The 60,948-nt window shown below is 51.2% G+C and overlaps 4 protein-coding genes across 7 annotated transcripts; all 4 read right to left on the reverse strand.

Annotated features, from left to right (window-relative positions):
* Window positions 1–339: 339 nt before the first annotated feature.
* On the reverse strand, window positions 340–1,122 carry LOC119101739 (uncharacterized). The gene has a single exon (XM_037225155.1). It carries the CDS (start codon window positions 1,120–1,122, stop codon window positions 340–342), a length of 783 nt encoding a protein of 260 aa, XP_037081050.1.
* An 11,879-nt stretch (window positions 1,123–13,001) lies between these two features.
* Window positions 13,002–13,959, reverse strand: LOC119101117 (protein lethal(2)essential for life). Its single transcript, XM_037224389.1, has one exon. The coding sequence runs from the start codon at window positions 13,889–13,891 to the stop codon at window positions 13,433–13,435; it is 459 nt and encodes a 152-aa protein (XP_037080284.1). The 5' UTR covers window positions 13,892–13,959; the 3' UTR covers window positions 13,002–13,432.
* A 5,186-nt stretch (window positions 13,960–19,145) lies between these two features.
* LOC119101740 (uncharacterized) lies at window positions 19,146–21,828 on the reverse strand. The gene is made up of 2 exons (XM_037225156.1): window positions 21,814–21,828; window positions 19,146–20,015 (listed from the first exon to the last, which is right to left on the reverse strand). Exons 1-2 carry the CDS (start codon window positions 21,826–21,828, stop codon window positions 19,146–19,148), a joined length of 885 nt encoding a protein of 294 aa, XP_037081051.1.
* A 5,961-nt stretch (window positions 21,829–27,789) lies between these two features.
* Window positions 27,790–60,747, reverse strand: LOC119100753 (DNA topoisomerase 1). Of its 4 annotated transcripts, none has more exons than XM_037223870.1 (12): window positions 60,692–60,747; window positions 49,394–49,481; window positions 39,718–39,862; window positions 38,666–38,847; window positions 34,921–35,061; window positions 33,694–33,792; window positions 33,220–33,334; window positions 31,482–31,629; window positions 30,969–31,167; window positions 30,314–30,527; window positions 29,248–29,343; window positions 27,790–28,576 (listed from the first exon to the last, which is right to left on the reverse strand). In XM_037223870.1, exons 2-12 carry the CDS (start codon window positions 49,448–49,450, stop codon window positions 28,524–28,526), a joined length of 1,449 nt encoding a protein of 482 aa, XP_037079765.1. In that variant the 5' UTR covers window positions 49,451–49,481; window positions 60,692–60,747; the 3' UTR covers window positions 27,790–28,523. The 4 variants fall into 4 exon arrangements, with proteins under 4 accessions (XP_037079765.1, XP_037079766.1, XP_037079767.1 ...); XM_037223871.1 differs by lacking the exon at window positions 60,692–60,747 and adding an exon at window positions 54,254–54,311; XM_037223872.1 differs by lacking the exon at window positions 60,692–60,747 and adding an exon at window positions 52,851–52,952.
* Window positions 60,748–60,948: the final 201 nt, after the last annotated feature.

The following is a 60,948-nucleotide window of genomic DNA, read 5'->3' on the forward strand; positions in this document are numbered from 1 at the left end:
CAAGCCCTTCTGGAAAAGCACGGGCGCGCATTATGTCGCGCGCCAGCTCGTGGTAGCCGCGTCTCACGTCGTACGAGAACACAAAGTTCAGCACGGGGTTGGCCGCGAACACGAACAGCTCAAGGTTGTTGCTGAGTGCGCGCCACACCTGGTAGCAGTTGTAGCCCTCCTTGTAGAGATGCGACGCCTGGCCCCAGACGAACACCACCGACGAGAGCACGCTGGTCAGGATACTCAGCGCCGAGATCGCCGGCAGCATCAGCGTCGTGCGCCGCCGCTGGACGCTGGCGCGCCGGCGCGCCGCCGGCGACGAGCCAGCCGACTCCGGCGCCGCCGAGATCACCGCCAGGGGCCCAGCTCCGTGCTGGCGGGGGCGCAGCAGAGGCACCACGCGCCCCGAGCCGGTGGCGTCGGGTCGGACGACAGCGGCACCAGCGAACGGCGATTACGTTGAGCCAGCAGGCCGCGCGCCACCAGCACGTTGTTGAAGACGATGATGGCGGACGGTAGCAGGCGCACGCTCGCCTGCAGCAGCCACTGGTATGCGAGCCAGCCCTTGGTGGCAGTGAACTCCTCCTCGCGCAGCACGTACGTCCCTAGCGTGCTGTCCAGCTGTACCTCGTACTGGAACACCATCGGCACGTACAGGGCCAGCGCCACCACCAGCGAGCCGGCTATGCGCACGAACGCCAGGTCTGCCGTCTCTGTGGCGTGGTAAGCCGCCGGGCGCATCATCGCCTCGCGCCGGTTGGCCGACAGCCAGAGCGTGATGAACACGCTCGCCGACACGAACATGTTCGTCAGTGGCTTGTTAAGGTGCGCTGCGTAGAAGGCGAGCGACAGCGACGCGCCACAACGGTCGAAGCGCGTCTCCTGTGTCAGCAGGTACACGAACAGCGTGGAGAAGAGGAGCCCCAGCAGGTCGGACACCGACAGCCAGTGCAGGTACGTGTAGACGGTGAGCGCGCGCAGCGGCGGCCGGCGCAGCACGGTCAGGTTGGCGATGTTCGCCGCCAGACCGAGCGCGCAGATGGCGGGCGCGCACCAGACGTACGCCGCCTGCGTCAACCGCGCCATCCGCTCGTCGGGCTCGTCACACGAGCTCGTCGGAGGCCCGGCCATCGCACGGTGCGGGTTCGGGATCAGGAGGTCCCCCTGAGTCGGTTCGGCTCGGGCCCAGGAGGCCCGACTGTGGTAGGCGGTTCGGCGGATTGCGCTCCGTTTGCGTCTTGTACGGGTCTCCACTGCACCTTGTGCCGCTGCTCTCGGTCGCGCTCCTTTCACGCAACGCTCACACGGACCACGCCCTGTCAGTACCTGCTGCTGTTCACGCTTCTCTCCTGCTCAGGCACCCTGTCTCCTCCCAGCGCGCCTCTGTCTCCTCAAGGCGCGTTCCCTCCTCCGCGTGGTGAGACGCGCCCCCGGCTCCTCCGCCAACCGCGGAGAGCAAAGCCACCAGCGGCCGCGCGGCGCGGAGACCTGCCCTAACCTGCGGCCGGACCGGCCCGCTCTTGGCGACTGACACGCACAGCCAGGTGTGTCCGACGCTCGCTTATTGTGTTGGTCGGTCGGCGTGTCAACAGATCGCCGGCCTCAATTAGGCAGGTGAGCCTCGGCGCGCGCGGGGCGGCGCCGGCAGGTGGGCTGCCCCAGCCCGGCCCGGATTGGACGCCGTCACGCGGGAGGGAGTGATCACCGCCGTGGGCAGAGGATGGGCAGAGGGCAGAGGGTCCCCTATCCTGGTCCCCGTGGAGCATCAGGAAAATTGCGTCGCGTTCGAGTGGGTACTGTCACCGGATGGCCTTATTGGCGTCCCCGTGTGCTAACATCCACAGCCGGTCTGTTAATTTGCCGCTTGTCTGGTGAACACGCTGTTGACTAAAGAGCTAAAAGCTGTACATTGCATTGCTAATTAAACTGAGGGGACTCTGCAGGAAGCTTGTCATGCATTCGTGGCCAACATGTTGTAATGGGCCTAGTGGCTGAGAAGTTAGCACCTTCGGCTCTCCAGTGGGAGGCCCGAGTTTGGATCGCGGTGGAGCCATTGCCCCAAACCCCACAAAGTTAATTATCTATGCTTTCGCTGGCGCTCCATAAATGGGTATCCGATGACACGTGTCGCCTTCCTTTTTACAATAAAGTTAGCTGACCGTAAATATCCCAGTACAGTAAATGGCCAGAGATCACGACTTTGTTGTCGCTTTCGTCCGTCATTGAAGAGACACCCACCGCCTGACGCTATATGGTGTCGATTGCCTCTAGCTTTGGCAGAAAGAGCGGGCGACGCGGGGACATAGCGCCCAGGTGTTCGGGTTTTCGTGCGACTGTCTGGCGTTAGCAAATGGGAGGAAAAATTGGCTTAAACGCATATTTTGCAGAAAGCTATTTTAAACTGATCCACACCCAGTATCATAATTTCGCCAGGCGTTTAAATTCATGCGGCACCTGGAGGTAGACTGGCGTTCTGCCAGGGAGTTTTAACATGACAAGGCAGTGCAGAGGATGCTTATCGGCGTTTACTGGTTTGTGATTCAGGAATCATGAAACGGGCTTGAGAAGCTTGTGAAGTTCGGGTTTGAAGACTGGTGCCACGAGTATGAATCTCGATTTATGAAGATTCCAATATTTCTGTTTCATTTTTTCTTCCCTCAAATTTCAATTCACTTTATTATCAGTAACCATATATTCAATATTGATCATGTCTTCATCTCTTTGTTGCCATTCCGGAATTTCTGTAATACAACTTAGGCGGTATTTGGGGATCATTATCAGGCATATTAAATTCTAAATTCTTTGGGGGAGGGGGCATGCCCCACAATGTTGAGCTGGGCGCCCCTGTTGGGCTGAACTCCCCCCCCCCAATATTTGGCTGGGCCACCGCTATATTTTCTCGGCCTTCAAAATGTGCAACCTCTTTTCTGAAACCATATCACCTCTTGGAAGTAAAGATAATTTGATATTTCTTACGAATTCGCAAGTTGGCATTAAAGAAATGTACTTATATAAAACGATGCCCAATAACTCACGTAAAATGAAGCCCACAAAAAGTTGCATGTTGTAAGCCTCACCTCACAGTGAATGCTTGTACGCAATTCGGCCCTATGACGCCTACCTCACAGTGAATGTTTGTACGTCATTGGGCCTTATAACGCCTACCTCACAGTGAATGTTTGTACGCCATTTAGCCTCATGACGCTTACCTCACAGTAAATGTTTGTATGCCATTGGGCCTTATTACGCCTCTGAGATGTATCCATGGCCTCATCTCTGGACTGTATTGCAACGCCTGCCTCTTATCTCGGCAGAAACGGTGGGTATCGCGGGAGGTCAAACTGTGAATGGCTAAACGTAAAAAAATAACCTGTACACCCTGCCTTGCTCGCAATAGCACCCGACTGACACGACATGCCATCACACAAGGATTAGAATGTTGGTGGTGGTAGCAGAAAGCGGCGAAGCTATTAAAATCTGTAGACCTTTAACGCACTATTCTTTCTTGAAGTAAAACATACGGCCAGCTCCCCAGAATATGAGTAACACATTTTGAGCCGTTACCATGGAAACATTCCAAACTTGCACTGCTTGTTTTGAGTGTCTTAAAGGAGCACACAAATGTCTTATCTTCTAATTGAGGAATGTGGCAAGAACGATGCATAAATAATATTAGTTCTGGATATTCAAAGGATATCAGGTGTACTGCGCCTCCGGCACGTAAAATCGCCTTGCATTGGAACTATCACATCGTTATAGTATAAGATAGCAGAAAGTTACAACGAAATGTATCTTAAAATGCACAGTGTACACCATATGGACGTATTTCGTGCACAATTGCCGACGTATTTTCATATTGTTTTAGCATGTACCACACCACACCACAGCCTCCTGGCGCGATGGTCTAACCTCGGTTGCTCGTGATGTTGTAACTGCTAATTCCAATCTGAGATTCTACCTCGAAATGGCGTTGATGAGTTGTCTTGGTCAAGAAATGAAGAGCGCTTTCGTCCCAGCCCGGGGTACCTAGTAACTGCTATTCTGGCGTCGATATGGGGACCGGAGGGCCCTGGTCGATCCGGAGGCCTTCAGAGGGATACACCGTGCACCGGCTCCATCCCTGATGCGGCAGGCCCTCTGGTCTGGGCATCTGACACAGGATCGACGCAGGGACACGTGACTGACGCAGAAGGATCCCTTACCGGCACAGAGAGTCCCATGCATTATTCGCGCCGAGGTACCAATTTGGCTTATCGACCCCTGCCTCTGGTTGAAACGGAGCTCAGGGCCCCTCATTGGGTTCTGCAACCTCTGACTGGCACAAGCCACAGCTTCGTTGTGAGTGTAGATCATTGTATCATCATTTTTCATGTCTCCTGTCATTAGCAAAAGGGTATTGACCAACGCAAGAAGCCTTTTGACATTCTAGGTCTCGCTTCTATCCCTGTCCAGCACATGTATCCATGACCGACTTTGGGCTATTTCCGACGCGGTTCGCCTTTTTCGGCGCTGTGAGCCCCTGATCGGCACAGGGGCCGGACCATTGCACAATCTTTTGGATAAACATTTGCGTTCCCGGCCCTGCCCCGAGTTTGGAAAGAGGCCGCAGGGCCAAGACCGGCGCGAGACGGAGTATGACCCACTGGCTGAGGTCCCCACATTCCCTGGCCCGCCCTACGGATCCTTCGATTGGATCCTTGTTCGTTGTTCCCTCGGGCCCAAAGGGCTGCTCGGGGCCTCATGACTTAAAGACCTAAGGCAGGCCAAGTGTCTCTGTTCCACCGTAGTGATGCCCTTGGTTCATCGTAAAAATGAAAAGGGGTCAATATTTGTGCGCTCTAGAGTTTGCCATCACATAAAATTTTAGGGCTTGGAGGCCCTCGTCGTGCCCCCTAGAACTGAGTGCCTCTTCAAAATACATGTCGTGATGCCCGAAATGAAGGCATCAGGCATCTCTTCGACGAGAGGCTAAGGACTAAGGACGAGGACTAAGGATTTCGTCAAGGTAAAGGCACAGAAATTGTGCAGCCCCTGATTTTAATGCCCTTTCAAGATGAAGATGTCGGAGTCCTTGAAATGACCGTTTGGATTTGGTGCCTGCTAAAAATAAATGTTATGATGCCCCCAAAATAAAATTGTTGGTGCCTGGTCGCCAAATGGGCTGATCCGTAATTTCGTCAATGGAGCGCCGCAGTTACTGCAATTTTCCCCGAAATTTGTTGTCTATTACAAATAATTTTTTTGGAACAATTTGAGGTGCCCCCTGAAAATGGGTGTCTCTTGAAACTGAAGGTAATGGCTCCTCAAAATGAGAAATGTTGGTGCCACTTTGCCCAACGTCGAAGAACGGACCGATCAGGAATCTTGTCGCGGTGAAACGCACGAAGCACCCCGAAAATAGAGATCATAGTGCGTTCAAATAAATGTTTTGGTGCACCTTGCCTAGGGAACTGTTCCAGGATTTAATTTCGGATGAAAAGCACAACATTGTTGTGTCTCTTGAGAATGAATGTCTGCGGCCCTTCGCGGTACCCTCTGGAGTTGGCGCCTGTTGAAAATAAAGACTATGGTGCTGGAAAGGATGTTTTAGTGTTCCTTGCCAAAGGGCCGATCGAAGATTTTGCCAAACGAAACAAGGCACATACAAAGAAGTGCTCCTAGTGCTTGATGCCCCCAGAAAGTGAAAATTCGGGACTCTTCCGGTGTCCCTGGAATTTTGTGCCTCTTAGAAATAAGGTCTATATGGTTGAAAACCAAGGTTTGTTGTGGCCCAGGGGGGTGGCTCATGAGTGGCCCAGTGCGTGGTTGGCATCGCCCCATGTCTTCTCCATCCACCCTCAGGATACACCCCTGTCCGCATTGTTAGATTTCAAGCAGGATGAGAGTCCACGTGTGCCGCCTTGTATTCTTTTCCGAGGGCCCTGCCCCCTCCCCCCCCCCCCAAAATGTTGAGTTGGGCCTCCTCCTATTGTTGGCTTGGCCCCCCAATGTTTTTTTTTTGCTGGAGTGCCACAAGAACGCAGGCAAAAATGGCCATAGCATGATGACCTTCTTTTTGGATCTTACTGCGTAGCGGTGTCTCGTATTACTCTTGTAACAAAGAGTATGGCTGCTCTCACCACCAGTTACAAATCGTAACAGCTCAAGGGATAAGCGATGCAATAAGCTTCACATAGCTAGCGCTATAAAACACACATTGGTTTGTGAGGTTAAAGTGGAAAGCTCTGGAATATGGGGATGGCCTAAGTCCTTCATGGCTAACCCCATCCCCGTCCCCCACAACCAAAATGCGTGTCGCTTCCCACGACCGCCATAGAAGAGGCGCCATCGGCGCCCTAAGGTGGCCTCTGAAGGGGCGCATTCAAGGGGCGCAAAAATTGACACCCGTGGGTAAAACATCAAATTTGGTCAGTTCTGGAGCATTGCCATCGTCATTTAATAAAGTATGTTCTTTAGCGCCAGTGCCCGGTACTTCCGGGAGGAGCCCAACAACCATTTAAAATCGCTGCCTTCCCGCAGCTTCCTGGAACGGCCTTGAAGCAGCGCCATTTGTAGGCACGAGCATTGTCCACTATGACAGGCAGGTGCTGTCTCGACTAGTGGCTGGTTCTTCTCTAACAAATGATCTGTCTTTGAGCCCAAATCGAATTTCAAATCGTCATTTTAGATTTTCAGAAGCTATGAGACTTATATGAAGAAATATTACTAAAATACCAAAGCCCTTCTGCTGTCCCGTGCTCATCCTCAAGTGATGAGCTGTTGAGGCTGAGCGCGGCTGGTGATATTGAGTACCGTCAATATAATCGCTGTGTAGCGCCACAGCGCCGTTTAATCAGCACCTCCATGTATACTGAAAGTCGTTCACTCAAAACAATAGCTTTGAGCTCACAATACCAAAAACCAGGAGCCACAAGCATGTGTTCCTTAATCAAGTGCAAATTATGGCCGCAGAGTAAAGTGAACGAAATTCCGAAGAAATGAGTCTCGGAGAAGGATGGGCGAGATTCATGGGCTTGCCCCACCCCTTCCAATGAAAATGCGAAGTTCCACCCCCGGCCCACAGGATACTCGTGGCTCGTTGTTCTCGACGTTTATATAGCAGGGGCTGATCCAGGAATTCACAGAGACTGCAGGGGCCACGAAATGGTCAGTGATCCTAACACGATGGCGGTGTCCCGAGCATGTATGGGCTTCCAAGACCCAAATGTGGGCTCACGTGCGGTACTGGCGTGCTTTAGTATATTGGGCTGAGAGCCTCTACGCAGCATCCTGACGGCATTTGTTCATCAAAGCCCCGCTTTAATGACGCAAATATGCCCTCGCCTTCTGCGACTATTACCGCTACTGCTGTTGCGTTCATTACCACTGCTAAAAGGTCAAGGAAATCGGAAATCACAATGGGAAGTCATTTTAGCAGATTACTGTTTGGAATCCCCACATACTACTGATAATAATGGGCTAACAGCCTGATACTAAGACTAAACAAAGCCTAAGACTACTAAGACTAAAAGTAATGCCAGTATTGCCTAGTGCCTATGAGCCCCCACAGTCTTCAGGGAATATTTACATGGTGAAGGCTCCTGGACAGTGGAGGAGATGCACTTGCAAGAAGCGATCGAGAGACAAAAACATCAACGCCCACCGGACCGACTAGGGACGAAAAGAACGGTCAGTAACGAAGGTTTTCATTTAGGATTCCGTCCTTCTTTCAAAGTTTTTTTTTGTCTCGCTAAATAGTCCTGAAGTACGTAGCGTCACATTATTGTGACAGGCTGTATTTTAACACGCCAATGACTGCGTAAGTCAAAAAAGCGCGACGTCATGTAGACTACAGGCTTTCACGGATAGATTTGTTTGACCCGAACCACCTGCTATGCCCATGAACCCGTGCGTATAGCCACCTGCAGCCCACTTGTACGTTGCACCCGCCCATTATCTGTTCCCGCGCATTTTCCGGCATAAAGGAGCTTTGAAGAAGTTTACAGTCTTCCTTGGTCGTATGCGTTGATAATTACAAACGCGCCTGTGAATGGAGCGAATTATGGCTAAAATAGGCACACACAGTAGAACCGCGTAGTATCTCTTGAACCATTTACCCAGCTTTACGCAAACGAGCTACCTATATCCGTATCCCTACCCCAAAGTTTCCGAAAATCTGTACGTTACCCAACCAGGTATCCATTCCACGTGGACACCCCACAGGCGTACCCAACGCGTGAGGTCCTCTGACGTACACGGAGGACTGCGAGCCGGTGGCGCAGATAGTTACATCCTACCAATCACAAGCCGCAATAGTAACACCCTAGGGTAGGGAAATTACCCCAATACACAAAGCGTTTGTTGCGCACACGTTCATCATCTCAGCGCTTTTAAGCTCCGCGCGTAGAATAAAATAGTAAGTAAGCCAGCACAGCAAGCCAAAGCTCGCCACGCAGGTACGACGACACCAAGCGTATTCACATCCATGACAGCGCATCAAGAGCTGGGCCACGGCAAAAGCAGCAGCATCTCAGCGCCGCGCTGGAACAAATACGGAATACCTTGTCAGACCTACTTGATCGGCTCATCAGGTGCGCCCGAACCTGTTACTATTGTAGGTGCGAGTAAAGGGTCAGTGCATATTGGCATCATATGCAATTTAGGCATTTACACTGATGATGATGCATATAACAATTTTACATCGCAATTGTCCGTAGCATTTAGTTTACATAAGTTCGTCAGGATAAAGAGCATGGGATGTTAAGTCCGTGACATGGAAAGTGCGTGATGTAAAACTTTGTAATGGTGAAGGTAACTGGTCAGTGGTTTGTAAGGTAACGTGTTTGCCCGGGAAAAGAGCGGAAAAGGTATGGAAAAGCGAGAAAAGTGTGTACGTATGGAAAAGTGTCTTACGCATTTGTCTGCGCACAAATGTTCGCATTCAACTGTTCGAAGTTCGTATGCAGATGCGTGATGTGTGTTTGAATGCAGGTCCCAATCCCTGTGGTCTGGATCGGATGCATTATCACTGCGGAAGTTGAAAATTCACAAGTTACAGATATCTGACTGGCACAAATTGCAAGCTTAAGAGGCCTCAAGTCTCAGGGTGGGACGGGGGCCGAAGCCCAGCGAGATCATCACAAGGAAGTCGAAAAAGCCTGCTACGGCGCTAAAAATGCAGGCCTGGGGGGTGTAATCTAGCCCACCCCCACGGGCGCTCCCGCCTCTGGCGGCGCCCCTGGTTAACACCACAGCTTTGTACTTTTTAGGCCCTGTTTTCGCGACCTGGTTTTAGATGTTGTTTGCGAATTCAAGGAGCGTCTCAGCCTCCGTAGCGTGCTGTCATGCTGGTTGGGATCCGTTTAAGACATAACTACAAAGCTTCGTGAATGCTTATGTTCCCTACTTTGTTCTCCGTATATTGTGAAATAATAATTATTCTCCAGTAAATTCACGTGTGCATCCATAGGGGATGGTGGGGGAGGGGATCAAGGGACATGCTTGGTGACTAAGTGTTTGGCGGGGGGGGGGGGGAACTTTCACCTGAGCTGTGCATTTGAACCAGCTTATGAGAAGATCCACTGTTCAGAGTTTTCTGAGATATCACAAGTTTGATCAGCCCTTGAACGAATTCGGGTTCAAATAAATCACAAAAAATTGAACTAAAGAACTAGTTATTCCATACAGTTCAACGGAAGACCTTCCGCTATAGTAATGACCATGTTCTGCAATCATAAGGAGCAGGCCTGTCAATGTTATTGGCCTCTTCATAACCCTCGAATTTACTGGTGAGACAGAGACAACTTCCGCGGTGGCTGGAATCGAAACACCGACCTTTCAATCGCGACCTAGATAGCACGTCATGACAAGCAAGTTTCAAGTAGTGTAGCTTAACTTGCATCATTAGATGTTATCGTTTGACGTGTCTCATACCATGTATCCTGCTAGCACCATATGCTGCACGCGATTTGACCTTTACTTACCACCTCACCCCTCTCCCTGATGGGACCAAAGGATAAACAACTGCGCTCATGCCCAAAATATAAGCTGACAAGCTGATATTGATAGTGGTTGGATACCAATGTACGGACGAACACCTGCACTCGTATGTGTCTCGCCGTATAACATATGAACATATGCCATTCGTACTCGCTTGAAATATGACACTCGTATATCTGTTGCCGTATGACATTTTGCAGCACATGCACTCGTATGCCTCGTGTTTTGCAAAAACCTTTCAAAAATATTGGCAACGCGAATGCTACTCCTTGACCTTTGCAAAATGGCGAAAAAGTCACTTCTCGATTTGAAGAGTATTTGGTGACAAATTGAATGGTCGTTGGTCGTTGAATTCGTCGTTGACGGACCCAGCCATGTAACAAAATAATACTTCCAAAATTATTATGTGCTCTAAGAGGTGGTGAATTCGGAGTCCGTTTGCATCCGACCCAAACTTGCCCCCGACGTAAGCGGAATATACCTGAAAATCGCTCAGCCGAGATGTTCGCCTTAAAGTATCCCGCGTACACCAAATTTCACCGAAGTCTTGGAGCACTCCTCATAGGAGTACAGCCTATGCACACGCATTGCTATAAGGTCAGTACGTGGAAGCTTTTGGTACGTACCTTGGTCCAACAACTTTATCCGTTACAAACATTCATGCTCGTATCATTGTGAAGGGTGGTGTGCGTAAAATTGCTGCGCGAATGAAGAATGGCGCGCGTACAATTTTCACAAAGAATTGCGTACGTACAGTTGCTTACGAAGAATTGCGTACGTGCAACTGTTTACGAAGAGATGCGTACAATTGCATAGGAACAATTGTGCACGTACTTAATGCACTGGAACGTTTTCTATGCGAACTTTTGCCCTGACGAACTGTTGTCGATACGAATATTTCACATGCGTACTTATGCAAACGTACTTCCTGCACACGTATTTCTTCATACAATCTTTGTCAGTCGCTGTATGTCATGGAAGGACTTTCGTGCGCTTGTGACACATTAAAATCAAATATGAAAGAATAAAACGTTCAGCACAAGTTTGGGTCGCGCCTTCTCCCATTGCCAAATCCTGCATACACCCTGCTGTTGTAACAAGATACATAGGCGAACTTCGCCAATTCTGTATTTTTTGTTTTGGTTACGCTAAAACCTCGATAACAGAGCACCATTTAAGAGCCGAGTGTGAATGTAACTCCTGCAGGTGAAGTCAAAATATGTGAGGCAGCTAAAATCCAACGAATCTATTGTAGCCCCAGAGCCCGAACAGCGAAACCAGGATTTCCCTATCGGAGGGGTGAGCAGAAAAGTCGACTAAACACGAGCTGGCACGGATGAAAACACGTCTTAAATGTTACTGGGGTTAAAACAAAACTAATTTAATCTGCTGGAAATGTATTAGGGCCCAGACGCAGCAAACCAGTGGTGGTTACGCCAGTGTGACAAACTCTTGCTTCTTTTGCTGGAGACAACCAGGGATCCCTGGGACCCGTCTGGTCACGGTAGTGCGTTGAACCACACAATGTCTTTAGGCCTCTGTGTTTTTAATCGTTAGCCACGCCTGGGGTGTTGGACCGCCCCCCCCCCCCCCCCCCCACCTCCCCCTCCCGCTTCCTCAGCTCCATTCACAGTGCACTGATTTTGTAAAAGCATCTGTTCAATAATGATGTCGGTCATAAAATGCTGTTCATGACATACGATGCCATTTGAAGCCATCGCAAGATGTGCTTCCTTGACACGGTCACCCCATTCCAGCTTAGCAGCAAAATCCCGTGCGTGCTCGAAACCAAACTTGCAGGCGCGACTGTCAAGGTCAGCGCTTTTGTGGGCAAAGACAGCGGTAGCATCGCTGCGGATCAATAATTAACGCCACCGAGAAAGCAGTGCCTAACGTTTGGGTGATGCAATAGCGAACACTTATTGATTGCTCACTGATAATTCTGAGATGTGTGCGTATCGATTGCAACGCACTGTGCCGGCGCATTAGATGCATGTAAAAGGAAACTGCCCGTGCAAGATCAGACGGGTTACAAAACAGCGCTGGGCCCATCGATTTCCTATGTTGGCCATGGGGGTGCCTCCTCCCCCGGCGCTGAACAGCCAGCGCCGCCACGCGAAGAGTCGGATCGCCATCAGGGCCCGCGACCGAATACATTTAGCTCCCGATCACCTAGCTCAGTGCGACGACACAACTGTCTTCAGTACTTCACTGTCCCAGTCTTGACCTCGGCATTTGAATGCAACACTCCGATCAAAGTTTGCACACATTCCAGGCTACCCCCAACCGTCCTCGAATTGCGTCAAGCGTGGTCTGCAAATTACGTCATGCATTGTGAGTCGTACATCAACCACCCCCTAGTGGCGCACTAATTGGGTAGGCCGGCCGACCCCTTAAGCATAAGTGTTGAGAGTCGCGACCCATGAAGTCCCAAGAGTAGTAACGTCCACTTAGCCCCGAATTCAGCTAGTCGGTCCAAAGACAGACGTGTCACTTGCCGCGAAAGGAAGCCAACGGTGTCCAGCTTCGCAATTTTAAAAGAATTAAACATTACTTGCGACTGCATTCGAACTTAGCACTACGTTGCTCAACCGTTGCAACCCAATGTAAACCGTTGATGAGCGTAATTATAGTACCCCCATCCCATCCCCTTACAATCCCTTATTCCCGTTCGCGCGTAAAAGGCGTTCTGGTTGGCTGCTTTGTCTTCGGAGCAGCGCCCAATTAACCTAATGCGTCAGTATTGTCCCGTTCGTGCACCAAACACGACAGTCAGGGAGAGACCGCAATCATTTCATTTTGAAGGCAAGTTCACACGTTTTGATGCTATTTTGCCGTCTTCCAATTATTGTTGGTGCTATGTGTTCTGAAGTAGTCACATTATATGAGCCCTTTCATTCCGAAAGACCCGTTCATGCTCAAATTATCGTCTTCCTCGTCCAGAATCCACCGTACCCCTTGTTACAACTCCGTTGCGTCCCAGTAAAACCCCCGCCCCCTCCATGTGTATAAGGGGCCGTCCACGAATCGCGTTATGCGTTGAGTATTTATTAGATGGCTCATAACTTAGGAGTGACAGGGAAGATCTTCGGCGTGGTGGCGATCCAGTGTGGACTGCAAATGTTCATAATCTATTTACAATGCGGCCTGCGCGTCCAAGGTTCAATCACGACCCTCCGGAGCTTACCTTGGCTGAAATTCGTTTTCAACAAAGGTCACGCCGAACCATACAGCGCGCGAGGACAACTGGAGCCTCACACACACGGCAGGAGAACAGGATCCAATCACAGATACGTCCGGCGAGATCGCGGCAGAACGGCAGGCATGTTCACAGCGCTAACATTTACAGACACAGCAAAGCGTATCGCGCAATTGGCTCACTCGGTCCATACGTGCAGCAGTTTGAGCTCAGCGCCCGTGCTCACCAACGGGCCTTCTCCTCAGCATTTTCCGGGCCCGAGCTTTAATGCTTCTTGTCCCCGTCGTCCTTGTCGACATTGTAGGTGATCCGCAGCGGGACCGGGTCCTCCTCTTTCTTTTCTTCATTACGCGCTGGGCCCTCAATCGTGATGGGTATGTTCCTCACCCCGTTAGCCAACGGCTTCTGCGCGAGAGGAGCTTCCAGCTTTAGATGACCCGAGCTGGTTAGCTGCGAGGTCAGTTGATCCACCCTCGCATCCTCTGGCGCCGTGATCTGGCGCACCGTACTGCTGAACGAGTAGCTGTTCTTCGACTTCTCTTCGTGCTCAGCCCGGACAGTGATGACATTGTCACTGACCTTGACAACAACCTCGTCAGGCTCGTAGTGGCCCAGGTGCATGGACACCTGGAACTTCTCCGGCTTTTCCTGGTCTTGCACCTGCTTCTCATGCACATCAGCAAGTAGTGGAAGCCCCATCCACGGCCCAAGCCAATACGCCATGTCGCCCACAGAATGTCACTGTACAACCTTCGCTTACGCGACCAACGGCCGGAGCCGCCCACCACGGAATGGACCTTCCGACCAAACTGTCGTTTAAGTATACCTGTGCTTGGCCTGCGAGAAATTTCCCGTCGAGCCGTGAGTTGATCTATTTCTCGGTGGTACTCGGTTGTACTCGCGAACGGCGCGCCACCACAGCTGACTTACCATTGGATCCTTGTGGATGACGTCAGCAAAATCTCAGTGTTCATTGGGTAAAGTATGACGTCTCGCCTATTCAGAGCGCCCTGAGGAAACAGGAGGCTTAGTGAATCGGGAAGACTCTGGTAAGCGTCGGAGCTTTTGCGTCGGTCACATCGAAGGCACAGCCAGCGCTACGAAATGCGAGGGCTGCTTACTGCTTTTACTGCTTGGCGGCTTGCCCTGGATTAGCCGAGAAGTTTCGAAGCGATGGCGGCCTCACAAGGTGACTTCACAAGCAGAGGCGAAAATTATCGACTTCGCCTGTTATATTGAAATCGATGCTCAAGGGGTTTACAGTACCACTAAATTTCTGAACCATTGTGATGCTTAACTGCGAGATTGATGTTTGGTACAGGACGCGATTGTCAATGCAACAAATAACAAGCACAAAGGTAGCGCGCAGAAGAAAGGACGGCGATGCTGTTCAACTACAAACAGGATCTCTACTGAGATAAAAAAAACGCGTTACGGATATCATGATTGAAAAAAATTCATTGGCACGTACGTGCCACGCAAGTGCCTTGCCATCACTTTGCGGTTTGAGAGTGCATCAGTTTTTATTGTGAACCGTCGTCCTGAAATGTGCCCTGTAGGAATACAACAGGTGGTCAATGCCTGCTGTAAATTCGATCGACCTCCCCTTCGACCATTCCTGCATGTAGGTCACGTGGGTTCTGGCCTCAGGCTACACGAGCTGGTCGGTGCCGCTGTCGCCTCGTGTGGGCACAGCGCAGCCAGACAGCTTATGGCGCGCCACCGGTAAACACTGACGCTGATCGAAGGGGATGCACCCGTCTCCTCTCCCGAGACATCTGTAGGAGGGCTGTAGAATGCTTCGTGGCATCCTCCCGCTGTTGTTTGTATCTTGTCTCGCGTCTTTCTGAAAGATACTCTGAAATTGTGGGGTCCGGTTTATGTCAACTGAATGATCTAGACCAGTGTTAGCTAGATCCTAACGAAAACGTATTTGAGTATGATATTCAGTAAATCTCCAAATACTGACTGGCTGGAGGTGTCACGTCCTCTAGCACGTAGCCCGAAGGCTCGTACAGCGTGAGTAAAACAGCTCAAAAATTCAAAAGCCAAAAAAAGACCTCTAGTTCGCAACAGCTGACATCAGCAGAATCCGCTGCGGATTCCGCGGTCCTCACGGGTTGCGGACCAGAGAGAACCGTCTTTTTTCTCTACCCACAGTTTGCATGTCTACGGGGTTAAAAGAGTTGGCACTTCCAGTTCGCAGTTGCTGACTACAGACTATGCAGCAGATATCCAGGCAACCCGCAAGGCATGAACAGACCGACAGTTGTCAGACATGGGCTGGTGGCTCTACATCATATATTGAACTGCCCAGCAAATCGCAATATTTGTTTTGCTGATTTCTGTTGTGTATACATGTACACGTAATGGAACAAAATTACGTAAGTTGTTAGGGGCATTTGCGAGAAACATTATGCGTATATAGTTAAGACAGTTCTGTGTAATGAGACGCCAAGTATTTCACCAAAACTTCTCTGTATTTTAGTCAAGAATACAATCGCACGGGCCTTCGCTCTCTTCAGCTCCGACGCGGCAACACTTGCTCGTCACCGTCGCCTGTCACACCGGCACCATCATCAGCAGCCGCACCAGCACTATCACCAGCATCAGTAGCATCCCAAAAGTGATCAGCATCAGCAACCTCTCCGGCCACAGGCATCCTCACGAACAGCTGTCATTGTCATCCGCGCCTCCGTCACCGGCTTCGCCTGTCTCGGCAGCACTATCGCCCCTACGACGCAAATTTCGTACATGCCACGGTACGCCGTCAATTTCCACCACTTGGTCTGAGATAGTGCCTGACACCACTCCTGGCTGTGACGTCTCCGTACATCGCGTCCCCCGACGACGAACCCAGACAGTATCTCTAGCAGCATACCGATCGGTGTCACATGGTTCTCGCGGCTCGATAGTCACCGGCTGATCAGCAGCGGGCCGCACACAATCCCGCACAGGGTACACATAGACAGCGGCCGCCGGCGCACTGGCCGCAGTCTCAACGTCACGCGGCGTCACGTTCGACAGGTGCACCGCCTCGGCGACAGAGCACTGCTTCCTGGCGGCAATGACCTTGACAGTGCGATGATTTTGCTCAACAGTGCCATCATCGCCGGGCTCATGCACGGCTCGGAACCGCAGGCGAATACTCCATCGTGCCGCGAATGCCTGAAACTGCCTGCTTCGACGGACGGTGTCATTGTCGCATAACAATTCCACAGGTGCACCTCTCTCCAGGAAAATCTGTCCCAGCAGGTCAACAGCACAGCTAGCACCTGGACGGCGAAGCAGCCGCCACATACTGAACCGAGATGGTCCACAGTCCACTACTGAGAGGTAGCACTGCCCCCGAAAGTGAGTCACGTCGATCGCCAGCCGTGACCACACATCCTGCACGTCCAGCGATCCGTGTGACTAAGTCACCGGCGCTGGGTCGATAGAGCGACAGGTGTCGCAGCGATTCACCACACTCCTCACCTGTGACCGGGTCACTGTCGGCGAAACGTCGCGCCGAGCATAAAACTGCGTCCGTCGGATCCCTGGATGACCGGCACGAGCGTGGATGTCAGCGATCGCCATCTCAAGGTCGGCGCGGCCGTCTGTCCCCCGATCGGTGGAACCGTCCATGGGTCCTATGTCGACTCTGTGACCATCGGTCGTCACCCGATCTGCTACGACCGCACAGCCTCCGACCGGCGTCGCACGCTCAAAGGTTGAATCGTCACGCAACCAGTCTCTCGGCACACGGCTCAGCACGTCGGCACGATTCTCAGCACTACGCACCAGCGAGACAAACAGAGTTATGTCCAGCTCACTTCCAAGCTGCTGAATGACACCGACCCGGCGCCGAATCAGCATCTCTCCATGAGCTTTGGTGCGCAGACGGGCCCGGCCACTCAGGGCGTCATCTATCCAGCGGTGCACAGTGACCGAGTCTGGAGATCGACGACACGCATGTGCCACGCAATGGCCAGATTAATTCCTCGCTCTGCCGCGTCTAGTTCTGCCATGTTGATGTGCGTGCAGTCGTCCCTCCGCAGCCAGCACCCGTCCTCAATGGCATCACCCTCGGGCGTGGTCAGCACAACTCCTGCTGCCACTGAGCTGACATCTGTCCAAACCACGGCATGGTCACCTCGCACGCTCCAGGTGCCGCGTGCCGGGTCACCCTGGGTCAGCCGGGTCGCGACATGGCTGAGTTGTTCTCGCAGTGTCTCATCAGCTGTTCTGTCGTCCCAGCCACGCGTGACGGCGTTCGCACGACGCTTCAGCCACGCTGTGGCGGGACGGAGCCAGCCGCAGACTGGCAGGTGTGCTACCAGCCACGCTGTGGCGGGGCGGAGCCAGCCGCAGACTGGCAGGTGTGCTACCAGCCACGCTGTGGCGGGGCGGAGCCAGCCGCAGACTGGCAGGTGTGCTACCAGCCACGCTGTGGCGGGGCGGAGCCAGCCGCAGACCGGCAGGTGTGCCACCCAGCTGGCCGCACCAGGAGAACACTGCACGGCGCGTCAGTACTATCGGCGGCGGGCCGACCGGGTTGTCGCGCCTCCACAGGCATTCTCCCCTGCTCCCGTGAGACATGCAGGCCCAGCAGACGAGCCCCAGCCGCTGCTCGCTCAGGCGGCTTACTCTGCAGCCCGTAATTTGCCAGGCGGGCCACGACGTCATCGGCGCTCATGATGTCTTCGTTCACCAGGATGACGTCCACGTAGGCCAGAGCGGCCCGCTCCACGTCTGGGTTTTGTTCAAGAACTGTCCGGACCACTGCCCTTATCACCAGAGGGGCCACGTTCGGCCCAAAGCCAAGCCGTGTCAGACAGTATCGATGGCCGGGAATCTGCACAGTTTGGAAGGCCCACAGATGCTGGTCCACATGCACCTGCAGGTATGCATCGTGCAGATCCACAACCGCGATATTCTCTCCGTGCCGACGCCACCTCCATTCCAACTGTTTCTGAATAGCCCTCCAGAGTCTTGTAACTTTTCATTAGATGTTGAGAAACGATCCTGTGTGATCCGCGATCTTTTAACTAATTTTCCAACAGGTCATTTGCAATCTGGAATTTGTTGAGCGGGTTCTCACGGGCGGCTTCGAAGCGAGGTGCCTTATCGCGGGACCGTCACTGGCTCCGACCGTCACTGGTCGGAGCCAGTGACGGTCAGTTTATTTGATCCGTACTTTCATGTCATGTCTCAGACACCAATTCTGAGACTGGCAAATGTTTTAAGTACGCACGGCGTGTCTTCGATGATCGGATAACCACCATCCACCAAGAGAGTCAGTTTGAAACAGCGCCTTGGTCAGCAGGGAGTGCAGTGCAGGGAAGAAGTAAGTGTTCAGTGAAACAGACGGTCATTGCGCGGGCTTATTCTGCACAAATTACCCAATGAACAGGCTTTGCTCCGATGGAGTGGCGGCTTTCGCAACAAGTTTTTCTTATCAAAGCTGTTCTTGTAAACCGCTCAGTAAAACGTATTTAGAACAGACAAATGCGAAGATAAAACACATACGTCGCTGCACGTAGTAATGATATTTTCTCCCTCCAAATGAACCTGTGCCGCCAGACAGCCTATGATCCTCTCTCTTGACACTACATAAGCCACAGCGCTTTTCTCAGTACGAGCAAACTACAAGCCACTTCAGACAAAACCCACCGGGACATAGACACGTCAGATATTTCGTGACATAACGATTGCTCGAAAGGCATACTCCCGATTCCGCCACTGCAAGCACTTCAGCGAGCTAGGCTAGCATGCACAAATGCTGACCAGCTAGGCATCATCCCTGGCTCAGTCACAACAACCGCTGCATAGTACAGACTCAGCCAGGGGCGCCGCCAGGAGGGGGGACGGGCTGCCCTTTGGGCCACATCTTTTCACCAAAGACCCCGACAAAACGTCGTAAACCGGTGTGACGCGTTCTTACTTAGCTACCCTACCCCTAAAGAGGCGTGGCAACAGCACCGAGCACATGACCTCACTTCTCACACTGCACCGCAATATGGACCGCCTGCGCTTCCACAGCCGTGTCTGCAGGCTCCGTCCGCTTTGTAGGCTCGAAAGACGGTTGCTTGACCTCCTGCTCGGCCTCTAAAGTCTCTTCCCCGGTCTCTGGAGCCCCCACCCTGACCTCTGGAGCTCCCGTCTTGGTCTCTGGAGGCCCCACCTTGATCTCTGGAGCCCCCGTCTGGTTCAGCGCCGGGGCCGTGATCGCGGCGACAGGGGCCCCGATCACCACCTGGCCGGCACGGGTCAGGAGCGAGGTCGCGCGGTCGGGGTCGACGCGGTGCGGCAGGACGAACTGCCGCATCAGTCGGTAGGTGGGGCCGCCGTCGCCCGAGGTCTCGTCACGTGCCGCCTGCGCCATCACCACGCCGCTTTCCAGCTTGACGCTCATCTCCGGCTGAAAGTTGCTGACATTCATCGAGACGCGGTACATTTCCTCCTTCTGGACAACATCGGCGGCGCAGTTCTCTGTCGCGTTGGTGCTGGGACCTTCCACGACGGCCTCCCCCTGCGCGGTGGGAGTTGCCTCCCCTGAGATCTCCGACTGCCGGTCCGCTGCCGGAGCGCTGCCCTCAGCAACAGCTGACCCAGCGTCCGGCTCTGACGTCACAGCCTTCTGCTTCTCGCCAGCTGAGCCCACGGCTGGGGTGGGGACGGCAGGCGACGTCTCAAACACCCGCTGGCCGGCACAGGTCAGCCGGGAGGTCACCCCGCCGGCGTCCACGTGCTCCGGCAGGTGCACGCGCCGTACCAGACTGCTGATGATGACGCCGCCGCCAGACTGCTCCCGGCGGTGAGCGCGCACCGTAACCACGCCATTAGCCAGCTGGACGCTCAGGCCCTGCGGCCGAAAGCCGGCGGCGTTCAGCGCCAGCGGGAATCCCTTCGTCCTGTCCGCGTGCTCTGCCTCGTTCTCCAGCTTGGTCTGGCTCGCAGTCTTGCAGGACGAAGCACGTGACCGGCCGCCAGGCGAGCCCGCCCACCTCGGCGCAGTTGGCCCACAGGCTCCAGAGGTGCAGCGGGCGGCACGCACCGCTCTTGCGACGAGGCGCCCAACGGCTACACCGTGGCTCGGAGGAAAGCAACGCATCGATCTTGGCCGGAACTTCCCGTTGGTTTCGACGCTCACCAGTCAAGCACTCCGTGACCCCGACCGTCGCAAACCCCACGTTTGAATGTTGACCTGCGTTACAGCTTGTGGTATAAATACGTCTGTGATGAAGTCTGGTGATTTTCAGAACTTTATCGTGTTGGATTATCATGGTTTCTCTAGATCACTTCAAAATGTCCCACGCCACACTTTGATTAATCAGCACTCAGGATTATATGACATCAGTGCAATAGCACCAATGAAAACTAGCCCAGCTGGTGGTGGCAGTAAAATATGAGCACGGGTCAACGTGGGCTAGCTTCTCGAAGGTTCCAGCTGCGTTGAGTTCTTTCGACAGGTTTGATAATAGTCAGGCGTATCACAACGCGACAGAAGAAAACGACAAAGTCGTGTAAGAAAGGTAAAACTGTTAACCGGGCCAGAAGGACACTTACGTAATGCTGCGGGGCGATCACAATATCGAAGTAATCGAACAGATCATGAAAGACCGTTTTCAGAAGGTGCACATGACCAACCCTGCGATCACGTGGAAGCTTATGGCGAATACGACGATGTGCTTTGCAAGCCTTTACAGTACGCCATTAAATTACAATGGCAGAAAAAGCGAGGACATACACACGAGACTCATATGCAATAGATTTACAGGGGCATCGGGCTGTCTTCGTGCCCATGACGAACGAACTGCTAGAGGCAGATGCATTTGACTATGGAGCCGATTACGTAGAAGTTGACGAGGGCGATGCATATGCCAACCTTAAGCGGCTCCACTAGAGAGGACGCCGGCGCTGAACGCGAAGCGAGACTTCCGGATCCCTGTGCAGGGGCGCGAGGCCACCGGGGACGCGAACAGAAGGCAGGCGAGCAGAACTGAAGCGAGCGTGGATAGCGGAAGGGCTGGATGGATGGCGGAAATGAGAAGGTGGACGGCGGTGCGCAGTTTGCGCTTTGTTTTGCACTATCGACAGCGAGAGCCACCGAAGTCGTTTTTTGACGTTTGTGACGGTCTTGAATAGTGCGTGCTTTGCCAGGAAGAGCAAGTTTGTTTGGTGCAGTCACTAGGACGCGTTATCCGCATCTTGTGCTAGTATTTTAGTAATGTTGCGTTTTTAGCTCGGGGCGAGTGAATCTGTGTTTGTGCCTAACTTGTTATGGCTGCGACTGTCAAATGCACGGACGGGTTTTGCTTTTGCGTTCGAGGGTGCGTCTACTCGCTCTTGCGACCTGATGTGTGATAACTCCGCGTTGTATAAAAGCACAAGCTAGCTTACTAATTTGACTAATTTACTACCAAACGGAGTGACTGCCTGCCACAACCCGATGGCTTTGTGATGCAAACATATAATATGACAATCCCCGGGCCTTCTGCAGCGTCGAACCCCTTACCATGTCATCGCATTGGATATAACAGTAAAAGGACCAAATCGTGCCGCGGTTCTTACAACTAAAAGTGCTGTCAGTAATGCTCAACAAGTCGGCTAATCCTCCCTCCGACAGCCATTGAATGATTACAGGCGTGCTTTAACTTGACCTGGATCGAGGTCATGGTAGTCTAGCGTCACAAAGGCTCCTGCTGCTGGGGTCTGTCTGCGGAATTAGTTGGGCTGAACCCCGGCTCAAGGTCACACCGGTTCCGGCAGCAGACAAGGTCGATGATGGAACTTTTGCGGGATCCAGCGGCAGCCCCACCCCAGGTCGAGTCCAGTGGCTCGCAGTATGCCGTGAGGAGAAAACAGGATTGCGCCGTTCGATTTCGATGCAATGCTGGTGAAAACTGTGGTTTTCTGGATGATCGCCAGCTTTCCTGCGCGCGAGGTCAAACTTCGGCGATGATCTAAAAACTCTGGCGAGAGAAACCATTTGATGCCTACCGTACAGGAATTTGAGAAAATGTTCGGCACAAAACGAGCTGCCAAACAGGTGGTACTGTAAGGATAAAACTGATGTACTTTCACTTAGCCACATTGGACAAACATGGCTCCTTAAAAAACTGACAAAATGGGGGCGGAAACCTGCACCACACACACCGAAAAGGAAGACAACATAGTGCTACATCACCTAGATATATTGTAGTACTTTTATCGATGTGGTTGGTGACGACCATCCACTACCTTTGTGGTTTTAGTTTTGATCGTCTTCATCTGGCCCTGGCGCCTGACTATAAGACTTGCCCTGCATGTAAGCTTACGACAGACATTTTCACACGAAGTTGCCAAATGCCGCCTCAACCGGCCGACGTAAAACAAGAGTCAGCGAAGTGCTGAATTGGTCTGAGTTGGATGCCACTGGTAATTAGTTATTTTGAAATAACAGGCTTTGGATTCAGCCAGCGGAGTGGCTAATGACTTTAACAGCCGGTGAACTGCTGCCGCTCAGTGGCATGAGGCACGCTTTTGTTGCACGTGATGACCAGATCACATCAGATCAGATCAAAACCAGACTCAGATCCAGTTGCACCAACCAGATCGTTTTTGATAGACGACATGTGAATACTGATGCGAACTTTGCGCCTTACGACCCCTACGTTCCAAGGTGATTTCCAGTATGCACTGGCTCATTCCCGTTTTTTCTGCGCGACCTTTCAGCAGCTATTTGCCTGATCTTGTGTTTTCTTTCATTCATAGCTTGCTGCCATACACCGACACACCTATGACATGCTTTATACCATCGTTATAAAAAAATGTGCTATGTGAAAGTCTTCAATGCCTCTGACGCTCGGTAAAAAAAGAAGCAAAAAAAAAAACGCCAAGCCCGGAATAGCAGCCTTCCCGGGTCACGAATACCCATACTGCATCCTAACGACAGACATAAACATCAACATGCTGTTGTAAAATGGACACACTTCAGTCGAAAGCGCGCTGTAGCTGAGTAGTAAAATACACCGCCGTGCGCTCATTAAAAAAAAAACACGACTTCTTTTACTTCAAAGTGAGTAGTGGAGTTGCTAAACGTGACCTCAAAATATTTCCTGCTCGACATCTGATCGTTCATTGCGCCTTGTCGAAGGAACGCTGGCGGAGTGTGATAACTCTCACGAGACATCGCTACGCCGCATGATCGTGCCACCTTCACCGTTGGTCCTCTTGACAGCAGCGCCACCTTTACCCTGGCATGACCCGGTCGGGCTGCGGGGTGGTATCCTTACTGACTTGCCGATGCCCTGCGGCGCCGCGACATGCGTCGGAGCGCCATCCAGCGGCAGCAGCCAGCCGCCCTGTAGGTCTTACCAGGAGTGGCACGGTGCTCCTCTCCTCTGGCTCGCCATTGCCTTGTGGTCTCACCAGGAGTGGCACGGTGCTCCTCTCCTCTGGCTCGCCATTGCCGGTCCGCCGTCATGTCGCCCTTTTTGAGGCGGAAGCGCGAGATCAGGAAGTGAAGTTTTCTGTACCAAGACGTGAAGGTAACGTGGAGGTAAATGTGAAGGTAAGCCTCGTGGCGTTGCAAAAGCGCATTCAAGTGTGTTAGAGGAAAAAAGATTGAACCACCAATCTACAAGTATTAGCTGAATACTGCCATGACATCTGTCCCTCTTATCCTCTATCTTTCTTCATCCTGCATCCTCGCGACACACCGCTTGTCCGGGGCAGGCTGCATGCGTCGGCCACGAGTTGGCCGAGAGCCCCGTGGGAAGGAGGACCCCGACCGGGTACTCGGCGCACATGCGCGGGTTAAATTTCGGCGGTTGGCCTCCCAAGTGCATGCAAGTCTGCCCTGCCGTTGACCATTTTTATTCATGCCATTGCCCTGAACTGATCATTTCTGATCGAAAGGGCTTTGATTTGAAGCCGTCGTTCAGCTTCTCTCTCGTGATCCACCCGTTCTGTGTTGATGTTGTTGGCCACCCTGACCACCGCCTCTTCCTGAAAGTAAGTGGCCCAAGCGCAGATTCGCCTCGAACTTGTTCGGCGCCGCCTGCGCACGCAGTGCGATCTCGTGAGCAAAGCAACGCCGCCGACGGCTCACAAATTACAGGGCTCGTACGGGGCTCATCATGGCCGATTATGCGAACGCGATATGTGCCTCGATGTGTGTGCTCGCTTTAAAATATTTTACATGTTAATTGGTTTCTGACGCTGATGCGCGAAGCCTGTTTTAATTGAATCGTTTGCATGCACAATTGATGATATGATGCGCGATATGATGCTGTTTACCTCAACTCGTTTGCATGTTTGAATGAGGCATTATGCGTGATGTCTGTTTACCTTGAATTCGTTTGCATGTACATTATTTTTCGCGTATTCATTTCTTAGTTAGATATACACTGCATCTAATCCCTGAATGTTGGTCAAATGTTGGAATGAAGACACTGCATCTAATCCCTGAATGTTGGTGTCCTGTAAAAGCTGTTCCTCGCAGTTAAAAGAACTTGAAAAATTTAGTAGGATTATTGGCAGGCCATTTTGAACTCACTTCTACTATTCGTTTCGACCAAGGCATGTTGCCAAAATATCAACGCATCTATATCTCCATTGTCCTGCTTTTTGTCCACCAAATAAGTCTGTTACTGCTGTCTCATCTATATAGAAGTGGGCCCCGACACAAATTTAAAAATCGGCGGGGCGCGTTCTCACAGAGGTCCGAACCTCTCACTTAAGAATGTCCTGGATGCTCCCCTGGTTGCGGGGAAATGTACCCAATGCCCTACGCGCTGAAGCTTATTTTCCGGAACGTCCATTTTTAACGGGATGTTCCACACTTGAATATTGAGGTAGGCATCAGATATGATGGGAAAAGCTTACTTGTAACTATTGGTAAGCTTCATGGTTCAAAGAATGATGCTAAGTAACAAAATTCACAAAGTTTGTAAAATGCGCCCCATTACGTCATTGTTTGATGGCGTCATGGAATGGTTCTGTGACGACAGCAATATCTGGCAGCATCTGGCAGCCAAACCTAAATAATACCCCGAAACACACGAAGCTGACGCCAACTAGGCCATTCTCGTCGCGGGGTTCTGTTTCGAGTGGCGGATTAGTGGGTGGTTTGTTTGTGGATTTTTTGTGTTGGTGTTGGCCGCAAGAAAGGCCTTGGTGGACTGTTTGACATACGCAACGTAGCGATCGCCAGCTTTTATGGCAGATCATTAATCTCAAAGCACGATATGCTGTGCTGCTGCTGTTCCCGCTGTGCTGTTGATGATTTTGTCAATACTTTTTTATCAACCCATCGTTGCCTTGCAGTGCTGTAGTCCTGACATTGGTGCCATGCGATGTGCACAGAAGTCACTTTATTTATTGTTTGTACCTGAAAATGCTCTAGTGTCATGCGAAGATTAATCAATTTGTAACGTTGCTATGACTTTATTGCCGAAGCATTGCTATTGCTATGGTAAAGATGGTAAGGTTGGGCTACCACGAATGTGTTTTTTGTTTGCTTAGGATTTATTATGCAATTCATAGTTAACCCTATAAAACGATTGTGGTGCAATCACATTCTTGCTGTTGATAGTCCTTAGTTATCGTTGAATCAGTTGTTACCAGCCATTTACAAATTATAAGCTGCTGTCTCATAGGCTTGACAGAGTAGTCAACCAATGTGGTTCATTGTGTAATGGTTCGGGTCACCAGCTGTGGCACTACCTCAGTGCTGTACTGTGGCATGACATAATGAACAATTACATGGTTTTTGTACTGCAATCCATGCTGTTTCCATAATATATTCCATCAGGAAAAGATGGGTCAAGTGTCCTCTCTTGTACTGACTCCCCATCTGACATATAACTGACCAAAAACACATGATACAATATACAAATCACTTTCAACAAGGCAGACAACCAATAAGTGACATCACTTGCTCAGCCTGTTTTGGGAATACACCAAGCGTAGGTGAGAAATGAGAAATAGAAGATATAAAAAATATCTTCCACTTCCACAGCCATGCAACATGCTGTAGCCTTTAGGCTGCTTTACTAAAATAATAACAAAAAATTAGATGTGGTTAAATGACACTGCAAACATGCTGACCTCGCCCAAGGCTGGAAACATGGCAAGTGCATGTAGTTACGGTTGGATGGGAACAATGCAAGGAAGTGATAAGGCTGCCAGTGCACACAAGGCTCATGATAAAAATATTAGAAATGCTATTCAAGATGTCAACAGAAGTACTTTTCTAGCTTTCTCAGCATCCAGCATCTCACGCAATTTGCAGTGGCTATGACATTGATGACTTACAAGCAATGCTCGCCTGCATACAAAATTCACCAAAACATTACCACGTGCATCAGTAATAACACAGCTCTATATCTTCGGAATTCTTTAAGGAAATAAAATTTTGCAAAACTACATAATGTGAGCCTATACTAGCCTTGGCCTACATTGAGCATGTGCATTAATGAGCTGTGCGCACCAGCCCCTCCCGCCACAGTGAACCGCTGATATAATGGCAGTACCACCTTGCCTTTGTACACCCCTGCAACGTAAGTGCTAGTACTCCTCTAAGTTTGCCAGCGTTCCTCTGCCATGTTCAAACACAAACATAAAAGTAGAGGCAGGTGTCAATATATCACATTTTATTGGAAGTCAGTAGATTCAAAGAATACCAAAACAATGTTCTCTCAGAAGTACAAACCTCGAACGCACACTCCCCATCGCATCAAGATTAATAATACAAGCCGCTGGCACACACCACCACTGACCATACACATTTGAAGCCATCAATTCACACTCTTGTCAAATAAGTAGTGATCTCACTTTTGCACAGCTCGCGGAACTATCAAGCTGCAGGTTTTCCCGCAATTTCCGCATATATTTTCAGTCATAACACTGCATTTCACCGTGACCTCCCTTCAAAACGAAGTCCCAACGGGGTTCATAATAATGCGGCTCAAGAGGTTTCTTCAAGAAGAAAAAGACGCCAGCGGCGGCAAGGGAGACAGATCTGCCGTCGCGTCTTCCTTTTTTATAACTTAGGAGAGTACCCGTTTTTTGGGTGCCGTGTTTTTCAGACAGTGGCTTTCTTTTTTATACCATTGACCTGTGGTCTAGGAATAAGGAAAAATGGCTCGTTCACGAGTGCCGCACAACCCAAAAGTGCTCACGCTTACGTTCGCGACACGCATTCAGCAGCGAAATCTTCCTAGCAGCCAATCATCTTCCGCGCATTGTATCATACGTGCCGCCTCATCGCTTTTGCGAATGTACCAGCGGCCGTGCTGTTTTGACCATAACCAGAAAACAGCCTGTAGTATGAGCGCGATCGCATGACGTTGACGTATGACGTATGACATCATTAATGACGAGGCAATTTGAAGTAGGCTCTAAATAAACCTTTTCGCACTTTTGTGGATGTGTAACTCAGGAACCAGACTGTTTTGGGTCTTAAAAGGAACATAACCGTGAACTGCATCAAAAGGTCGTCAAGATGTCTATTTCAATTCAAAACGCCATACAAATGTGGAACATTCCCTTTAATCAGCAATTAGCAACACAAAGCCCAAGCCTAAGAAATTAGTAACTATCAGCCAGCAACGCGCAGCACTTTGCGATAACATTAACACAGAAAGACGCTCCGCCAAACAATATTGTTTATTTAAAACCAAAACCAGACATCATCAAGTAAGCATGAGGACGACACGGTCCTTCCTGAGCGCACCAGACTTTCGATATTTGACATGTCTGGCCTCAGTGTTGGAGCAGTCAGAACCTCCTGATTGTACATATGCTTCACCAGTTAAAAAGCCGTCGTTTTCTTCGATTACACCCAAGCACAATTTTCTGCTAGCTCGTATATACGCAGCTGTGTAAACATCACTGAAGTCCCTGCGCACGGCATATAAACAAAGCTGGAATATTTTATTGGTCACATGTTCGTACATTCTACCTAGATAAATATGTTCTCCGAACAGCCAACGCTGACAAGAACGGCTTGATAGACACGCACAGGCAACACTGGAATTCAGTCTTACGGAAGCGAAGTTTCTGGACAACATCCCTAGCCCCAAGCACTTGATACATGAACCAATTCCGAACGCTCGCTGCAAAACTCTCCAAACAATACGATGACAACTTGACGTTTTCATATCGCATGCATCTCAACGCACGCTGGCTGGAACGCCTCAGAATGCCCTAATCTCCACCTGATCCGGCGATGTTTCGCCATGCCATCATCACGTGACAACACTAGGTGCGTCTGTCCAATTACAGCTGTTGCAGTTCCGTCCGCAGGGAGCGGTCGGTCTCTTCCCCATTCATTCCACCCGCTGGAACGGCGCTGGCCACCATCTCTCCTGGATCCACCGCTGTCCTAACATTCGGGAACATTTTTGGCGAATTCCCCAATGAAGTTTCCGGCCGGGTCTGAAACACGAGCAAACTCTGACGCACGCGCTCTATTGCATACAGTGACATATTTCTTGTCATATTTTACCTCGGATTCGATTTTATTTCTATGATATTTATTCGATAACATATGCCATGCACCATTTTTGCGGTATAAGGTGGCCGGAAGAATTTTTCGACAGACTGAGGTGTTTACTGTTTTGGAAATCCCCGTGAATGCGGGTTCACGAAAAAAAATCGAACCCGCGCACACTTTTCGTGATATTTTCTCCTTTGCTTCACTAATCTTCCTTAATTTTCAGGCATGGCAAAAGCAGCGCTCGTGAACACAACCAGATCTCAATGGGAGCTCCAACAAAGAATGTACTGCGTCAAACATTGTTACAAGACAGGCTCGTTTAAGAAAATCCAGGGCACTTTCATGCATCAGTTCGAATATGAGAAGGTCCCCTCCGAGAGCAGAATTCAGAGTTGGGTGGACTTCTTTGAAAAGTATGGGACCATGCAGAGCACCAGTGCAGCCAGAGAAAACCGTCCAAGCCACTCAGGACGCCCCAGGAGACGCACAGCCGTGGGCTGCAACATCGGCCAGAGGTATTCACCCCGCATAACGAAATTACATCAACACCGTACGCAGCGGGCAGGCCTCCGATTGGATTTGATTGGGTCTGGACTGCCCTGGGTATTACCGTAGTTAGCCACCACCATGATCTTGCCGCTCTTGGACCGCGCCTTGCCAATTCCGAGCTCCTTGCTGTCCTTCCAGATGACCTGGGAGAAGTGACCTGAAAGCAGGTCACAAACGGTCACTCGGAGCACACGGAAAAACGTCACCGCAGAGTGTGCGGCTATGGCCAGCCTTGCGCTGAATCTTTGTGCCGGCGCCCTGGGAACTTCACGCGTCCCGGAATCCGTGGGACACCTCTCCGGCAACGGACCACGCATCGACCTAGGAGGAACCACCGCGGGCGCCGCTTCCGACCACTCGCAGGCTGCCAGCTTCCTGACTGCGATAGACTACGTATCAGCGATGCAGTGGCGCCATGTCGCCGGCCCACCGCCGGCAGTTCGCGCCTGGTCAGTGCGGGGCGCACGCGGCGGCTGCTGACCCAGCACCGCCCGGGGACGAGCCAGCGGCACGGGACCAGAGCGTCGCCGACGGGCGGAGCATCGCGGGGTCCGGTGCGGATGAACACGCTCCGTCCCGTGTCCGCGCTTGTTCCGCGCGGCCGGCGGTGCAGCCGCGCTGGACTAACGCGCGGTCAGTTGGGACGGGCGCCCGATCGCTTCGGCTCCGTGGTTTGCTCAACACCGGAACTGGTGGTCGGCCGATAGCGACATCTACAGTCGGCCGCTTTGGCCGACCGCGACGTACCAGCAAAGTCCGCCAATGCAAGACGACAGCTGCGGGTAGCAGTGTCGGAGCAGCCACGATGAAGCCACGCGGGTTGCCAAAATGGTCAGCTCCAATCCGTCAAGCAGGTGGAGGCGGGACGACTGACATTTTTGCGCAATCACCACAGCCACCCCATCGCCCATAGATATGTTGACACCGATTAAAGTAAACAGCAATAGCTTTCAACGCCGCAAAATAGCCGCTTAACCTACATTTTGTTGCTTCAGACCCCCTTAGGCTATGCAGGGAGCCGCAACACTCCAACAAAGCACCAGAAAGACAATGCGGAATGGAAGGCCAACTACCCGAAAGAGCCCTCTCAGTTGAACGGCTGAGGTGGGCGGCCACTGGCGGCTCACCAGACTTGATGACGCCCGGTTCGGGTTCCCTGCCGAACTTGTGGTCCTTGATCTCGTTGTACCAGCTGTCGACGGCCTCCTGACCGCCCACCTTAAACTTGGGGTCATCACTCCACACGCAGAAGATGTTCTCGCCGTACTTCTTGTCCCGCCGGTGCTCCATCGTGTCCTTGCTGGCCATAGTTCTCGCCCATTCTTGGCTGTACTCGCAGAGCTGAAACACGAAGGCGTTTAACAGCTGCACATCAACAGCCTTCTAAAACGTCATACAGATTTGCGAACTCAGAATTATTTCAAGACGCCAAGTGTCAATATCAGCAGTCCGTTTATATTTCGTTGGGCCTTTGATAACAGCCAGCGTGCCAGGTTGCGACCGTTTATAGGTTTTAGCGGGCCGGCACTAGTTAAACGTGATGCAAAATAGTATCACGAATACTCTTGTTGTTCTCAAACAGTCGGGTCAGCAACCTAACGTGGAACCTGGTGCGTAATGGAATGCTGAAGTTGTGTCCCCTCCATGCGCCACACGGCATGCGAATGTCCCACTTGAGCCGCAGCCATTGGTCCCGTACGGCGCGCCTCGGAACGGCACCGTTGGGTGCCCGCAATGACGTCATCAAACCAGCCTCCACAACAAAGCCGCCCGGCGCGGCACCTTTTTGTTGAGCTTCAGCGCCGGCACGCCGTGCTTCCTCCGGTAAACGTTGTGCGCCTTCAGACACTGCTCGGCAAACTCCTCTTCGTCCGAGCTGCTGTCGCTGCTGCTGCCGCTGCTGGCGCTGCGGTTCTTCTTCTTGGTCTTCTTTTCTACCCGTGCCGTCTCCCGCTTCGGCTTGAAGCCAGCGGGGAAGCCGCTAAGAAAAAAAATCGAGAGTTAGAACGTGATGCAGCTCACGAAGTGGGGCATCTCTCAATCGTCGTTTTCCCAACTGCCTGTCCACCGCAAATGGCGTGTTGTGCGAAATGCAGACCGAGACAGATATAAGGGAATGAGATCGTCTAACTGGATTCACAGAAATCACCACTATCACACATCATTGAAAAGCCAAAAACATGTCCTAAGGCAAATCAAAACCGAAATTACTAACAGGCTCACATAGAAACATCCCCATGCCGACCGCGAATGGTGCGCCTGACCCAGCCCGGTCCGGTCCCGCCCGGCTCTCACCCCAGTGGCGGCACGTTGTCGCAGTAATCGCCAAGGAAATTGCCGGCCGGCGAGTAGTTGGCCACCACGTAGACGCGGCCGGACTTGGAGCGCGCCTTGCCGACGCCGATCTGGCGCGAACTCAGCCACACCACCTGCGAGAAGTGGCCTGGCCGCGCCGACAGCGCGCGTCATTGGCGGGCACGGCAGGGGGAAGCTGAGACGCGCCGGGTGCGGACAATCAGACGCAGACAACGCGGCAGGCGCAGACACGGACGCGGCAGGTGCAGACAGGCGCGTGTTGCGCGTGCCGCTGATGTCACTGCCGCATCTGCACAGGCACAAGGATGTTACTGGCACGTATTACGCCCAGATATATTGGGCACCATGGTGCACGCATATAAATGCAAAGGACATCAAAGGCTGTTGAATGTTGACAGACATAGCATCAAGCGCACTGTACTGTTAATCCGGTTACAAAGCTTGAAAACTCCATTGAAATGTTCTAGCAATAGGTTTACCAGCTTCGTCCATCCCCAAAGCATGGGGAAATCAAAGCACAACGCAGGGCAAAGGGAAGGTAGCTATAAGGTTGCATTTGGCACGACGAGCATAAGGGAAGTTGTACCTTTATAGATAAAAGTCTACATCTTTTGATTGCCCTAGGAAGCAGGTCTTTGGCAACCGGCCAAGCAACGTCAAAATTTGCATGGGCCGTTGGCGTTCCATTTGCCAGTTGTTAATACAAACCAAAGGTATTGGCATAGGTATGACTGCTTTGCAAACCATCTGTAGGACTTATCTCGGAAGTTTTGGCATAAAACAAGGATGTGTTTACACAGATTGCATCGGACGCAAACAGAGGAGCAGCATGAACAATATACAGTGTGGTGGTATGCACCGGCTGTATGAGGACTGAAAGCGAAAATGAGCAAACCACATGAAAACTTTCACTTGGTGACACAATAAGCCTCTCAAACGACGCCATGTTTGTAATATATAATTCAGCTCGTTGCGGTAAGCCACGCCTCGCTTGATTTCAGAAACAATAAAGGACGCTGTTTGAAACTCACTTCTATCATACATTTTCAACAATAATATACTGCTTTGTTACACACTACGCCGCGTACTGTTCCGGCGCTCAGCGTCATCACCTCCGATATTGTATCCAAGGCGCGGGCGGGGTACGAGGCGGGCCAACCTTGTTCCAGCCCGGCTTGTGTTGCAGTTGCACGTGCAAAGAAACACTATCCCGCTTGGCAGGAAATGGTTACGTGGCCAGGCATGAATGCAAAGCAAACACCACATCAGGGGTCGCTGCCGATGGCGGCGGCCGGAACTACCCCACTATTGTAGTCGCGTGTCAGGAGATTAGCCCTCACCTTCAGTCAGGAGGGGGGGGGGGGGGGCTCAGCCCCTCAGCCATTATTCAAGGCCTGCGAAGCGACGCGGTCGGCAAGCCATCCCTATATTGCCATAAATACGCGCTCCCGGGTGGCACATGCCGACCCGGCACAGAGAAGCGGCTGGTCGGGCCAGGTTAACGTGTCCTGAGGGATTACAGCGAGAACACAATACCGCTGCACCCGTTGCAAGCCTTGGGACCAAATCCCCACCAACCGCTGCGGGAGGGGGGGGGGGGGGAGAGACAAACCGCGAGGACAGAAGACAGCTAATTGGTTACCCCGCCGCCACTTGCAAGCGAGTCGGACGGCACCATGCGCAAGCGGGGTTCAGGTGGGCATCGGACGGTCCTCACCGCTGTGGAGGACCCCGGGGGTAGGCTCGCACGTGAAGTTGTGGTCCTTGATCTCGGCGTACCACGACTCGACCGCCTCGTGTCCCTTCACCTTGTGTTTTGGGTTACTGGACCACTAGGCGTCAGAGAGGGGCGTTAGCGGCGCGGCCACGGCGGCTAGGGGCGTGGCGCAGATGCGCTGTTAGGGGGTTAGAGGAAACACGACCATGCCCAGACAGGTTATCGAAGGGAATATGAGCGGGCTCCGATCACGCTGCATGTTTGTGAATATCGACAGCGTTTACAGCACTCATGTAGACGACAGACATTGCATGGGCTGAGGGTGCCCTACGTCCAGCTTTCATACATTGTTCTCTATGTACTTCAAATATGATTGAACTACAGTGGAAATCAAAGGATAGCCGTACAGAAGAACTATTGTTAGCTGTGAGCATACTTCACCGGAGTGTTTTTCTCTTTTTCTGCTTTCTATACCTTGCAGTAGATGTTTTCGCCGTCCGAGCTGTCCTTGCGGTGCGACATTTTATCATCTTTCGCTAGCTGTTTTGCCCATTCTCTGGCAGACTTCGTCAGCTGGAACACAAAGAGAAGGCATGTGTCAGCAGTTAACAGTGACATCGTACTCTCTTGTTTGGCGCAACGAGAACAGTCATGCGGTAAAAAGTGACAGTTTATGGGTAATTTCCGAAGGGCTCACACCAAACACCGTGCACAGCGACTTCGAGCAAATCAGTAAGTCCATCCAAAGTTATGTGCGGTTTAATTTAGCGCGCCATGGTTTCGATAGCATTATGACACACAAGTAACATGCGACAGTCACCATATCAGACCTCTTCACCCAGTCAATGAAGCCTAGCGCCCTAAGGAACCCTTGACGGGGTTTACATCCACATCAATTCGCAGCACACTTTGCACGAGCCATTATGTTTTGATGGTTGTAGCCGTCTGCGGTATAAGGCGTAACGATGAGGATAGGCCAGTGAAGTACGCTTTTACGCTTTACTTCTGCATCGCTGAGGGAGACAGCTATGACAAGCAATTCTTGGTATTGAGGAACAGTACAGACACAAAAGCTGTTACTACTTGTAAGAAACTCCAGTACGTTTTACGCCTGAACGACACAACAAAACACAACAAAATACTGAAATCTTATCGATCGACGTCATTTTTCAGCAATCGCAAAAATGAACATTACGGCATCTTATCTAACCCACAGTGCTTTGGTGTTACGGTCGCCGTTCACTACGCTTTCAGCTCGTTTGCACGCATGAGTCCCGCCCATTCCTTTATCACCTAAAGGCGTCCATACATTCGCGGATAAATTCATCAAATACATGCAAGAACGGAGGACGCGGGACGGAGCATGCTCGGCCTGCAGCCGAACTCAAACAGTTGGCACGCCTTAACGAAGCACTCCACCTACGACACAGTCAACTTTGAATTGGAAATGGCAACGGAAGAAAAGGCAAGTGAACCCTACCCATCACGGTACTGAGGCGTTGTGTACGTTCACTTATCACGCGTGTACAGAAAGATGTCCAACGGGTTGTGATATCCATTTCCACGAAACCAACGCCTTTCGGCGAGCTCCGAGCAGCGTGAGTCATGACCTACAGACGCATGGCTCTGGTCGAGGCGGGCTGACACCACCCCGCTTTGGGTCAGGTCAGGTCACCTGACCTCACATGACCTCAGTCCTACCTTCCTGCTGCGCTCCAGTGGCGGCACGTTGTGTTTCTTGCGGTACTCGTTGTGCGCCTGGATGCAGTCCTCCTCGAAGTGAGCGTCGTCGTCGCTGGAGCTGCCGCTGCTGCTGCTGCGGTGCCGGTGCTTCGACTTGGACTGAAACAACGCCAGTGGACGATGTGCGCGACCTGGTGGCGAGCCGGCCTCAATGGCCGCACCCAGCAAAGCTCGATGTCGGCAGCGGCCGGCTACCCCCAACGGGCTACCAATCGCCTCAGGGCATAGGCATCGCCAGATTCCATCGCAAAATCAGGCAGGCAAAGGTCACTCAGACGTCTGTCGGCCAGCGCGCCTCGAGACCTATAGACTTAGCGGTGATACATCGGAACATTACCAGCGTTAAACAATGAAAACATAGGGCTCAGGCCATGTTGCTGGGTACGTACCTTACAAAACGTCGCTTGTAACAATGCTAGATTTGGTGTAAATCCAGGAAATTCCTATATTTGGGGACGTGCACAATAAAACACAGCAAAAGTTAAGTAAGACAAGTGTAATGTAAACAAGGGTATGCGGTCGCCCAGGTAGATAAAACGAAGCAAGTTATACCATTTCTACTAAATACGGATATTTAAAGATTGTTTAAAATTGACGACGTTTTCTTGATGGCAAACAAAGTAAAACATTACGATGGATTCGCACAATCCACAACTTTTGGTGCTCAGTGCAACCACAATGCAGTTCTGCTGCATAAAACTCCCCATCTCCGTCTAAGTCAGGAACTGAGGCTGGTTCGTGCTTTTTAGCTTTCATTTCAAATTCGCACCGAAATGAGTCGATCGCGGTAATGTTGCAAATCGCTGGCTCAGTAACCCCAGTGCTGACACGCCGTTGGTCGATCGTCCGCAAATACAAACACTTGATCGCAACGGCCCTATATTGGGTAAAAATCCATGCAGCACTATCCGTTCATCTTCTGAATGACACCGTATTCACGTCAAGATGTTGGAGGTGATGCTAGATACTCGGCTGATCGTAACTGTTGCGATGATCACCCTCATAGGCATCTCCGTTTGCTGACCCAATACATTTCGGGAACTGACGATAGTGTTTCAATTGTCTGAAATAAAATGTCCACTTAAATCCTGGGGCGCCATAACCACCAACCCCAAAGGCAGGAGTACAGCAGAGCAGGGAGAGGTTATCCAACTCTTCATGCGCGAAGGATTATAATGTGGACGTGATGTGCATTTGGTCCACGATGCTCCAGTGTCTGTTTGACAGATGTTGCACTCAGGCGCGTCCAAACCATGCACACAGTTCTCCATTTCTCCACGGCGACCACTTGACCGCGCTGCTGCCTGTTTCTGACGTCACTGGGGTGTTATGTCATCAGTAGTCGGACCATAGATTGTCGTCGCTTTCTTCGTCAAGCCACTGCTGTATCCAGCTTCGCTGCACCTGCTTTAGTATCTCCTTTTCTTGCCTGGTAGACGCTTTCGCCTGCTGGCGATGCCCTGGACCAGGTAGTACATTGCTCACTGTGTGTTTCGGTACACTGGCATGTTTGGAAGCTACAGGTAGCGCTGGAGATGAATTTTTGTGCCGAGGTGCGTACCTGGGGCTACGTTGAGTTGCATGATACCCGGTCTCCATAAGCTTGTCTACTAGAGTTGCCTGCTTGCCAAGTGCACGGCTCTTTCCCCACAACGGTTGAGGATTACAACTTCCTCCAGTTTTGTTTTTGCTGACCGGGACACGTTCTTTAGCATGACTTGGGCCAGCATTTTTCACATGATCTGAAGATCCTGGATGATCCTCCAGTGAACACGATGTCCTTGGCTCAGTAATTTTTCCTCGTAACTTACGCTTGAGCTTCAATGTGCGATTTTCCTCCAACAGACTTTTGATGAATATTCGCTGATCTTCAATTGTACGTTCCAGGTGGCAGATGTAGGTCTCAATCTGATCTACGATCTCCTCAGTTCCAATTTGCGTGACAGACTTACGTCTTTTAAGACCTTTGGATTTTGTTTTTTTAGGCCCCTTCCCCACACCTTCAACGCTTTGAGGCCTCACAGACGTGGGTTCCGATGACAAGCCGTGCAACATTTATGAAAACATTTGGTCACACATATGACATCGTTCACGCATCAGCTCATGCTTTCGGCTAGCGAACGCCTAGCCTCTTTCCATACTTACAGGCCCACTCCCGTCGTCCATAATCAGGTGTGCGAATGCTTTAGCTGACTCTGTTTCCGCCAGCAGGGTTTTTCGTAATGTGTGTACAACCAAACATGGATGTGTACAAATCAGGTTCGCGTCACTGCAAATTGCTGAATTTTACAACAGTCGAGCAACTGCATGCTGAGATGCTACGACGATTTGGCCCCAATCTTTTCCATCTATTGGCTCCTTCGCTCGTCCCGCTATATATCACATGAAAAACTACAAATATTCCGATTCAGCACAAGAAACAGGCACTGGCTGCATGTGCGAATAATCCGGACACACTCGCATTAATAAAGAGGGAAAATTCTGCACCATCCCAGTTTTTCAAACATATCTAAATGATGTGCAATGGGCCAGTAACACGTCTTATGGCTGAGGATACTCCTGACGCACAAAGTGAGTCATGTATATGCTTGATTAAGCCTAGATCAAGTATTAGATGCATGTTGGCAATCTCACTGAATGACCTGCAGCCACGTAAATGATTCTTTGCAGCATGGTTTGGACACTGACTAGCGGTTTCTCGCGCTTTAAGTAATAGCAGATTCTGCATCAAATACTGTGCATTGTGCATGTTTCTCATGACGAATGCAGATGAAAAGTAGCATTTTAAAGTTCAGTAGCCCACGTATTGGAAATCAAATATCTTCCCAGAGATAGGCCGAGAACCACTGTGTGTTCTAGTCTGTTTAGAGGAAAGGCGTCATGAGCCACATGTCATGCACTGAAAAACGTAAAGAAGTGACGACTCAAGGATACTTGCGTTGCGACATTTTGTCTGCCATGCCTTCGATTTCTCCCCCCCCCCCCCTTTCTCCGGCCAAACAGCTTTTCCAAGATTACTGGCGCATGTCGGATGACAGCGCCATCATATTTGGTGTAGCTTATAGGACTTCTTTTGCGCACGTTTAACGATTGGCCACTGGCCTTTGACAAGTTAATGAGCTTTGGAGTAATTTCTGAAAATCTGCAGCGTTTTCTATATGTGAACTATACACGCATCGCTCTTTTCGACTTTCAAACAAGTTTCGTGAATTGTGATAACTTTTCGACACTGATCGTTTCCGTGTCACGAACCCTGAACCTCACTCAAGCATAGTGTCGTGCCAAATGTGGCAATTTCCCCACTTGTTCACATCATGAGCATTAATTGCGACATATCTGCAAGGGTGCAAGATGACCTGAGGGTTGATCCGAATAGACATTCTTCGATCTCCTAGGCATCTCGTTACGCCTTTTCGTTATTCGTAACGCTGGCTCAATCGGCAGCAAAATGGCGATGAGGCAAAATCACGAATAGAACCACTGGAAGCGAAAAATAAGCATGTGTGCTCCCACCCAGCGAAGGACAAAAGGCGATTTGCCGGGGCCAGAAAAAACTACTTAATTAATTTTCTAAGCTTGAATTCCTGCATTTAACATCCTAAAACATCTTCCTTACTTCAGCCGACAGCCTACCAGTCCGCATCCTTTACTCCAAGGCCGAGAACACAGCTCTGAACGCAGCCCCAGACCCCAGGAGCTGTACCTCCTTCTTGGCCTTGCTGGACGCCTTTGGGCTGGGACTGCGCGACTTTGAGCTGCGCCTGAACCGGGAGAGGAGACCGCCCTTCTTCTTCTCAGCACTGGAGCTGCGGCTGCGGTGCCGCCGGTGGTGACGACCGTGACCCTCGTTCGACGAGGACGACGAGGACCGGCGCCGGCTTCCGTCTGCGGACACGACACGGCTCGGTCTGGGCCTCAGCTGATGACCCGGGGGAGGGGAACAGGGAGCCACAAAATAAACAGCACACTTGGATGACGAAGATAAGTTAAGCATGACCGTCTTATGGCCTTTTCCCAGTAAATGACAACGTACGGTGCGTCTGGCTCTCCCTGGCATCTTTCGGCGTGCGGTGATACGATACAGATCGTTGTGTGCCATGTCATTGGGGCTTTAATACGTACTCAGCTGCTGAGGCTATATGGCGTTGCCTGCCTTTCACCCTGGCAGGAGGGGCGGGCACCGCGGGGAATCGAACCCCGTACCTCTGGTTTCCCAGACGCGCAGTGGCTAACGCAGACGCGTTAACCACTACACTACCGGCACTCCCAGGCAGATCGTTGCTGCAGGCAATGATGTGCCAACAAAGTAAGTATCCCATCTACAGTCAGCAACTCATCTCCAACTGCCACTGCCACAAATACGACAGGGTTAATGGGCGGTTCCGCTATATCGATACCCATATGCATCAGCAAGCTTGAGTTCCAGCTAGCGCCGAAAGACGGCTCACTCCAAAGTGATCATAGGCACGCTATCTGCCGTTATCGCGTCTCGTGCTTCGATTTGGCAGGATTCCACCAGATAATGATGATATGGTTAGTTGCCTGGCGTTTATCAGACAGTGCTACCGGCAGGTACCGTCTCTGCACACGATTTTCAGGTTCGCTACATCTGCTAACAACGCATGATATAGTAATTCCCGCCGCAGCTGCTAAGGCCGGCTGCCAAAAAAGGCCATTCAATTTGTAGCCCGGCCTGACATTACAAAACACTTCCACAGCAGCAAATAGAGCCCCAGAGAGGCATTCAGATCTCACGCTTGCTGTCCTCGAGCGCCTTCTTGGTCTCCTTGTGGAATGTGTCGAGGCCGGTCCCCTTCTTCGTCGTCTTGACCGTGGTCAGCGTGGAGCCATCTTCCATCGTCTCCGTCGTCTCGGTCGTGATGATCTCCACGCCGGGCTCCTGCAGCATCGGTGAGATTCAGTTGAATGGTGGCAAGGCACTCATGCCTATTCAGGTAGGTCTTTGCACGAATCCACGGAATTGAACTTTGAGCTCGAGATCTGGATTTTTAGTCCTGGATACCACCTAAGCTGGGGTCCTGGATGCATTACAAAATGAGACGAAGGATTTTCGAGATCCCAAATCTATTTACACATTCTGCTGCTGATATGAGCAAGAAAGGCGTTGAGCTCCTTCTTTTTTGCATTATGAGTTAAGCCTTCTCATACTATAGTTGTAGACCTTCCATATGCCAGAAGGTACTGGTTAAACGACTTGAGTTTCCCGTGTTTGGTGAAGACTTTAGCGAAGAACTGGTTGCAGGGTATTAGAAAGTAGGAATTCGAACAATGTACTACGCTGACATATTTCGTGGCAGTGTCTGCAAAGATTCTGAGCGTGCTCCGTGTGTTTTGATCTATAAATGTTACAGTCCAGCCAATAATGTCGTTTAACCAGGCCGTCCTAGCATGATGAAGTTCAATAACTGCCAGCATACGAACTTGGAGCTCACAACACACATTTTGCGCCAGAAACTTTCGGGACCCAGGATTAGTTTGCTAATTTATTGATTGATCTGCAACTAGAATCTAGGAATCAGTTCAATAGGAATGGCGGGTAGCTTTTTCTAAATCATATCTGGAAGTCGCCTGCTTCAGAACGACGTGAAGAGCAAAACTTGAAAAACTTGGCGAAATCCAGCGAGTGGCTATTCTAGCGCCGCGTCAGTACGTACTGCATAAATGAACACAGAACACGCAACACATGAAAATGAGACGCAACGCCAGCGACACACACACGATGTTATAACAAATGAGCGATTTATGATACAATCCGCACCAGCACGTCACAGCCAGTTGGTCAACTTAGGTAAGTTCTCTGATGAAAGACGTCGCTTTGCCCTAGAACTCATTTAAGTTTTTGCACCGGCGCGTGGCAGCGGGGAGCATTCAGGGAGTATAGAAAATCGCGACAGATGGCCTACAATACGGTGTTCCCCAGAAATCTTGTGGAAGGCCTATTAATATTTCCAAAACAAAATCTGTGTTCAGCCTTGCCGAGCTATTTCGCTAGAGAGCTGCACCACGGGTGTCGACTCATTGCACTTAATCGATTACCAGCAGCTGCAGTGGGGATGCCATTGGTACGTGACGCCCACATGCCCGGAACTATGCCGCGGGCACTGCGGCGAGAGGTAGCTCTTTATTGACACGGCGGCGCAAACAGCTTGGGTCCTTTGTGCACTGCCAGACGTCGTCCCAACGCGTCTGAGCCGTCCGAGAACAAAGAGACACCGCTGTTTACATTCCCGTGTCTGCGGTGTGACTTCCAAACCCGCGGTGATCACTGCGACCGTTTTCGCCCAGCGGTCGTGGTGTCAGCTGGAGATCAAACCCAGACCCCACGGAGAGGAATACTGGTGAATACTGGCTTAAACAACTGGTTTATTTCGCCACCATTGTACATCACTCTGGCTACACAAAACAGTTAGGACAAAGCACGAACAAAAACACTTCGGACATGTATCCAATGAAACTGAAATGCCCTGGATCTTAAGTTGATACCACGACTACGTTTGAGTACTAGCTCCGCTTTTTACGCAAAATAAAAGGACTGCTGTTATCATTGATTTCCAATTCAATAACTTTTTATTCAGCGTTCGTAAAATACTTTTAAGGAAATGCTAATGCTGCAAAAAAATTGTCTACGAGAGCCTTCTGTACTCAGCTGCAAAGTGTGTGACAACACGACATTGATGTAATAACTTTACCCACACTTGACATATATTAATTACTAACGAAAGACATGTTTCTGCTCCGAGCCCATATTTAAGCTTTATTGTACTTAAAGTTAATGATTTCTACAGGTTTCTCCACAGTGGGTAGATGGTCTCCTGACTTACGGTAGGCGTTAATTTTCCAAACCCACTGGAAGTTGGACATTGGGCTGATAGTCATTCCGGATTGTCCATAGTCTATAATAATTCACATAAAATGATGAATTCGTATGGAGCCATGCCGGGGGATCTCCTTGGATCCAGCAACATTATTCTAGCCGGCAAATGGAAGTCCGTGGTCGTTCTAAAATTGTCCAAGTATTGCCTGGGATCTAGGAACTCTTGGAACTTAGAGGAATCTCTCACGATTCAGGATCAATTTCGATTTAGACATCTTATGCGAGATCCATTTCTGGGATCTACACCCACGTCTGCTGAAAGTAAGGTTAACATCAGTTGGCAACACGTCGAGGGGAGGTTTCAATCCCTGACATTCCCTGTGCGAATTTCTCATACGTAATGTGTTTCTTGCTCGATCAAAATGTCATGACTATCTAATACTTTACCTTGATTAGTCAAGGACACCTGCTTTCAAAGAAAACACCGTGCACGCAGGATAGCGATCAGCCAACAACTGGCGACGTATATAAATGGCCTAGGTGAGAGCGCCTCATCATTGATTTATTGTTTCGTTGTCGGGTGAAACATCGAAAACGCGAAAAAGCCCAAACCATGCAGACGAACATGATCTCAGACATCACGCCATGTATCAGTGCCTTGCGTCGGCCATATTTTGCTCACATTTGTTGCACAACTTATTCTCCGCAATCCATTCGTCGTCATACTTGACGCATGTGACACAGCTGAACGACTATCGCGAGCAATAACGCAACTGCACGCCATCTTATCTTCCAAAGCCACATAAAACGGCGGAAGCTATCGCAACGGATAACGGATGACATCAGCTGTGATTGGTGAGTCGGAAGCCATCGCAGGCCATGTGTCCCAAGGTTATGCGGTGGCCATGATAGGCACACGAAAAGCACACATTTGCAAGGCTGCTCACACCGCTGCCTATCCACAGGCGTGAATGACAGGTGAAAAAATGGGCGCAAACATCCAGGGCTTTCTTCCGCTGCGTGAAAGCCCGGGATAAGATTCAACGTGATGAACGTCAAGGTTAATAGTTGCTGAAGGAGCTCAAAACTGCGGAGCCCGCTGATGCCAAGCCTGCTTCATTCAACCCGTTGGTTGTAGATTGATTGTCACAATCAGGCTTCAAGCCTCATCAGATGTCAGTTGCGTTGTCAGGTGTCTATCCCGCAGATGTCTAACACGTATGCGCTATCTCACATGACAGTAAAGATCATAGTTGTTTGGTCCAACGCCTGCGACAAAAAACGATTGGACGCGAGAACGGAAGCCTTCAGGGCTTTCAGCTCAAGTGCTGCTAGACACGAGTTGAGTTGCGACGATTAACAGGCGTACGTGGGCTCAAAAAGGGAACATTGCGTTAAGTCGCTGGACAGACATGATAAATTATGCTTCACAATACTTCACCCTACACAACTGACATGAACCGACTTCGGGCCACCCAGCTCCATGCATGCAAATTAGGCATCTTAACCACACAAACATTGGAGCTTTGCATCTATTATATATCAAAAGTACTGGAAATGTTTCCTCTCGTCCAGAAATAAACCAAAAAGACATAAAACCTCCGGCTTCGTTTTGAATCAGACGCACGCGACAATCATTAGCTTGATGGAAACCAGACAGTGGCGCGGATCCATCCGTTAATCGCAAGACGATGCTTGTCACTTGAAGGACGGAAGGTAATGAACTAGCCAAGCCTATTCGATATCCCTCCCCCGATCATATGATTCAACACCATGGCATTGCTCTCATCACTCTAACTATACATTCCGCATGAACATTTCAGTCAAAACACGAACCCTACGCGCCGCCTTGCAGCACACAACAGCGAACAGACGGACCGTAAAGCGCGTACTCCCCGCCCGACCCCACACCACACCCTCACGCCCGCGTCAGCACCTCACCCTGCAGTAACAGACGCCCACAATGACCACTTCGCATGGCCGCCAGCAGTAACAGACGGCTCGTCGGGTAACCACACAAATGAGCCCATCAATTCGCGCTATCTGTCGTGCGTAAACAGAGCGCGCAGAACGAACCGCCGAGTCAGCCGCCGCGGCGACCCGGCCGCTGGCTCAGCCGGCCCAATGCCTGCTGCTGCAAATCCTGCATGCGTTACCCGCCCCCTCCCCGCGCGGATGGGGACGGGGAGGGGGTCTGGGCGAAACGGCCGGGGCAGCGCCCAGCGCTCGGGCCTTGTTCTTCCCTGACCGCATTCGGTGGCAGGACCCATGGCCGACTGTCAGCACATCGCGATCCGTGACTGGCTGTCGGCACATCGAGACACATCGAGACCCGTGACTAGCTGTTAGCACGCCATGATCCGTGACTGGCTGTCAGCACACCATGATCCGCGGCTGGCTGTCAGCACGGCATGATCCGTGACTGGCTGTCAGCACATCGAGACCCGTGGCTGGCTGTCAGCACATCGAGACCCGTAACTGGCTGTCAGCACATCGAGACCCGTAGCTGGCTGTCAGCACGTCGTGACCCGTGATTGGCTGTCATTACGTCAAGTTCCGGTTAGTTCGAGTTCGAGGTAAGTTCCGGCGACCGAGTCCGCGTCACCCATTGTCTTTCCCCTGTTTCCTTTGATGCGTCTTGTGAGCTCTGGGCAGCGTGAAGGGCCATGCGTAATGTGCAGCAGGATTGGTCAATACTTCGCTTCGTTTTCGTTCATTTTCCTTTTATGTTATAACTATGACTTGTGGAACGCATGGGTCCAGAATGGCTTCTGGCTTCTGAGAACTGGGGCTGAACTTGTCCAGGCAGCTTAGTCAGAAGGGCGTCCAACACGCGGATCAATGTGTGACAGGCGTGAATTTGCGTCCCAGGCAACGCGCTTGTGTTATGACGAGTAACGGGCAGCTCGTCAAAAGTCAGGCGAGCTCGGAGGCGGCTGTATAGTGATGTAATGTAGCGTTCAAAATATTCCAGTAAAAGTCCTCCGCTGAACTCGAGTTCGCTGCCGATCAGCAGTAAACAGCCTCTGATTACAAGGGAATAATCCTACAAATTCGTTTAAGCACACATGGCTTGTTGCAGCCTGCCCAGTTTCTTTTTTAAATTGCGGTTTCGCTGGGTTTTCTGTCGGGCTGTCAGTGACTTGGGATTACAGGGAATGCTCCACGTTAGAGGATATTGAGATAAACATCAGATGTGATGGGAAAAGCTGAGTTGTAACTATTGCTCAGCTGTCAAAGTTCAAAAACGGCAATAAGAAGCAAAATTTCAAATTTGGAAAAATGCGCCCCATTACGTCATTGTTTGATGGCGTCGTGGAATCGTTTTGTGACGACAGCAATACCTGGCAGCATCTGGCTGCCAGATCTCAAGAATACCTCGAAACGCACGAAAGCTGAAGCCAACCGGCCATTCTCGGGCGGGCGCTGGGTTGGGTGGCGGATCACTGAATGGCTTGTTTTTAGATTTTTGTCTTGGCCGTAAGAGAAGCTTTGGTGGGCAGTCTGACAAACGCAACGTAGCGACGCCACCTCTTAGGGCAGATTACTAACATCAAAGCACGATATGCTGTGAAGACTGTCATATAGCATCATGAACCTCTTACCGAAACCTGCCCAGGACTGTTGAGAATGTCAATACTGTATTGTCGACTTGTCCTTGCCTGCAGTGCTGTAGTCCTGACATTGATATCATGTGATGTGCACGGTAGTTGCTGTCTTCATTATTTGCAATTGTAAATGCAAATGTGTGCAACAATTAATAAATATGTAACCTTGCTATGAACTGATTGCCAAAACATTGTTATTGCTATGGTGATGATGGTAATGTTGAGCCCTACCAAGAATGTCTTTCTTGCTTATGGTTATTTATGCAATTACTAGCTAACCCTGATTTAGCCATTGTTGTGCAACAACATTCCCGCTGATGGCATTCCCGCATTCCATTTGGTGTTGTCAAGTCAGTTGCTACCAGTCCTTTATAAATTATAAGCTGTGATCTCATGGGCTTGGCATAGAGTGGTCAACAAATGTGGGATACTGTGAACTGCACGAGTCAACAGCGTCATCATGGCACTACCTCAGTACTGTACTATGGCATGACATAATTAACAATGATACATTTTTTGTACTGCAGCCCCTGCTGCTTTCATAACAAATTCCATCATGAAAAGATGGGTCATGCGTGCATTCTTGTATTAGCTCCGCATCTGACAAACGACTGACCAAAAACCCATGATACAATATACAAATGACTTTCAGCAAAGCACATAACCATCAAGTGACATCACTTGCTCCGCCCGTTTTGGGAATCCACAAAACATAGGTGACACAGATGCAAACACACCTTCTGCTTCCACAGACATGCAACATGCTGTAGCTATCAGGCTGCTACAAACATGAATAGCATATGTATAACAAGAAAATACTACAGGTAGTTAAATGGCACTGTAAACCTGCTGACGCACAACGCTGGACACATGACAAGCGCATGGAGTTATGGTTATATGGGCGAAATGCAAGTAAGTAATGAAGCTGCCAGTGCACACAAGGCTCATGATAAAATTTTTATTAAGTGCTATCCAAGAAAACACCAGCAATGCTCTTAGTACCCAGCATCTCACTAAAGTTGCAGTGACTATGACAGCGTTGACCCACAAGAAATGCTTGTCTGCATACAAAATTTGTACAGTGTGTGCATCCATAATAATACAGCACTATCTTTCCATAATTCTTCCGTGAAGGACAATTTTGCAAAGCCGTATCATGCGAGCTTATACCAAGCATGCGTATTAATGAGTTGCACTAAACTGTCCCTACTGCCTAAATGACTTGCTAAAATAATGACATGCAATGGATTAATTACACGCTGTAATACCTCAATAGGTTCAAAATGTTGGAAAGATCATAATGAAGTAGAGAAGTGCCTTTGAACACCCCTACAGCATGGGTGCTAGTGTTTCTTTCAGTCTGCCGACATAACTCCTTGTCATGTTGAAATGCAAAACTTAAGATAGAGGCAGGTATCCATATAGCACATAAGGTCAAGACAAGCCACTGGCATGCACCACCAGTGATCATACCCATTCCAGGCGCCTGATCTACACTCTAATGCCAAATAAGTGTGATCCCACACTGCACAGCCCGTAGAACTATCAAATTGCAGGTTTTCTCGCAATTTCCGCAGAGATTTTCGGTTATAACACCGCATTTCACCGTCAGTTTCCTTCAAAACAAAGTTCCAGCGGGGGTTCATGGTAACACAACTCAAGAGGTTGCACTTGTTGGACACAATTTTTTGGTCAATATTTAACTTTGTCTTACAATGTGTGTTAAATGTTTAATAAAAAACACCTATCTAAAATTACTTTAATATTTCCCTAATTTTATGATGCCTTGCTAAACCCATAAACCCGTGCATGGTTCTTCCCTCTGGTACACAAGGCGTCAACCGAGCCGTCTGCAAGAAATACGCCAGCAGAAGAAAAAAACGCCAGCAGGAGAAAAAAAATTGCGGACGCGTCTTCTTTTTTTATAACATTCGGGAGAGTGTCGTTCTTTTTTTCATTGCTGCACTTTTTGCAGACAATGGCCCTCTCTTCTTATAACATTGACCTATGGCCTAGAACTAAGGAAAAATGCCCTGTTGGCGACCAGTGCCGCACAACCCGAAAGTGCTCACGCTTGCGTTCGCGACACGCATCCAGCAGCGCAATCTTACTAACAGCCAATCACCTTCCGCGAATTGTATCATACGTGCCGCATCATCGCTCTTGCGGATGTATTAGCGCCCATGCTGTTTTGGCCATGAGCAGAAAACAGCCTGTAATATAACGGCAATCGTATAATGTTTCTATGACGATATAAATGCCAAGGTGACTTTGAAGTAATCTTTCCATAAACCTTTTCGTACTTTTGCGGGCGTATAATTTAAGAGCCAGAAGGTGTTGGGTCTTGGCCGTGAACTGCATCAGAAGGTCCTCAAGGAGGGTATTTCAGTTCAAAACCCCATGTAAAAGTGGAGCATTCCCTTTACACTTCTCGTATCTTATATTACCCTGTGCTACCGCACTCTCGTCGATTAAACCAGTCGTGCCAATTCGCACCGTTCTCGGACAACGCTGGCCACACCCAAGAGTTGACTTACCTATTGACGCTTTCTATTCCAAACGGGTGCATGTGCCCAGGTTCTCACGCGACGCTTGGCCATATGAATCATTATCTCGTGAGGGATGGTGAATCACATTCCATTGTCATCTGTTCAGCATCACTGAAAGTTACCCGCGTGACGCCGTGTAAGCACTCCACCACACCGCACCCGGGAGCCCCTCCCCATGAGAGCAGAGCTCCGCGCTCGTGTGGCCCGGGCAGGCATCGACGGCACGGGCAGCAATTGTTTAACCACCACGTACGCCGGCCTTGGTGACGGCACAGTCACGCGCCGCCGGACGGACGAGGCCTCGCTCCGCACGCCCAGCAGCCCGTGGTATGCGTACACCGTCAGCCAACCGTCTATACTGTATACATATACACGCCCACAGCGGCGGCGACTCGCCGCGAGACCCACAACGCCCGTGAGACCCTGATGTGGCGCTCTTCCAGCGGCGTGGCCAAGAGGGCTCTCGGGTCATACCCAATACCTCGCCTCTGGAGGAGCCGGGGCCCCTCTCAGACCAAATACCCCGACTCCTTTGACAACTCGGAACGTCCGCATGGGTTCCGAAATATACAACCAGACCCTGAGGCATCAAAATAGGTACCAATGCCAAATAAAGGTCACAAAAATCAACAAAACAGGGCCGTAAGCCACAAACAGGGTCCTCTTGGCTGGAAAGCCCACCTATGACCCGTTTTGACCCCTCCTACGCCAAGCCCTGGCCACGCCGCTGCATCCCTCCCTTCCCCACTCGGCTGTGCCGCCAAAACGCGCTTGAAACAGTCCAGACCAGCTCACCGCCCCGAATTTAGAGCAAGAGCTACCAGAGCGTAAAGCGAATGGGAGGTCATTGGGCGCATGGCCCGCCACTGCACAGCAATGCCGCCGGCAGGAACGACAGATAAGGGGTGGGGCAGCGGCAGCTGCCCCTCCCTAACTCCAAGGCAACATTTCACGTTAACCCTAGTGCATAGATAGAAAGAAATGAGACAAAAAAGCGGTGTATGGGAGGGAATGAGACAAATTCGGGCTTACCCTGCATCTCCACAGCGGTTCGGCCGTCACTGAGCGCCAGGCGGCCATGACGCGCTTCGTCCACGCAGCAGACGACATGACGTAATGCCATGGCCGTCTCCAGCACACCAGGCAATGTGAAATGGCTTGTTGATACGCTGTCTCCGGACAAGTCCAGCCAGGAGTGTTTAAGCTTGCGGCACGGCTGAATGGCATCACGTTCGCAAAACATGCCGATGCGCAGATCTTTGGTTGGCTTGGACGTTAAAGACCGGTCGGAAAGCGCATCGAGGGAACCTGGCGCGAATTCACCGCCCCGAATTTCATGCTGAAATCCTACTCGGAATGACAATGGAAAGTGACCGGTGCTCCGAGGGCCAGGTTGACATTAAATCCAAACATGACTTATGCCCACATGGAATACTCACATCTGGTGAGCGTTTGGTGTACGTCTTGGTCTCCTTCTTGACCACGGAGGAAGGCATGGCGCTGCCGCCGCTGGGGTGCCGGAGCCACCTGGAGGAGACAGCATCTTGCGTGAGCGTCCCTCTGCTGCCCGATGTCAAGAGCACTTCACGCCGCGCGCGCGAGAACATGCCCACAGCGTTGTCGGGACCGGACTGGACCAGGCGTCCGCCGCCCGCCGGCTGCACCCGAGCGAGGTCAGTTCACGCCACAGCGTCACCGAAAGCCGGAACAAAAGCGGACGGCTGGGTCGGCCCGGCAACGACCACAGTCAGCCGTCGCCGCTAGCGTTATGCCCCATATCCGTGGCCGACGCCCACGGCGTTTCTACTGCGGCGGCTCGGCGGCGGTTGGATGCGTGTTATGTGCAGCTGGTGGGAAGCCGCGCCGGCGGCAACAGCTGCGGCGCGGCCGTGGCGGAAGTGGCGAGCGGCGCAGGGCCGCTGCCGACGGCGGGACGCAAACCCCGCCGGTCGCGTCCGGTGTCAGCTGCGGGAGTCTGCGCGGGGTGCAGCTGCACGTGGGCACTGAGCGACGGGCGAAAATCGATGCAAGGCGGTCACAACAATGGCGGCACGAAGCGCTCATGAATGTTTTAACTACAAATACTTACTTCATCACAGTTGAGTTAAATAGCACAAATAGATAAAATGACTTGATGACACATGACAGTCTTGATGGCCTCCACATGTCAATGTCATTTTGTGAAGAAATGCGAGTATCCTCGCGAGCCATGAATGGATGGGCTCATTTTAACAATTTCCGAAGCTTACTAAGGATGCTTAACAGGCGCTGCCAAAATTATCCTTAGGGGATGCCAGATGTATCCCGAATAGTGTGGGTTGGGACTACTGACCCACCAAATCCTGCAAAATGACCCATTTTCAAGTGTAAACCTCTTGGCCCAGGTGGGGACGACGACCCCCTGGTTCCTCTCCTCTTGGCTGCGTCCCTTGTCGTCAGGCTCTCCGCCGCTGCCGCACATTGGTCACGGGATTTAGGCTGCCGGTCGCCCACGCCAGTCACATGCGCTTGAGTCATGGTATGTAGGCGCTCCAACCCCCCCCCCCCCCCCGCATCCCCTCCTCTTCCCACACTCCGGACGTCCAACATTAAGGGTGGAGCGTGGAGCGACACTGGTCTGGATCGATGGTGGCTTTTTCCGCCGCCTACCGAGAACTGTTCGGCTCCTGTTCGCCCAGGCTCGGCCAGCCGCGATACCATGCGAACGGGACCCGAAATGCAACCCGGCGGAATGCAATCGGAATCGAGCGGGCTTCTTGCGGAGAGCCGGCCGAGATAGCGTTGTTTAGGTTTGTGTGGTTCAGATCGCAGTGGCTGCGCTCGTGTCGAGTGGATCTGCTGAGCGAGGCAGCGTTCATCCGCGAATGCTCCATGTTCAGAGAACTCAATCACTTGTAACCCGGATCCATTGCTGAGCATGCACCTGGGTTCAAATCAGCAAGGTAAACGTGTGTTTGTTTTATTTTTGTTTTTGTTTTTGCTATTTAAAAAACCGTATTTGTCACTCGTACCAAAAGGGCTTCGCGCACAGGGAAAAGGCGAGGGAGAGAGACAGATACCTGCGCCCCGCGCTGTCAGGACCGAATGGAGATCAAGAGGCAAACAAAACCTCATTATGTAGCTTATGGAGTTGTCAATATATTATTATGGTTCGATTCATAATTTGAGGCCAAGGTTGAAATCGTTTGAATTCATGTGCCATTTTTTCCAAGTTTTGCAAATGATTCGCGAGCCGCCCTGTTGGCTGGATCTGTCAGCGAATGACAGCTTTGTCGTGATGCTGGGTCCAAAAACCCATCATTGGATGATGCTGAAGTTAAGTCTGAAGAAATCAGTAGTCGCGCCGCCGTCAAACAAAGTCAGTCCAGGGCATTGACTTGTGGTAGCCTTCCGTAGTAAAATTCCACATGCACATGAAGAAGCGATACCGTCATGACTAAATATAAAGGAAAACAAACCAGCTGTGGCACTCGAGCGGGCATCCGACAGATGACCTTTCGGAGCCAAAACGTCACAGACACGTAGGAAACCGGCAATGTCCAGTGTCAGAATGAATAATACCGATACAATATGCAACTAGACGGCAAATTATCACCCTCCCCCCCCCAAAAAAGGGCATGGGTAACCCTGGCTAACGAAGGTCAAAGACCTAATGACTATGACAACCTGAGGCTGCCATTTGAGTGTGGATATGAACATTGTTGTTTAAAAACGTTTATCAGATAAAGACACAAACACCCCAAAACGCATTAGTAGCGAATGTCACACTAAAAAAAACAGGCCTTGGTCCGATATAGTCTATCTAAAAGTTATTTAAGCACTTGAACAAAACTGCTTGGACTTAAGCAGGGATATGTTACAAATTGATGTGACATGACGTACGTACGGAAGCCATCAGAAGAATAGTTCACCCTCTTATGTACCTTTTCAGAAAGGATAGGAAGAAGTGCGGATGACTGTTACATCCCTCAATGTAAGTGGCAAACGCGCTTAGGCATTTTATTGCTGAAATTAATGTTTCACATCCCACCATACGGCATTATCTGAGTTCTAAAGCTGCCTGTCATGTAGTTGCGTACTACCGATGTTCCTTTGTTTGGCGGAGCCCCAATCCAATTTTCTGACGATCCCCGAACGTACCCGCTCACATAAAGCATCGATGCGATCACAGCTGATAAGGATATATGTGCTAGGAAATCTACCGCTATAAACAATGCACATACGCAAATTGCCTGTTGTAAATGAGTAACAGTATTGCGGGCGTGTACAGCTTGTTAGTTTTGGTGCTTTCCACCGATTCTGCGAAAATGGCCCGGCACAGACCTGACACAAGCAAAGAACGCTTGCATTTCACCGGAAATCCGGCCACACCACAAAGAAGGCTGTTAAGCCCCACAGAAACCAAACGACCCATTTTCAACGGAATCCGTTAGCAGTCCTCATTTCCAGCCACAACTGACCACTACTGATCCCGCTGGCGGCGCGTTCGGCTATTCTCCTCAGTTAATGACGCGTACAACACGTTTCTTCGAGCTCAGACGACGCTGCCAGGGACGGGAGCATTGCCCCGGGCCAGCATATCGCCGAGGGCTCGCTCGGTGGCGCCACATCGGTCTGTGACGCGACAGACGTGCAGACGGTAATTACGTACCCTGCTACTGACTCACCACCGGGTCACGCTGTCACGCGGAGACAACGCAGACGCAGCAGCGCGAGCGGATCAGTGACCCACGCGGCCCTCTCCGCTCACTGCCCGAAAGTCAGCACGAGACAGGGAGGGCGAGGAGCCGGGCTGGCTTGGTCCCGTGGCACAGCCCACAGTGCCGCCCCAGCTGCGCGCCGTTAGCCATGTGGCGTGACGTGGTAAACATACGAAAAACTCGTCGCTGCCCCTACCTTTCGCGTGTTTCCTTGCCTATGATAGACAGCGGGCTGCGCCAGCACAGAGCTGCAGTCGGCAGCGGCCGCAGCGCGGCGCAGCGAGACGAGGTCACTTCTCTGACCTCACGGCCATAACTTCAGCGGCTAAACCAACAGGCTGACGAGCGCCGGGCGCCGTGCAGGCGGCGCGAGAGGGCGGCCCCGCCTGGCCCGTGAGACGGACCGACAGCGGGTCACCCCCATCGGACCAGCAGCCGGCTGACCAGCCGCGCAGCTGGGTCGCAGCTGACAGCTGTATGAGGCCAACCGGCGGCCAACACAGGCCCGGTGCTGATCGACAACAGATGTGGACGTGGCGGCGGCGACGGCCCGGTGTGATCGATAGGCTGGGGACGGCTGTAGTGACACCCTGTCCCCACGGCACGCCACAGGGGTCAAGTGTGAGGTCACTAGCGGCCGTGAAGCGAGTTTGAGGGTCTCGTGAATGGATAGAACTTTCATAAATTGCCGCGGAACTGGCGTACGCCGGCACGGCTATCTGATTACCACACGCTTCATGTACCTTGACGATGGGCAGCCGCGGCCGGGTCTCCAACGAGAATCATCGGCCGTGGGTTGCGTGCAGTGCAGGGGTCGAGGGATATTAACAGACCGAGGAGCGGTGAGGGGAGGTGATCCACCTTATATAGTGCAACAACAGGGTGTTTATACCCGTTTTCAGGATGCAGGAGAATCGTCTCCACCCCTGCTCTCTGCATGCCCTCCATGGTAACCACCGTCTGCGGGCACTGTTCACTCCCGCTGCCGGTGCGTGGTAAGGGCGGGAACCGGCGCCAGGGAGTCCCGGGACGGCACCGGTCTCGGCTCGGCACGTCACGGCTGCGTTTCACGGGCGCGGATCAATAGCACCGCCGCCGCGGGAGAGGTCAGCTGAGGCTCCCAGCGCCGTTCCCGGTCGGCTGGCAGCATCAGGCCCGCTGGGGTGAGAGCATCGGACAACGCGCCTCGATGCCAGAGCCATTCGCCGCGCGCTTGCTACACATTGCTGTTCCGTCTATGGGTAAATGGGTATTGGTATTGTAGCGGCCTACCTAAGCACGTACTTGCAACCTCTCATCAGGATGTGGGGTGCTCACAACAGAGCAAACGAACGTAAGGGTTCCCCGACATCCCTTACAGGTGTCCCGGTGCTCCTCTTACCCCCCTCGAACAATTGTGTAAGTATTCCTGCTGTAGCTGCTAATGAGCGCCCCTGCCGGAGATGCAGCTACATCCACCACATCTCATGGTATTAGCGTCAGGGACACGGCGTTACATGGAACGAATGCACCCCAAAATCTCGTTTGCATGCGCAACAGTTCTGGCAGCGTTCCGCGTCTGCCTCACGGAGGGGCGGCAGCGGGCAGCCCTCACCTCACCTGAGTCTCGCTCTGCGCACCGGGCCCGCCTCGCCCCCCACCTCCGGTCTGTGACCGGGCCGCCGCGCCACTGACGCCGCGCGCCGCCGCTGACCCGACCGGCCCCGATCGCGGGGGCGGCGGCAGTCAGCAGCCACGCACGTGCAGCCCCCCACCCCCCGACGGGGTGCATCACTCGGCCAGCCAGCGGCCCTCTTGCAGGCGGTGCGGTCGGCTCACTTTGTACCGCGCGCCGCCGCGGGCCATCTAGCAGTATGAAGCAGGATGAAAAACGCCACCGGCTGCGTGCCGCTGGTACTTCCGTGCCGGACCCTCTCTGTGCGGTGCTGGCAGCGGCACGGACAAAAAGAGCTTCTGCTTAGGGCTGGGTCACGGACGGCACTAATGGCATTGTGTTTAGCGGCTTTGACCTGATTAAGATTGCCGCGTGTTTGGGGAATCAGTCTGCATTGGCTACCGTAAACAGCGAAAATTGAAAACTACGGACTGGTATTTGCAGGGCACCACAAAACAGCCGCTCCGATGCGGGTGGGTCTGCAGAATACAGGTACGGAAGTACGGTCTTCCGACCTTGGGGCTTACAATGTCGGCCAGCGTACATAGCGCGGTGATAAGTGAGACGGGCTAGAGGCGTGCATGTGCATGTGAGGTGCAGCATTGTTGGAACTAAACTTCCCATCGAAAGTGATTGCTAGCGCATATGCTGTGTGATTGATCAGCCAGATAGGCCGCGGCTATTACCGCTGCTGGCTCGAAATCGGCCCTCCCACCTTGAGCGGAACACAGACTGCCCTTGCCCCGCGCGGCTCGCTGCCGCATTACGAGTTAATCCCACGCGAGCGCTTGACCAGCCGTTCGCAGCATTAGGCTTGATGACGGGGAACAAGGTAGTCTGAAGGAGGCCAAGGGGCCGTGTGGGCGGTGTTTCCGTCGACAGCTTGGTTCCGTGGCTCTGGTCGCACCAGGAAGAGCTACAAAAACAGAGCAGAATGGGAGCAGGGGGACGTCCAGCATGTTTTTGGGCCTGATGCCCATGCAGGGGCATCAGTGACGGACTCAAGGATGGTTCTGTCTTGTTCCGAGCTGGGAGTCCGTCACAGGGAAAATACAGAGTACTGGGAGCACTAAAGCTACTTGGAGTGCGTTCGGGAAGGGCGAGGCCACAGAATACATTTGGCATGCATGCCATTATTCATTGTCCAGGGGCTCAATGTCGCTTCAGTTGACACGACACCACAGGCATAGGAAGACACAAGCGCGTAAGCTCTCTTTGTCGATGATAAGCCAGCGAACTCGGCGATGCATGACCAATGTCTCGTCCGGAGCATTCCATACATCCGGCCAATTAAAAGAGCTCGACTCAGTATTCTATGAATCCAACTCCCAGTAGCTACTTCTAAATACTCTTGTGTACTGCACTGTCATTCGTGGTTTGTTAATTAATTCTTCATTGCTTAAATTTTAGCAACCGACTATATTCCGACCACATGTGGCTGGGCATTCAGAACACCTTGTCAAGGTATTAGGCACGCGGTTTGTTTTGGATCTGAGTGCAAGGAACTGCACTTCCAGGCTTCATGGCTCAGACAAGTAACAAAAACAGTAAACGGAATTGTTTGTAGCACCCGTTTGTAAACATGTAACATCTTTGAACCATGCGTGCAAAGAAACATTGAAATCCATACGCTTGCTGCTTCCCCGCTCACTCACCGTCATGCCCATTAATGTTTTGCACTCACAATTACAGCGATGAGGGATAAATAGATTGGTGGATTGCAGATTTTGTTATGGTGATTCACCTAGTGCGATTCCTCTTTGTTGTGCAGTTCATCCTAGTTTGCTCTAACAAATTTTGGAAACGCTTACCCGTTGTTCAGAATGGCTACGTTTTTGAGACATTGAAGACAAAATTACTGGCATTTATGCCATGCTTGGCTAGTTATTACTCTAGCTGCACAAAACGCTCAGCGTACTTGATATAGCTACACGTAGCTGCATCACTTTCGTACACAGCTCGTTGGACTTGCCAGTAAACCATGCCGTTTGCTAGTGGTTCACGATTCAATAGTTTATTTTATTTGATCTCGGGTGGTGACATTCACCTCACTATCCTTAATGTCACCTATAATTTAGAACTCGGCCTGGAGTGCGTTAATTTTGCAGCTCCAGAGATCCGACACCACTGGGGCCCGACTCGGACCGAGCTAGGACACATAGCCCGTTCATGACCCGAAACCCGACACATGGCCCGTTCCTAGCCCGAAACCCGACACATGGCCCGTTGACGGCCCGAAACCCGACACATGGTCCGCTCATGGCCCGTAACCCGACACATTGCCCGTTGACGGCCCGAAACCCGACACGTGGTCCGTTCATGGCCCGAGGCACGACACATGGCAGGCCGAACTAGCCCGGCTCGTGGAGAACTCTGGTCGGTACGAGCGCTGCGCCACCAGCCGTCCGTCGGCACTTGCTAGCCGGAAGGCTCTCTGGCCACACCCTACGCAATGCTCCGGACTTTGAAACTTGATTATTTCCGTGCAGATTACCCGGTCGGTGATGTCAGCACACGCTGAGGCGAAGCCTCTAGGCGACTGCGGTCCCCGCAGTGGGTGAATGACTTCACTCGCATTGTGGCTGCTATTCATTCAGATGAAACGGGACACTCCGGCGCAAAACGTGCATACGGTTTGTTCCCAAGGTGGTGAAAATGTTTGCTCATTTTGCGCCATCAGTTGCATTCATTTTGATACCCAAGGAGTAAAACTTACACCACGTAATGGTCAAAATAGGTGATAGTTTTTCCTTATATGTGACACGTTTCATGGTTTCCAGTTGATCTCTTCATAAAATACGTCGTCAGTAATTCATATCAGGGGCGCTTTCATCTGAGGAAAGCATATCTCATAAATAATTTATTGTCGACAGTTATTCACCGAGATGCTCCATTCCCGTTCTGCAGGTTCAGGAATTATTGTCACACGCACCGTCCACAACCGCACTGCCGCCGTCGATGATGGTTAAGCTTGGCTTAGATAGATTTTTCTAGTGGAAAAAGCTTTCCGCAATTCTCACTTGGCATGGATACCTATCTCGGGTAATGGGATATTTGAAGCTATGGGATATCTATGATTTCCGGGTTCGCAGTACCGAACGCCTTGTTGGATTTTGTCTACCATTCCGGCGGCAGAGCGTTGCCTATGCGCATGTTGATATTACTCACCGCGAAGGTGGCTCATATGAATGCATTTAAAAATTGGAAGTACATTGAACTCAGCATTTTGTCAGTGCACCACTGCTGAATTATTTTACGTGTAAACATTAGCCAGGATTATATACGAACAATGTACTGCGTTACTTACCAGGAGCGTTACAGTCTTTTCCTCATCGCTCGTGGCTGTGAGCGAAGATCCGTATCTGACGAGACATGATATCAACCAGTGTCGTCGGTAAGGGGAAACGTATGTCATTCAACTGTATCTGATGCATTCTTTCCATGTAATACGATATGCTTTTTACAACATGAGCGCGCACACAGTATAATATTCACATTGAGTATTGCATGAATATTACATACATGTGGCATAACTGCTCAAGTGATATACTGGTCAGCGCACTGGTCTCATCACGCAGCGAATGGCACGTGCAGTGGGTGCGAGGCATATGCGCAGTGGGCTCAATTCCTACCGACGCATTCGCGTGGTCTCAATAACAATGGGGAAATTTCGCCTCCGGGAGGCCGGGCGATGATCATTCGCCCTACGTTAAAGGCCACGGTGCTATTTATTACCCCCTAGTTGGGAGCACTCGGTGGCGGGATGAGCGTCCATGCAACGAGCTTTGCTTGTCGCGGGCTCCCACCAGGAACGGCGCGAGCAGGAATGGGAGCGTGCGCACTTCGTCCAATGATTCAGCATGAATATCACTGATATAAAAATCTCGTTTACTCTTTCCCCGCTAACTTACTGGATCCTCGTCACTGGTTCATTTTAACGCTACTCGAACAGCCCGTACATGTGACCAAGTTTCAACGAAAAGCAAACGATATGCTAGTACCCAGCGTTCAAAAAGGCAGAAGTCAGGGGACACGCCGGTCACGTGTTCGCTTTCGCAGGAGTTAGCATGCGGTAAAAAAAAGCGCGACGTCAAGAATGAATATTGCCAAGAATATGGCTGGCAAGACGCAGTCACATGTAGTCAGAGTGTGTTGTCGGCAGTCTGCGCTAGGGACCCGGCCAGCGGGCATTCTGCTGATGAAGTCATGAGCCACATAGCTGGCTCGGGTATCGGCTGCGTTGTGTTTTACCGCGGACAAAAATCGTTGATAACTTGATAAGAACCCGGAACTGGGGCAAAAAGCTCGCCAGCGCTGAATGCCTCTTGCGTTCAGACCATTCCCACGATAGTACTGCATTCACAGTTGGAGAAGTGCCCTCATTCTTCACAAGGTGCATTGCACACCATTGCTTGCATCACGGTGTGAACAGTTCAAAGAAAGCTCTGAAAGAAAGACGTTGAACAAGCAAAAAAATTATCCAGCCGTGAACTTTTTGTTGCGAGCCACCAAAGTTAAAATAGACTTTCATCCCGATTGCCGACGTTCACAGCGATCGCCGTGGTGTTGATTTCCTGTGATAGTGTTCAGAAAGTGCTCACCCTTGAAAAAAGACCTAAATCGCTTCTTCTCACAACCTCTCTCTCTCTCTCTCTCTCTCTCTCTCCTCTCTCTCTCTCCTCTCTCTCTCTCTCTCTCTCTCTCTCTCTCTCTCTCTCTCTCTCTCTCTCTTCTCTCTCTCTCTCTCTCTCCTCTCTCTCTCTCTCCTCTCTCTATCTCTCTCTCTCTCTCTTCTCCTCTCTCTCTCTCTTCTCTCTCTCCTCTCTCTCTCTCCTCTCTCTCTCCTCTCTCTCTCTCTCTCTCTCTCCTCTCTCTCTCTCTCTTCTCTCTCTCCTCTCTCTCTCTCTCTCTCTCTCTCTCTCTCTCTCTCTCTCTCTCCTCTCTCTCTCTCTCTCTCTCTCTCTCTCTCTCTCTCTCTCTCTCTCTCTCTCTCTCTCTCTCTCTCTCTCTCTCTCTCTCTCTCTCTCTCTCTCTCTCTCTCTCTCTCTCTCTCTCTCTCTCTCTCTCTCTCTCTCTCTCTCTCTAGCGTTTTGCTCCCACCATGCCATATGCTCACCCAACCGTGGAAACCTAGTGCGGTGCTCGCAAAAGGAAGCGAAAGAACGGGCTCGGCACAAGTAGCGAGAACAATCGATGTCTCTGGCTGCGATCGTCAGCACAGGGGCGAGAACAATCGATGTCTCTGGCTGCGATCGTCAGCACAAGAGCGAGAACAATCGATGTCTCTGGCTGCGATCGTCAGCACAGGAGCGAGAACAATCGATGTCTCTGGCTGCGATCGTCAGCACAGGAGCGAGAACAATCGATGTCTCTGGCTGCGATCGTCAGCACAGGAGCGAGGACAATCGATGTCTCTGGCTGCGATCGTCAGCACAGGAGCGAGAACAATCTGAACTCTTCATCAGAATGAGCTCGGGTTTAAACGGATGTTTGCAAAATCTACGCATTATAAAGCATAGGATGGATTTCTTCGCCAAAAAATGACATTCACATTTAACATCTTGTGCGGTCATTTGTGGTTGTACCTGGCTCAACCGCTACTTCCATGATGAACAACACTGACTACAAAAAAAAATTAATTACCATAATCAGCACCGGTACTGAGCACCAGTACCAGACTTCTTTCATTGAGCACATTGCGCTATTATCATATTAAAGCTGAACCATGTTTGAATATTTCTGCTGTTCCACGTGGCAAAGTTTACAAGTATCGCCACGGTTTAAAGATGAGTGTCATCTATTTGTCCGCTTGCTCGCTGTTGAATTTTATCTGTCGTTATGTATAGCACTCAGAATTTTCTTTATTTTTATGCCGCAACGCTTACGCATTACCAGGTGCTACCCAAGTGATTGTCGACCGTTTGGCTGCGTAAACGTACTGGTGCGTCCTTGATCTTAGTTTCACTTGGCTCTGATTGCAGAAATCATTGTATTATTGCTTATTGCATTCGTATGAGGTTTGACCTCTGACTAGCTAAATAACTTTTTAAGAGAAGATCACCCAGGTAATGCACTTTATGAATTCCATGGTTCTGGCGTCATCAAGAATATTAGGAGTAGTTCAACACGGGGTAGACCTTCCCCTTACCCTCCAGGGTGTGCCAGGGTGTGCCATTATTGCAGAATTTTGAGAGTGCGTGTTAGCGTATGGAGTCAACCAAACCAATTATTTTCTGGTATGCATTAATGACCGTCCCGAGCTATAAAGAAAGTAAATGCAAAACTTGTTAATATAAAATATGAATAACTTTCTTTCAGAAAACTGAAAAACTCATCACCTCGCTCTAACGCAGACTGCATCGCTAGGTCTGTCGGTGACCCACCTGGTTTCGGAGGAACGCCGTCGGCAGTCCGCGACCGTCTGCGGCCCGGCGCGCCCGCCGGCGCACGCTATCGACACGCTGCTATCGGCGGCTCATGCCCGCCGGCAAGCGACGTCGCGCCCACGTGACGCACCGGCCGCCGGAGGTGACGCTCGGCCGGCGCAGGTGAGACGCTACCTGCGGGGCGGGGCTGCGACGACTCGACGGGGAGGGAGGGGGGAGGGGGCTGCAAGAATTCGACGGGGGAGGGGGGTGGC

Source organism: Pollicipes pollicipes, unplaced genomic scaffold, assembly GCF_011947565.3.
Source record: "Pollicipes pollicipes isolate AB1234 unplaced genomic scaffold, Ppol_2.1 Scaffold_4881;HRSCAF=5763_pilon_pilon_pilon, whole genome shotgun sequence".
In the NCBI taxonomy this organism is placed as follows: domain Eukaryota; kingdom Metazoa; phylum Arthropoda; class Thecostraca; order Pollicipedomorpha; family Pollicipedidae; genus Pollicipes; species Pollicipes pollicipes.

What these genes read in the sequence shown, in the direction of transcription:
- LOC119101739 (XM_037225155.1), bottom strand. Translation starts at nt 1,122, where the DNA reads ATGGCCGGGCCTCCGACGAGCTCGTGTGACGAGCCCGACGAGCGGATG.
- LOC119101117 (XM_037224389.1), bottom strand. Translation starts at nt 13,891, where the DNA reads ATGGCGTATTGGCTTGGGCCGTGGATGGGGCTTCCACTACTTGCTGAT.
- LOC119100753 (XM_037223869.1), bottom strand. Translation starts at nt 49,561, where the DNA reads ATGTTCTCGCGCGCGCGGCGTGAAGTGCTCTTGACATCGGGCAGCAGA. An exon ending in GCGAAAACATCTACTGCAAG is followed by an intron (nt 33,335 to 33,693) that starts GTATAGAAAGCA and finishes TCTGACGCCTAG; the next exon opens with TGGTCCAGTAACCCAAAACA. An exon ending in CATGGTGGTGGCTAACTACG is followed by an intron (nt 28,577 to 29,247) that starts GTAATACCCAGG and finishes CTCGTGTTTCAG; the next exon opens with ACCCGGCCGGAAACTTCATT.